The following is a 72,089-nucleotide window of genomic DNA, read 5'->3' as shown; positions in this document are numbered from 1 at the left end:
GAAATGGCATGTGAGAATAACAAGTTGAAGCCCTTTCCCAGCTTTACCAGGAAAGAGGAATTGCAGTAAGTCAAGCCCTGTTACCTGTACTGAAGACAGGCATTTATCCATTGAAGACAGCATGGAAGACATTGACATTCCATGCCAGGTGGAAGACAGACTTACTGAAGATGGTATTAATCACTGAGCATCAGACTGAGCACTTGTTTATGAATCTGCAAAGTTCGCCTCATAGGGAGGCTCACTTTTCTTGGTAGAATAGATGCATTGTATCAAAGGAATCAATTTAGTTTACTAGGTACCACTCTTCAGTGGCTACAGCTCTATTTTATAATAATTCTAAATGTCTTTCCTCATGCTATAGAAACATCAACTACCAGTACATGTTATGTTTCTCAATCTCACTTAAAGCTCTATAGATAGAGGTAGATCTATATATATATAGTTAGATCTATAGAACTCTGTACAAATAAAATTACATAACTGTGTTTTAAGGGAAAAAAACCAAAACCAAACCACTCTGAATTGAATTTCAGTGGCAACTTGACATTAAGATCCCATGTATATATTCACAAGATCATAGTATGCATTTTTAATGGAAATTTATTATTGTATCTCCAACTATTTTGATATTTCTGCTTAGGGCTGGACTGCAACAGAAGACAAATATAGCTGCTGAAGAATGGAGTAACTGATGGATAAGAAAAGAGATACATGGTGGAAGGCCTAAAAGCAATATCTAGCACAGAGTCCAGCCTTGACCTTAATGATTTTTGACCATCCTCACCTGAATCAGCATTTGCTCAACAATCTCCAATGGTGTAATACGTTTTAATTCTGGCTGAATCATTCAAAAATCCCTTGAATTTTGAAGAGTTAAGAAAAGTTGAGAGAGTTGAGAAAGTTTAATCAGTGCAAAGATTTATTGCACTAATGATGTAGGTGATCAACTGATATCCTAATTGTCTAAAGTATTCATGTACCCAAGCACCACGTAAAAGTTTTTTCATTCCCACAATTGTTCCTTTTTTTCTAATGCTGTCATAGAGTAATGATTCATTTGGAAGAGATCCAAGACAAACATTATTTAAATCACTTGATCCGTTTACTAAGTTTTTGAAAAATTAACAAGAGCATTGTTTAATACATCATTTTTTTAGTAGCATGGGTTGAGTTAGGGAACTTTTGTAAAAGCCTGACTCCATAAGAACTGAGAAATAAATTTTACAGTAGAAAGAGCAAAAACTATAAGGATGTGGTCTGTGTGAAAAATATTTTTTCCATGGAGTTGGTTTAAAAAAACATCTAATCACATAAGCTTTCTTTTCCCTTAAAATAAAAACAAAATTAAAAATGACGGTGTAAATATTTAAAACTGGAATATGTCTTCAAGTGATTCTAAGACCAAACATTTCAATTTCATTTCAGGTAAATTTAGCAAAGCAAAGAAATAGAAATTAAGAAATATAATTGGTAAACCCTCCCAAAACCAGACATGAGAAGAAACATTCCCTCACTTTACTCAAGAGCACTCACCTACAGCAGATACAGCTCAAATTTATTTCTCTCCTCTGCCTCAGGGAATATAACTTTCCATGCAGGGTGCCTCAGCTGCTAAAGAACTCACTGAGCTGAGCAGGCTACTCTCTACCTTTTACTCTCAGGCTGGTCAATTTATTCTAAAATATTTACAATTTATTTTGATCAGTGACTGGAAACTAAGTGTTCTCACTTGCTATCTCTTTACTTAAATCTCTCGAGTAACATCCCAGACAGCTCTTCTGATTATTTTTCTCTCTAACTGAATTAATCTTCAATTATTGCATGGAAGGTGGAACAGTACAAGAATAAGAAGTGAATTGGCTATGGCTCGATCACTAGTATGTAATAATTTAGTTCAAATGTGCCTCAGCTCTAAACACAGAAGGACCTTGGCTCAAGGGCAGTCAGTTTTTATGAGAACCTTACAGTACTGGCTTAGGAGATATGTAAAGGAGTAGACAGTCCCTCAGTCTCTCCTGTTGGAGGCCCTATAATATGAAAAAGGTAGGTTCATATTCCTTTTGGCAGAACAAACATACGAAGCAGAATTTCTCACAGGTGTTCAAATGATTCAACAATCAGAGAGAGTGGGGAAGCCCTACACACTCCAGGTTGGTCATAGAAATGTAATCTTGAAAAAAAGGAAACTACCTAGATAGTGACCATGCAAATTGATTGAGAAGGCTAGAACTAGGCAACTCGCATTTTTCAAGGAATAGTCTGTTTGCAATACAGACTTGAAATAAAATATCTTCTTTCAGTCTATATTTTCCTCAATAGTAACATACCAGTCAATTTCTAAATTTTTGCTCTCCAGGTCAATAATTTATTTGTCTAAACATCTGAGAAATGATCATTTCACACTCAAATGGGTATTTTGAAAATAAAATGTCATGTTAAAAACATCTTAACCATATGGCCACTCACAACCTAAGGATGTGGAACCAAAGGGAAACTTCCATAACTCAAGAGATTTTTGAGGGGAATCATATCCATTTCAGGGTAAGAAAACTAATAAAAATAAATACATTTTAAAATTACTTTGTGATCAGTATTTATTAAGTCTCCTATAGTATGAACAGAATCAACACTTGTCTTCAATATAAATGTACACAGATTCTTGCAGACATAATTTATTCAATTCAAAATATGCTTCTAGAGATAGAAGGCAAATAAATCAAGGGGGGAAAAATGGCATATACCACCAAAATGATAAAGGTAGAAAATAAACTCTCAGCAGTACATAATTGAAGAGGTTTCACTCAGAAAAACAAACGAACAAGCAAAAAAAAACCAACAAAAAAACCAGATATCTTTAGTGTTTCTATATACCATCTCTAATGCTGCGTAACAGTATACTTTTTTACAAAACTAATCCATGAAAACTGCTATTAGTGTCCATTAATCTGGATCTGGACAGCAAGACCTTATTCCCCACAGATTTGCCCCAGAATAAAAGTAGTTGCATTAACTGTCTGCAATAGCAGCCTGAAACCTACTCTAGGCCCCATTGTTTATTTCTATCTATGCTTGCAGTGAATCAATATTTAATTTTCAATTCCTCCCACAAAGAAAAAAAAAAAGAACTGGAAAATGCTTTATCAGAAAATGTCATTCCCATAAAAAACAAATAAATAAAAACTTAAAAATCAGGTATACTTCATATAACAGGACACTGGAAAACTACAATGTTTCCACGTTGTCAAAGGTAGACTAAAGTTGCAAGATAATTTCCCACTGGATTTTTGATTTGATTTTTGTTTTCCCAGAGGGTTTACAACTTTCTTGTTATTTAAAACATACAAAGAATACGTATTTTATAAATCTGTCCATAGACAGAAGGATCAACATGGTGCAGATGGAAGATGGATTTTCTCTCTGGCATGCAATCTTTTATGATTTATTTGAAATAAGCTGGAAAAATAAAATTTCCATATCTATATTAACACATTTCCATATCTTAGCTTTTGTGTTCCCTGAGCACCTATACCTAAAAACAAAAATATTGGATTCAGTGAAAGGCCAAACAGTCTAAACCACAGTTATTCTACTTAAAAAGCCACCTCTTATTTACAATATGATTATATCTTATAAAATAATGTCAGTTTTAGGAAATGACAGATGTATCAGTCAGGACTTGTCACATTAAAAGTGAGGTAACCAGAACATCTCTCATTGTGGTACATTCATCCACACATGCCTCTAATAATTGAGTGATTCTTCCTTTGACTCTTGGTGGCACTATATTAATTCTATCAAATAGTGCCTCCATGTGCAAAGCCACTTGTTCTGATTTTTTGAGTATTTGGGACAGGAAGACAGACTGTAAACAGCTGAATCTGAGTTGAAATGTCATTTTGTCATCCACACCTTAAAAGACCCTGTTCGAAGAAATTACATTACAGGAAAGCAAGCTCTCTAAGCCAGCAACACAAACAGAAAACTGTTGTTTCCACATGTACTTTATATACCACATCCTCCGTGATGTGATGGAATACTCTAAACACAGGGATTGGGTTTTGTTTGTAGGGAAGTTTGTTGGAGAGTGTGGAGCCCAGCTCATCAGATCTATTACACCAATAAAATTGCTCGCTCTTAGTTGGGGATTGCAGGCTGAAATTACTCAGGTTCTTTGGGGGGGAAAAAAAGAAAATTCAAAAAAACTTAAAGGACAGTGTCTCTATTCCCTAGACTTTCAGCAAACTACCCTGAGAAACTATCTGTTGTCAAAAGCAGAGCTGGAACACAATAAGCTTCTCTCTTTCTTTATTTGTTACTTTATCTTGCACTGCTGGAACAGTAACTTTCTCTCCCTTCCAAGGCAATCACAAGGGCAGATTAATTATTCTAGCTCCAGGCTTCAGATTTTTAACATTTAATAGTGCCGCATAATTAATGCAGGTGGTATTTACACATCATTAGATTTTATAAAGGTTTTCCCTTCCTCCTGAAGCTACCATCCAGCTTATTTGTATGAATTATACCCCTTGCTCCCCCTGCTTCACTTCTGGGTTTCCTTATTCTGTTTAGCCTTGTAAAACCATTCTCTGCAGAACACTTAGCATCATTTATTAACTCATGCTTTTTATTTCTCCCCCACTCAGAGTTTAGCTTTCAGATCTTATATGGGGCTTGGGGGCCTCCTCATAATTTTCTTTCTTGTATTTTCACACTCCAGTCCTCCCCCATCTCACCCCCCAACCCATATTTTCCAGGGAAATTTTGAGTCACAGGATCTGCTGAGACCTCAAGCAATCCCCTGGTCCATGTACTACCCTCTTGTGGAGAAATATCCAAACAGCTCAGATAAATGCTTTTGTCAAACATTGAACTGTCAGAGTCAAAGTGGGTAATGAATGGCAAGCATCCAGGACAGAGTAAAGGGTATTTCAGTGAAGACATTTTGAGCTGAAAAAAGCTCATATGAGTGTTTTCTGTACTTGACAGGGTGGTCTGTAGAAACAAACTGATTATTCTCAACCTTTTGCTAGGTTCCAGGTATCTTCGATGTTTGTTAGGAACCAGTGGTAGAAAAAACTAATCTAAATATGCCAAAATTCTTCACAGGGACTGGATGCACTGGTGAAGAACACTTTCTGTTCAAAAGAAAAATAAAATTGTCTATCTCCCAGAAGATGCCTAGAAGGAACTTCTCCTTTCCCGCATTGTTTGGCCTTCTGGATGGACAGGATGTTTTGTCAGTCCAACATAGCAATTCTTGAGTGTGACCCCTCTTGAGACCTCATTCTTTTTCTGTTTCCTAACAAAGATAAGCTGAAGATCTCTATCATCAAGGCCCTTTGCAGATATATTCATTTTACCTATGAAGCCTTCACTCATTGCTGAAATGTCAGGTCTCACTTCCAGTCAGACTGAGGAGTCAGCATCACTAACATTTGGCTTTAAAAAAAAACCCAAACCAACAAAACCCCTAAAAACTTTGATCTTTTTATCCAAAGTCATACCTCAGATTTACTTCTCATAACATCAGCAAAGCTGTTTATTATCCTTTTTTGTCACAGTGACTGCAAGCTTGACAATACTGAAATTGCTATCCTTAACTTTGAGAACAAAACTCGTATCCTGATTTATTTTTTTCACTCTTTTTTTTAGTGCCTAGTTCATCTCTTGCCCTGACCTTATACACACTTAGAAAACTGTTGAAGGTAGGGACTGTACCTTTTTGTTCAAGAATGTCCAGAAATAATAAAAGTCATAATCCATGACTACTTCTGGCTTAGCAAGCTTTCAGAGTCTAGATAAAAATCTAGCTCTAGATGAACCTATTTATATCTATCTAGGTATCTTTTTATATGCATCTATTACATATCTAATGAGTCCATCTTAACATTAATATCAATACTTAAATTTATTAGGAAAGACAAGCAAGGTAGCAGGGCTTTCAAATTCCTCAGAAAACCAGTAATTCTGATCAGGGTTATTATTGAAGAAGAAGGCAGATGACTCAGCTTCTTAATATCTCAACTAAAGCAATGAAAATGCAAGTTAAAAAGAAAAATGATGGCCTCATCTTGATTTATTTGGTAACGCTGAGTCTATATTCATGCCACAAATGCCAGAGGGTAGAAACTTCTGCAGCAGAAGCTTGACTAATTTATTTTACTTAGCACAGCATTGACTAACTGAAAACTTTTAAACCTACTCTTCACAGAGTTTCCAGTACTTTTACAGTGCTGCTTGCAAGAGTTTCAAAATGCTCAAATGGATCTGCAGAACTGGAGTCTTTGAGGTGTAGGCAGTCAAATAAAACCACTTCTGGGAAATACAGATAGGCTGGAAGCATAGCCTTCAGGTGGAAAGCTAGCCTACCAAAGGAAACCTAATTAGTCCTGACTCAGCCTAGCCAAAGAGGGACATAAAGCTCTTTAAGAAAATGACATTATATCTTCTTGAGCATTGACTCACAAGATCAGAAATAAAAATTATTTACCTTATCCAAAAGAAAAGATATATTAGTTGATAAATTGCTGTACAACTCTTAACCTATGAGGGAGAAAGCAATCATGCCCTAGGATACACCGTGAAGTCACAGTCCGTCTCAGGTAATACCCTGAACGGGTAATTGATCACAGAATCACAGAATGGGTCATGTTGAAAGGGAATGCAGTGGATCATCTGGTCCCACTTCCCCGCTCCAGCAGGGTCATCCTACAGCACACAGCACAGGATTGTGTGCAGACAGTTCTGGAATATCTCCAGGGAGGGATCCTGGAAGTGCAGCCTAATTGCAAGCAATGATTGGGTGTGACAGATGCTGGACCCATACAGAGTGTTCTTTTTCACATATAAGCACAGGTATTGTACACTGCATATTTCATTTAAAATATCATGAGGGCAGGAAGCTGAGAAGAAGACTGTGTATTTATACATAGGTCCTGGCCTCTGAGCCACACTGTGCAGTCTGTTGGTCTGGAGAGACCCAGCTTGCAAAGATGTGGAGGGGCTGTTTGTTGCTTTTTTTGTTTTTTTTTTTCTCCAGGATGTGGTTGTAAACCATTTCCCTGCTTGAAAGAGTTATTATGTACCAGACTATATTATTTTGTGCCCTAATAAAATCTAGCATAGAAGATTGAAAGCCTTTAGGTTCTTTTGATAATTTCACTAACAAGAAAAGTCTATGGAGACTTTTCTGCATCTTAGCTCTGGTTAATTTAAGACCTTCCACACAGACATTTTCTAAATCCTTTTCTTTCTTTCAAATGTATCTCATGTACAAAATATTAATTTTTTATATATGGCTTGCTTGTATCTTCAATGTGAAGGAGAAATCACTACTAAAGTTACTGAAAAGTTCAGCCTAAAATAAAAAATCAATCACATGTGATTAGTTTAAAATATTAATGTGTAAAAACTAAAGTTTTCTTTAGAGCTAAAAATATCTTTGATTCTTAAATGAAGGAGAAGGAAAAAAACAATGGAAATTAAATATTGATTTAACAAAAATAGGCAGTTAATCCTTTATGTACAATTTCCTATTCATAGATCCACCATGATTGTAGAAGCAAAGTAATTAACACAAAGCATGATTTCACAGACAAATTTCTCGTCTTGAATCTTGTAAGGAGGACTTAGGACAGCACCAAACCCAGCTCTCCATCCAGAGCCTGGTCTCACAGCCATGCTCTGCTGGCAAGGGCAGAGGAACATTCTGCACCTCTGTCCCTCCTGGGTGCAGCTGAGCATCAGCATGAATCCATCTTCCCTGCAGTCTGTCCTACTGAGTCAGGCACTGGCATTGCTGAAGTATTGGCACATTTTGTGATAGGCTTTGGTGCAGGGCTGGAGACAGCCAGCTGAAGCTGGTGGCTTCTTTAATCACCCCATCAGAATTCAGTGGAAGTCATTTGCCTGAGTCCTGAAACACTGAAATGAGATGATTTGGCCAACATCCCATTAGAGATCATTTCAGGAGCAAGGAAGAAAATTATGGTCTCCTCACTTGCAGACTTACATACTGCAGTGTAAGATATTCTCTATAAAGTGAATGCTTCTTTCTTTAGACTCAGCTGAGAAAATCCACACACCCCAGCTTCTATAAATTAAACAGACTGAAGCAGTAGATTTACCTAGTTCCCCATTCAGGGCTGCAGGGCAATTGTCAAAAAAAATCAGCCCTCAAGCTTGAAAATCTTGAAAAGAACTAAATGCAAGGTAGCTGAAGAGGGGAGAAGAGGTTGTGTTGTGGCTACTGATTGAAACTGTCAATGGGTTTTGCTTCTCCTTTTTTTTTTTTTTTTCTTTCTTCATTAAAAGAAAGAAAAAACAATAAAAAGAGGGGAAGTTAAGAAAGGTTTTATGGACATTTAAAGGTAAATCTCTGCTATAGTTGCAGAGTCACCATGCTCTCAGGCAGACTAAATAGCATACTGGAAAGAAACTTAGTGGAGGGCCAGGAGTTCTTTGTGATAAATTCTATCACCTAATTGAAAACAGATTTGGGATGGTTTCCTTATCTCTGAAGGAATTCAGCCCAACCTGTTTATTATTACATTTTCTCTGCCTGAGAGGGCTGATCATCAAGATGATGATCAGTACTATAAGTATTTTTATATATATATATATATTAGTACTGTAAGGGATATTATTTAAACGTATTCCCTCTTTGAAGCAGAGAGTGGCATGTCAAGTGGCAGGAGTTCAGGTTTCTAGGTAAAGTACACCTATAACCACTTAAAATGTGTACATCTTCTGTATTGTTTTAATATTATGTACATTAAAAACTATCCAGCTTATTTTTATATGAAACCCCAGGATTGTATTGATTTTATTTTTATGGAAACTGATTAGGTATGTAACACAACTGCACTGCTCTTCACTGTGTCTGAATTAGTTTGGAGGAAAGTCTCCCTTTCTCAAGGATACCACAAATTGATGCAGCTTTCTGTTTTTCTATTTTCCAATTTGGATGTTCTGTCAGATAATATGTGTGCTGATGTGTGGAGCTTTTAGGAGCTCTTTTTAAGATAATCAAAAGAGGTTTCAGGACAGGATCCTAAAGCAGAGAAGCAACTGTATTACTTTGGCACACAGGCCTGTTATTTTGACTCAGTTAACCTATCAATTTATTTGTCTTTCAGATTTAATAAATAATTTTATAATCTATCCTACCAAATCATTTAAACAGTTCTTTCAGTTTTAGTAGAATTTTTAGTTTTACACTGTTCATTTGATCATTCCAGCAGGGTACAAAACTGTGCCTTCAGGCACAGCCTGTTGTGAGAAGCTGTGTGAAGATGCACTGCCTCATGGGGCTCGAAAAGATGCTTCCTTCATCACTGAGTTATCTCTCAAAGCCGCCTGGTTCCACTATAGGAAAATAATTGATACTCACTTTTAGATTGCTGCAGTATATTCTCATTTCACTGCTAAGCCAATTCACTTGGAATTGAGGTAGAGATAGAGGTTTTTTTCTGACCCTTAACTGGCATCTTTCCCACAGGATGGCAATCAAATGTGCTTTCACAAGAACATGGGTTTCTGCTCTGTTTGGCCCTGATATGATCTCTGCCAGGTCTTTACTTGCAGAAGTATCACTGAATCCTCAGGGGAGACTGAAAAATAAACTGGCTTTCCAGATTTTAAACAGAGAGTTAATTTACTTTGGGCTTTACTTGGACAAATCAGAGTAGCTGCTCTTTCAGTTTTCAGATTTAAAAAAACCTCATAAAAGGCTATGAAGTGATTCCTGAAAAAGTCTCCCTCAGACAAGATCAAATTATTTTCAGCTCAATGAATTACCCAATATTAGGCCCTGCATCTTGCTATCACTTGAAAGGAGTAGTAGAAAGCCTACCTCTGATCATGGTCAAGATCAACCAGCAGCAACCTTTCCTGAGCCTTCTAGGTGTCTGTCCAGCTGTCCAGCACTTTATGCCAAAAATGCCTTTTGCCTTCCCTCTTCTTAGTTTCCTGTTCCACCTTCTTCCACTGTCTGTCTGTGATCCCTATATCAAATAAAGATTTTTTTTTTTAATATGAAAATAATTCATTCTAATGTAATAACAACAGCTCTCTTTAGCATCTGCACATCTATGTTTTGGCAGTGAATAGAGATGTTTGACAAGGCCATTCAGTTAATATTCCCCATGTTTGATAAACTCACTGAGGAGAACTTACTGCAAAATCAAAACAGTAGTCTTTAAACGATTCAACATTGTTATTCACTGAGGTAGAATGTATCCTATGGCACTACAAAGGTCACCTTGAAATTTAGAGAAGTAGTTGCATGGCTAGCTGAAATTGGTAATTAGAAAATTAATTCCGTAGTCAAGATACCAGACTGAATTAGCATGTTATTGAAGATCCATTTAAGATTACATTTACTTCTCCGAGAAATGATTTGTCATTTCCATTGCTAACAATCACATAGAGTTTATTCCTAACACAGCAAAATTCTTTCTGCTCCTCACCAGCAGTGTTAGCTGTGACAATCCTGCTTCCACTGAGGCTTTGCCTCAAAGATACCTCAAATTCAGAGCTGTCTTAAATAAGTTCTTGAATCAGGTACCAAATCTTACCCATTGATCTTGCTCAGTAGTATAATTGCAGCTTTATGGATTTTGATGGAGTTACGTGAGTGCAATGTATCAACCTTATTAGAGGTTTTTGAAGTCCAGTCCAGTTGGACTACATGTATTTCCCTCAGGTCCAACTGAAATAAATACTTCTAAGGGGGTGCAATATTAAAACCCTATCTGTTTCTAGTCTAATTACCTAACAGAATCCTAATGTAAAAGCTAGGGATGATAAAATTTCATTTAATTAGCAGATAGATAACCTGGCCTGCTGAAGGAATTATTTGCTTTATACTGAGATTTCTAGGGAAAGAGAGACTTTCTGAAATACATGCAAAAAACAGAAGCTACAATAACTGAAAATAAACTGAGAGAATTTTCATCAGCTTCAGTGGAAGGGAGCAGGATATCATTATAAACATATAGATGTTTTCTGCAGACTTTTTAGTCTAGTGTGACAGAAGATGATATTTAAATTCTAGTCTGCTGTTTTCCCTTTTACTATCATTATTATCACACATCCTATATTGTAGTTCTATATTTCTAAATGTATTTTTCACGAATTCTTTTGTTTGTATTTATTCAAAATGCATATTATCCAAGCATATACTCACACTAACCAACATTTGCACATACCACATGGTGGGACTGAGATTTCTGTTTACTTAGTTCCTTTTCTGGCCTGCGCGTATTGCATAAAGGAAAACTTTTCAAAAGCAGCTACTTGGCTTAGGAATTAAATTCCATTTTCAAAATATATTAATGCACTTAAGAACACTTAGGCTCAGTGACTTCAAAGTCCATTTGGAAAGATGATTTGAAAATCACAGATAAAACCAATTATTTCAGCACTAACTGAGATTCAGGCAGGCAGAAAAAAAAGTATGAGTAGATGATTGAGAACATTACAGCAGATAAAAGAAAAAAACTGAAAATTAGGTATAAAAACCATCTCATACAATTTGAGAAACTAAATGCAAGGTAGCTGAGAGAGGAGAAGAGGTTGTGTTGTGGCTACTGATTGAAACTGTCAATGGGTTTTGCTTCTCCTTTTTTTTTTTTTTCCTGAATCGTAATATTCTCTTCACACTGTCAAAATTAACTTGCATATTCTGGGTCAGACATTTGCTCCTTGGCTGCAGACCTGGCTAGTAGCCCTCTTTAGAAATGTAATATGTACATTTCCCTCACTTGCTAGGCCTATGCAGAGAAGCGGCTATTCTTGAAGACCCATTTCAAAGGAGAGGCTGGACTAGAAGATCTCCAGAGGTTCCTTCAAACCAAAGTTAACACGGTATAGTATAGTATTCTGAACACTCCATTTCCCATAATGTACCTTAATTTCACCAAGATCTTTGGGTGAAAAGGAAAAAGCCCTGTGTGCCTGCAACTGCTGTGTGTATCTGCACCTGCAGTGAAGTTGTGATCATTTGAAAATTCCTTGACTCCATTTAACTCAGTTAAAAGAATAGTAAGAGATAATGCACACTATGCTGGAGGTGTTTAAACCAGGGAACTTACATCCTCTTTTCAGGAAAAAAAAAACCAAACCAAATAAAACCCAAGAAAAATTAAAGACCTTGAAGGAAACCGCTAGACAGAATGATGAATAATATCTGTCTTGTACATCACATGAGGGGAAAGGAAAGCAGCACCTCTGCCACTCAGAACTGGAAGGAAGGAAAAGGAAATGGCACATTCTCTCTCCAGAAACACGCTGTACTTCTGAAATGTGCAGTACTGTCTATAACCTTTGTTATATCGGTTTTGGTTGGCATAGCATGGGACTTGCAAGGAAAGGTCATTAAAGCCAAAAAGGCAGTGTGAGTGAATTGATGAAAGAAAAATTACAACAATTTCCAGGTAAAAAGTACAGGAAATCAATTGTTCATGCACGTCAGCATGAAATTAAAATAACTGCATGCAGAATTGGAGCCATCTCTGTCATATTTCTATGAAAGTGTTACCAGATATTACTCCAGGAATTGGCATAATTTCCTAAACTAGTCTGGAAAAATAACTTTGAGTAACATCCATTTGTTCGACTCAGCTTGTAGCTGGCACATCTGAAAGCTCTTAGGTCTTAAATTTAAAAAGAACTGTATACAAACAACAAAGCAGCCTGGAATTTGTGGATATTTTCCCCCTGGTTAACATAAAAAATCATTTCTACTTGAAGGCCCACTATTCTGCAGGTACTACACAGCCTGTTTGTCTTGCATTTAGCCCAGAGTTGTAACCCATAACCAAGCCATGTAACATTGAGATCACATGCAGGGATTAACCTGTTTGAATGAAGATACTTAATGCCTCCTAACACATTCACAGAAAATCAGGTGAGTTCCATGTTGCTGGTGCTGGCTTTCCTATAGGTAATTGGTGATGACTATTCACTGGTGGCACATCAATTTACTTCTTATCCCCCTTTCTCAAACTATCATCTCCCTTTTTTTTTTATCAGAATACTGTTGAGTAAAATTGATTTTATCCTATTAATAGCTTCATTTTTCTTTAATATCTGTAGAGGCGGGCAGCTATAAAGGCTGATTGTTTCCCAGTTAGCACAGCCTGTAAATTAGTGGGAACATAAGAGCCCTTCCTATCTTTGTAGGTTTGGCAGAAACAGGAAATTTTCATTTAAAAAGATAATGTACTTCAACTAACAAGACTGAACTATTTTAAGGGTTATTAACTGTGTTGCATCCCTGTCAGTCCTATTACAAGTAATGAAAATTCTTTCTGTTCCAAAATCCAGAAGGAGAATAATACAACCATAAGCCTGTGTGGCTGCTGGGGTGTGTACGTGTGTGTAGATATTTGTACTGTTTATGTATGTAGATGTTTGTGTGTAACCTGGAGGTTAGTCTGTGTTTTTGGGGATGCCTGTGTGCTTCCCATTCCACTGACAAAAAGGAGGGAACACAGTAGGAGCCCATGCCCTGACAGTGACACCTGCAGGGACTTACTCAGGTGGGGTGGCAGTGCTTGTGATCCGTGGGCACAGGGCCAACTGGGGATAACTGGGGACTTGAGGGGATGAGGGGGGGAGGAGGCAGGGGAGGTAATGTTCTTGGGGATTAGTTACTGGGGCTGGGAAAGAAATTGTTTATTAATTCTCTGTACGTGTCTGGTATCATTTGTTTGTTGGATTGCCAATATTGACCCTGAATATATAGCACAGTGATTGTCCTGGATATATAACACACTGATTGTCAGTTAATTAGGTGTCATTAATAAGTCAATAAACAACTTTGAATGAGTTGAATTAAGCCAGATGAACTGAGATGTTTTTCTCCCTGCAGCAATAGCTATTGTAAGAGCTGCTTTGCTCAGACAGCAACTAGAGGCGAAACTCAGGAGCAGTGTGTCAAAATCAGAATGCCTCTGGCTCTGCTCTGGCAGGCTGCAGGAGCCAGATCATTTTCTACCCCCAGGATAGGAGCAGCCTAGACTCTGCAGTAACATGGCTTCTCAAAAACTTCCAAATTTTACTTTTCCCCTATGGATGTTAACTATGAAGCAGAGAGCACAGTGCCTGTGGAATAGCAGGCCACAGAACCTTCTCAGTCTCAGTCTCGCCTGAGAAAGTGGCCTGGGAAATCATAAGGAAGAATTAAAACAATCCTCACAGATAGAAGACAGCCTTGCAGGTGCTGTTTGTCTGTTCCTTGCTTTCTTGCAAGAGAAGGTCGAGGGGTGGTGTACCCCACTGACCAATGATGGTGATGTGTTAGTTTACTAACCAATAAGAGTTTTTCTTTTCTGTACTTTCATGTATCGGTCTATAAAAAAGATCTGAAGTAATAAACTGAGAGAAATTCTCCTGTTCAACACACAAGAAAGTCTTTGTCATTCTTCTCGCCGTTCCCAATAGAGCAACATTCCCCCACATCTGCTTCTGACTCCTCTTGCATGAGAAGCTGAGAGGTGTGCATATTTCCTATTTCCCTTTGCTGAATTCATTTGCATCACTCCAAGCCTGTATGTAGTGGATATGCTCTTCATTTAGTGTGTATGCTATTCCCCATCCAGAAGTGTCTTTGATGAGTAATATGGGTAGGGAAAGATTTCAGTAGACAGTGTGAATTTTATTAACTCACCAAATCTGAGTTTTGAGACTCTTTTGGTGTGTAGGTCATAGGAAATAGTCTAAGCTATACCCCAAGAGCAGCTGCTGTTCAGCCAAGGTTTGGGTTTCAGCTCATTCAGAGGCCCTAAAAGACTCTCTAGTATATAAAGATTTTTGATCCTAGGAGAGAATTTTCAGCTTTTAAGGACATCAGACATCAATTTTTACTTTAATCACAGGTCAACCAAGAAGGAAATTAGACCTATAATCTTTTATCCAGCTTGAGTGGAACCTTCCTTGAGTGGAACTTTTCTAAACTCGGCTCTTATTTAACCATACTTTGAACTCTTGACTTTGTGAGAAATAGTGTAAAATCTTAACTGTCTGATACTTTGATTACAAGAAGAAAAATCCATGTTGACTAGCCTTTGTCCCCAAGGCATAGAGCAAATCCTCAGCATCCTATAGAATAATTCTTGCATTGCACATATAGTCAAAAAACTAAAAAACAGACTTTTTAAGCTCCAAGTGGAAAGTTAAAATATTAGAAGAAAGAATAAGTCCTTCCTTAGGTCTCCCTGCTCTTAAACTGAACAATGGTTAGGAAAATTACCTTTAAAAAAGGTGCTGTAGTTTACTCCTGCATTCAGCAATGCAGTGCTCTTCTGTTCCTCAGAGGCAGTTCAGGGTATTTCAGCCTGAACAGATCTGTCTCCCCAAGAATTTGAGGCGTTCTTGCCATTATCTTAATTGACTCCTTCCCTAAAAATATGTCAATAAATTGAATATTAATGTAAAAGGTATTCACAGTTCCAAATAAAATTAACCTATACCACTAAATTACAGAAGAGTTGATCTTATTGATAAAGACTTGGTTTTGAAGAATGTTGTTTCAATTTTTTATGCTACTAGAAATTACTGTTCATGAATATTAGACTGATCACTGAGCAGTAAAGTTCTATCACTAAATATTGACAAAATTGTAACAGTAGCATATTATTCTTTTTTCTTTTTCTTTAAAATAGAATGAGTCACTTCTTTGGGGACTGGAAAGGAAATTATACTAATATATTAATAATTATACCAATTCTAAATTGCTAGGAATACTCTTGAATGGAGAATAATAGCAAAGACTAGTTTGCCAGACTTATAAAGAACACCAGCTGATTGCTAGGGATGTTGTGTAAGTATAGAGTATTTGCCAATTTTGCAATTGCAGGATGAACAATAAAAGTGAATATTTAAAGTCAAATTTTCAACTTCCAGACAATACATTTGGACTAACAATATTTTAATAGTTTGCCTTGTTGATGCTCCTGCTTGGTCCATAATCATTTCCAATTCCTCTATTTCCTTCTGTGAAATCACCCTGAAAAATATCTCCACTGAAAGACACAAATCAGGCTCAACAACTTCTACTGAAGAATTAACACATGTTAAAACTTCAGGCTGCCTCAAGCCAAGCAGTCTGATTTGCATAACCTTCTTTATAAAATAAAAAAAAAAAAAGGCTATTAACCTCCACCCACATCAAGAGTAATGAACAGTTTTAGCATAAATTTTAATTATAGAAAATCCCATTTCTTTTGAATCTTTGTGTTGCAATAATTTTAGCAATGATGTTTTAAAACGTTTCTTTCTTCCCATATAGGTTTCCTGCCAATATTTCTTATAAATGGAGACATTTTATATACTGGAAATGAGGGATATAAACTATATAGTTTTAGAACTGTTCTCAACAATGTGTCAGGGGAAAAATGCAAGCATGACAGGAAATGCAAACTTCAAAAAGTAAGAATGTTCAGAGGTATTTAAATATGATTCAGTATATAAGGACAAAAATATTTCATTTTAGAATAAATTGACCTTTCATATTTAGATTGTCCTTATTTCAAAATTGCCATTAAAATACACTACCAATTGGTTATTGCTTTGAATATATTCATCACTGCTTAAAGTCAGGACTTCTAGACACAACCAGTATTAATTATGTAGGAAAGAAGTGCTGTAGAAGATTCAAGGGGCTGTGACTTTTTCCTCCACACAGAGGGAGCTGTGGGGTCATTTGCAATCTTGGTATACAGAATATTTTTGCATCTGTGTGTGCTTACAGAACAGGACATGTCACATAGGGACATCAAAAGCTGCCAAACACAGCGAAAACAAAGACATTGCAGTGAGCACTCGGGTCTGGAATTTGGCCTTTTCCTCCTTGAATGCAGCTTTTAAAGATGTGTGCAGTCATGTTTGATAGAATTGTGGCCAGCAATGACCTTGTGCCTTAAAATTCACCCATTCTCAAAAATTCATGGTGTGACCAAGGAGGTGTGAACTTAAATAGGGTGATACATAAAGTAAAAAGTATCTCTCATGGCACAGGTAAACAAATTGTGTTGCTTTAATCAGATTAGAGACAAAACGACACAGGAGTCTGTTCCCAAAAGTAGCAAAGCATTGCGTTGGAAGGCCTGTTATTTACCTGTACTGAGGTGAAGCTCAGTAACACCTCAGTAAGCTAGAGGAAGAAAGATTGAGTGCTCTCCTTGGAAAATGACAGCTCCTGGGAAGTTTAAACCAAGTAATATAGCAGTCAAGGGGACAATTCTAACAGTCTCCTGTTTTTCTCAAATCTTACTGAAAAAACAAGGTAAAATTTTTAGCCATAATTTTCAGCTGGATGGAGAGGAGGAAAAGTTACTCTATGGGTATAGGAACAGGTAAAATTGTTGGTATAACAAATACTAAACATCTTCCCCTGTCTTTCAGCATATATTATATCCTGTGCAGGTACATATTCTGCTCTCAGTGGGGTTGTTACTGGCTGAATCACAAGGTAAAAATCAGTAATTTTTTATGCTTTTGGTATCTCATTTTTATGATTCTTCTGCTGTATCCAAACATTTCAGTCATTCTTGTTTTTTTGTGGATAAAGATTTCAATAGTGATAGTAACTCACAGTGAGATGGATTTTTTCTCCCTTCACTGAAAAATCAAAAGAACCACAGTGTGATCCCAGCATTGTCTTCTTCATTGCTCTGGGAGACAGCCAAATGTTACCTACAGATACTATTCATGAGATTCATATATCATGTTCAAAAGGAGAAAAAAAATATCTATGTTCCCAGTAATACATTGTAAAATACCAGGATAAACAACAGCTTAAAAGACCTATTAAATAATTTGTACCACTAGGAGAGAGCAAAGCCCAGTTAACCATCCTTTGTCACAGCAAGCTTTTCTGTCTTTTCTGTTTGGTGGAAGGTCAGTATGGGGAACAAACTAAGAAAAATTCTGTACGGGTGCTCCAAAAGCAGTTTTATAATCTTATCTCTATCAGAAATGTTATTTTCCTTTTAGATGCAAATTTCTCACAGATGAAGGCTATAGTATACATCCAAATAAGAGCAGAATACTTCTGTGTATTGCAGGCACTAGAATCTAAAACAAAAGACTTTTTCTCCATTCCCCCACTGACCAGAAAAATCCTATTTTATTTTGTCTCGATTTCCTGCAGCTGCTAGTTGTGTTACTTGTGCCCACCCTCATGGCTAGGAGTGAGGCATTACATTAGCTGAGTCAATGAGTGAAAGGATTGCTGCATTCTCTCTTTTTAGGAAGACATCCTACTCCTCAGACGTAAGAGGCAATAGGCATACAGCAAGTTATTGCCACAGCTGCTGATGTTCTTTGCCTCCTGCAGCCTGAAGGACTCAGGGGCTGGCATAAAGCAAATGCACACCCCTAAACACAACCTGTTTAGGACACCAAGCCCATGCCCTGGGTCTCTCCTGTTTTTAAACACACAAAAGTAGCAGCATTTAGGACAACAAGCAATGCATGGAGAGGCTCCATTTGAAGCTAAGATTCTCAGACTTAGTTGTCCATGTATGCATCAGGTGCTTACATTTCCAGTGCTGTCAGTGGAGTTGGTGAGGACTTGAGGTGGCCTGTCTCTGGGTGCCTGCCTTAGGGTAAACTTCACTCCTGTAGGCTTCCTAGCTTTTGGGAGCAGATCTGACTTCATGGGAGCTCTGGCACGTTGGGCTCTAGAGGAAAAAAAAAGGAACACAGGAATCTCTAGGTTACAGCATTTGCCTGGGAAAAAGGAGCTCACAGCCCTTTGGCTTTTCTGGTTTTGTAGCAAGCACTGCTCAGTGTGAGAAACAGGGTTCCCTGCACTTAGAACAGATGCTCTCAGATGAAAGAAGACAGGCTCCTTTTTTGTCTTCTTTCATGCCAGTCTTCTCCTCTGTTGTGTCTCATCACTTTCTAGGTGGTTATTAGCTGATATGATTAGGACTCGCCTTACAAAGTTCTTTTATTCTGCATTTCTTCCTGGAACAGATTTATAAGCAATCAGATGTCTCCTATATGGTAAAAATAAAATGTTTTTCACTTTAAGTGAAAGATACAGACAATCACAAACAGCTCATGGTTCCCAAATCAATTAATTTCAGTACTGGAACAGCCTCTGAGAAACCTCTGTCTGCTGCAGACAGAACTGTAACTTCATAGTGGTAACTCCACTGTGAAAATAGAGTTTGCCAGAGTGAAATTGTTGAATTCAGTCTTTGTTTAAGACCACAAGGATCCTATTTCATGCATTAAATGCCAAGGAGCTCAATTATTTATTACTCTATAGTTGAAAAATTTCCCAGATTACTTATCTATTCTCCAGTACTTGAACAAATGAGGAAAGCGGGGGAAATTTATTAGAATGAGTAAATAACCAGTGAATGGAGAGCTCTTTCTCAAACATTTGTGGTCAATATCCTAGATGACTCTGAGTTCTTGGCTGGTTCCTGTAGTATTTAATATCCTTGTTTCAGCTAGAAATACTGCAAGGGTACATCTCTGTTTGCTATTGTGCAGCTCACTGCTGTACTCTTGTTAATTTAGACTGGGAAAACAAAGGGAAGAGAAAACCAGACAGGCTTGGTAAAAAGAAATTTGAAGTTACTATCATTAATTTAAACATTTACTAGCTTTAGATGAGTGAATAAAAATTCAGTCCATCCTATTGCTCAATCTGATCTACCCTTGCAAAATGGAATGATTTTGCAGTCATTATCTACTTTTACATCAAGGTAATTGTACTTTATTTTTTCTTTGCCAAGAGTGTTGATAAAAAATAAAATCTTCTCTGCAGAAGCAGTGGCACTAATGTCTGTTAAGGAAATGATCTTTAAAAACACTTCTCTTTCATTCAAATTACAGAAAGGAGATATTAACAAAGCTAACACAAAATGATGTAAAACACAGATCCTGTTGTGGGAATGTCAGCTTATTTTGATGCAGGATTCAAAAAAACTTCTTTTAATCCATAATGTGTGTCTACAAAACCCTGGCTGTGAGAGCAGTGCTGACTCATTGCACAGAGCTTACAGCCAACCTGGGCAGACACATCAGCTTTCTGAGGGGCAAAAGTATGATGCTTAATAGAATCTGGGGTTGTTTCCAACCACCACCAATTCTTGTTATCAGAAGGCTTTTTCTTTGCCTTTCATCCACAATGCTTTTGCTATCTGGAGACCCACAACTACTTGTCTCTGGGTTTTCTGCATCTAACTGCTCCTCTCCTCTGTTCTAACTGATTATAAAGTAATGGTCTTTCAGACTTCTGCCAGAGACCCAAATGGAAACTCCTATTGAGCCTAAGTTTGCAAAATCCTAAAGGACCAAAGAACTTCCTTCTTTTACAGACAGACACTGCATATTAGGTGATGTAAATAGATTAAATCTCTTAAGCCTCTCTTTCACAATTCTTTCAGGTGTTACAAAATTTTGCTTCAACTGTAAGTACCTGTATATAGAAGTCTGATGAGACTTTTTATATCAAAGCAAAATAAATGAAAGCTATGATTCAATAAATGACCACAGTGTATTCTGGAAAATCAATAGTGAAATTTGACTGATAGATTCACCACCATAAACTGACTAGCCTCTTTCAGTGACCATTCATGGCAGAATTACCAAAGGTAATAGTAATTAGCAATGTCTTCCTGTGTAATAAAGATTAGACAAAAAGTTACTGATTTGGAGGAATTCAAATAAATACTTTTTCCTCTGTTCACTGAGAATTACACTAGGGTCATGGTAATCACAAACAGCTAACACAAAAAGATACAAAACACCTGTCACCTGCCTTTGAAGAACCAAGTCCCTGGAAGACTTGGTTCCCAAAAATGTGTGAGGACATTTGTGCCTGATTGAATGAATGTAACGTTGCCTGTTATTCAAAGTTTATTTCCCTTTCCCATAGACAGAACATAATAACTAGACAGCCAACAAGAATTTGTGGAGTTATTACCAATAGCATGAAGTCTTCCTGACCTACAAATGATGAAGAAATTCTGTTTTCACTCACATAGTAACAGTATGAAGTATTATCAATACCTGCAAAGCTGGTCCAGCCTGTAGACATTCCCCTTTCTGATATTTCTTTGGTCTCCCTCTCATCCTAGTATTTCATTTCCCTGCCAGCTTCCCTGCCAGCCCTAAGATTTCTTTATTTTAACTAAATTTACCTTCTTCCTAAATTATACCATCATCTTTTATTTCATGGGTTGATCCAAACTCTCTTTTCTGTCTTGATTCTAGAAAGACAAAATGCTTTACATCAAGTTTCATTGTCTTGTTATAGTGCTTTGCTGAGAGGAGAACCTCAGGAACTCAAGGATAGTTAATAAGGATAAGATGGAGCTCATCCAACTGAGCTGCTCTTTAGCCACCACCCAGCAACCGATCTTTTGTGGTTCCACCATGTGCTGGTTCACCAAAAAATGGGGAGACAATTTAACAAAGACACTGAATATTTTTCTGAGTTTTAGCACTGTCTAGCCAGTTTAAATTGGCTCATTATGAGTTGTACAAGAGCCAAGAAAAGGGAGCTAGTGGGAGTCTGCTGCCAGGGACAGGCTGGGGATGGGAGCACTTTGCCATCAGATGGCTCAGCCAATTTCACACTCGGAATAAGATGCCAAATCCCTTCTTCCTTAGAATAACAAGACCTCATATATTAATAAAGAATGTATAAACAAGAAGTTTACAGAGGAATCAATATGTAAACTATTTCACTGGACTACTGCATTAAGCTATTTTACAACGCTCAGTTTTTATTTGAAATCATAGGGTTCATTTACATGTTATATATGATGTCTTTAAGATAACTTCCATTGTAATTTCTATATAAATTGCTAGACTTTATGAGAAAAATCAGTGCCTCACAGAGTTATGCAGGAATTTCCTGGCTTGGCTTCATAATGCTCATTTATTAATCAAAAGCATGAAAAATTCCATCCACTTTCATAAATCATAAACACACAATCATAAATTATGTCTTGTCCTCACTGCAAAATATCAAATTCTCAAAATGGAATAAGCATGTCAAGCACAAAATTAAGTTTTGATTTATACATTTCCCATGGTACATCAGTCTTTATTAATGAAAACTAATATGGCAAAATCTTCCTTACTTTTCTTATATATGTAGCCTTATTACACACTTACTCTGATATTCCTGAAAAGATTTGTCATGATTTCCAAAGACCCTGAATCAGTCTCAAAATTATTACTTCTTATTTTCTTCAGAGACAATCTGCTTCAAGATCTTTTGAACTGGGCAAGTAATTAGAACTATTAGAATAAGAATAACAGACATATACTTTAAATGGCTTCATCATGTGATATTTACCCCTAAACTGAAACAACCCTTAGGTTGAGACCACCTAAGAGGTGAGGCCAGAGACCACCACAGAGTATTTGGCAATCTTTAATGTTTGACAGTAAAAAATATTCATATTACTTTGCAAGTTGTTTTATTATGAAAAATGCTGTGTGAGAGAAAGGAGCATTTCCTGTGATATTTCCATTGTTTCTGCTCCTGGGGTGGTCAGGAACTGAAAGAGGCATCTTTACATTCACTAGCTTTCCAAACAGCAACTTGAGACTTTAGGTTTATTCTCACTACAGTTATTGATATTAAAATTACTCTTGATTTCCACATGAGTCAAAGATGAATTTACATTACTGATTTTAGAAAGTTTGTCCCTGGCTACTGCTTTTGTGACTTAAGAGGCAAACCAATGCAATCAATTTTATTGGCTTTTTGTCTTCTTGCTTCATACAGTCTATAATTTTTTCTTTCTTCTTGCCTACAGAAGTATTGAAAGCTGTTTGAAGACAGAAAATGTTTCCAGACAAGTCTGAGGCAGAGAAGCAAACAATAGACATCAAAAAATATATAATGTCAGTATGATCATTTCACACTGTCACTCCAGACTTCACTGCACTTCCAGACACTTTTGCAACTGTGCTGGCTGACATTATTTCAACACAGTTACAAAACATTTATTAGACCTCCAGCTGTTCTGTGGCAGTGTAAGTGGGAAGACAATGATAAAATTATATCCAACTTGTTATATATTAAATATTAATTCTTTTTTTTTTTTTTTTTGCAAATATTATTTTAAGATCTAATCTTACCAAGGGAGAAGTATGCTGTTCCCAAGGGAGCTACTCTGTGCAGAGTGCAGCTAGTGAAACCCTTTTGTCTAAGTTGTACTGTGGATGTGCTTTTGCATTTTCTGCATACTAGTGACAATGAGTACGACAAGATTTGGTGGTAATTTGTCCTAAAACACAAATCAGACACTTCTAGCTTTTGCTGAATGGTTATGCTCTGAAAGAGGTGCTGGCAGCTACACAGGTTGTAGGCCCAAATCTAAAGGTCACAGACGTCAGCTGGATACTTAAGATTTTCATCCTGAATTTCAAATCAATGCCTAACTACCATTTGTGCCTTTGAAAATATGCCCTTGTGTGTTTTGTTGAATCAGAGCCTACATGCGGACTAGCTCACATCACATGGTACAGGGTGAAGTCTATAGCTAAAGGCTTCACAAGATTAAGCAAACAACTCTTTCCTGATGCACAACTCCTTTTCTTTGCTGTCTGTAACTTCAGTGAAGACAAAATCTTGCTTGGTTCCAAGAGATTGTAACAGAGATTGAAAATTAAATAAGGAAAACTTTGCAGGACAGCACAGGGATACCTATGATCACATTGTTGACAGGAAATCTCATGGAACAGAAATAGCTTAGCAGAATTAAATGAGTCCTGTGTTTTCCTAGTCTTGCTGGGGAAAGAAAGAAAGAGAGATTGTATTAGCCAGATGTCAGTGACAGGTATTGATCGATTACAAAACTGATGAGACGTAGAACTTCACTGCAATGAGAAGAGTTGAGGTTGTGACATTTCTGCAGCCTGTTACTTCTACCTGTCTTAACAGGTGCTGCAAGCTGGCAGGTCAAGAAGCACTGGGGACTTTACAAGTTCAGCTGTTAAACAGATGCAAATAATTTATTCACAGATAAATGTTGATAAGAATATTTGAATTAAGGAAATATATTTGGTGGAGAAAGGACACAACTGTAGCAATGAACAAAAATGTTCCCAGAGTTTGAAGGCAGCCTTTTAGATATACTTTCACAGTGCTGAGTCCCTCTTCACTGATGCTTAATTAGCACTTTCTTATCCATGGTTGCTAATGTTTGCCTGATTACACAATGACAATGTAATCTCATTCTCTTTCACCACATTCTACTTTGAGAACTGTTTGGCAGTCTAAACCCCTTTCGGATATCCAGTCCACCAAATAGTCACAAATTGCTTGTCTCTGTTTCATATTAATTATCATACACAATACTTGAAATTATCTTTCACACCCTTGAAATTTTCATAGCTAAAAAATCCATATTCTACTTATCATTTGGTTTAATCTGTAGGGTAAGTTCATATAAGCAGGACAAACTATCTTTCTGCTCTGAATTCCAGATCAAAAGTTGAAGATGAGTTGTTTCTTTTCCATTTTTTCCCCAGAAAGAAAAAATATTCATATTCAGTGAATTTTATCATAGGCTTTGTCATATCATGACAAATAATTATGAGCTTCAAGTTTTGTTACTCAGCTTCAGTTTTCAGTGGAAATTCAGTGGAATTTCTCTAATTTAGGTTTAGCATGTGATTTATTTCTCACAGTTGGTACATAAATCTTATTCATTCAAATTTACCTGATCTTATTAAGGTATCATCCTGGTTTCAGCTGGATTCAAGTTAATTTTTTCTCAGTAGCTGTTATAGTACTGTATTTTGGATTCAGAATGAGAATAGTATTGATAATGTGCTGAAGTTTTGGATTTTGCTAAGTTGTTTTTATTCTAAGCCAAGGACCTTTTTCCTGGTCTTGTGCTCTGCAAGTGAGGAGGTGCACAAAAGAAAACCAGGAGGGAGGATGGCCAGAACAGGTGTCCCAAACTGGCCAAAAGGATATTCCACACTACAGAATGTCATGCAGAGTATATAAACTGGGGGAAGTTACTTGAAAAGGTGGCTGAGCTGGACTGAGGAAGGAGAGTGTGGCATTGGTCAGTGGATGGTAAGGAAATGTATTATGCATCACTTGTTGAGGCTTTTTTCCATTATATTACTATTACTATTATTAATTATTATTTTTATTATTATCATCATCATCATCATCATCAACTGTTTTTACTCTATTTTACTTTCTTTTCTGTGTTTAAACTATTCTTATATCAACCTACAAATTTTACTTTGATTTTCCTCCCCATTCCACCAGGGTGGCAGGGAGAGAGGGGTGTTAAGGGAGCAGCTGCCTGGAGCTTAATTTCAGTTGGACATAAATCATGACATATCAAAAGAGTTTTTGAGTGGGACTGCATAGCAAATGTTCAAAGCAGTAAAACACTAGCAGTTACTTCTCCTCTTGGTACATTACTGGCAACCATAATAATACAAAATATTATCTGTGAACATTCTCAGTAGAAGTGTAAAACACCATCTATTATAATTTTTATTTTTATTATATAAGCAAAAAGTGGCGTTTAGTATAAATTATGTTTACATTATGAAGTAAATATATTCTTTTAAAAATAATTATATTAATTCTGAATGAGACATACATCAAATGGGAAAAGGGTTGGAAGCATCCTGTGCTTATTAATAGTAGTTGTTTCAAGGCAGACAGCTCAAGATTAGATTTTTCTAGTATTCTTTTTCATGGTATTCTACAACCTTACTTGCACACATATACTAAAGCCAAACACAGAGGAATATGTTTATTCATATGTTGCCTTTTCGTGAATGTATCTATATCCTTTATGCCCTGCTTTTTGACTCTTAGATGTCCCAAGAATCACTGGATATGTCTTTGTACAGATTTACTCCACCTCAGTTTGAGCAACTCAGCCATTGCATAGGCCAGGCCAGAACAGAACAAATTTTTTTAATTTTCCTCGCACACTTTGTTTGGGAATGGCTATTAGCTTTAACTCCTTGAGAAACAAAGCAGTCAAAAGATGAATGTCAAACTTTCTGGGATCTCAATTTCCTTTTGAAATTGAGATCCTGCATCTTATAGTTTCACAGTGCAGAATTATGTTTTTCCTCTAGCCAGTTGTCTCGGTTCTAGAAGACAGGTGTCTGCTAGGGAGAGCAGGAGCCTCCCTTGGGATGAAAGAATGTAGAGCTTCTCCCTCCGAATTATTATAATTCTGAAATCAAGGGGCTCTCAGGTAAAGATCTGGGGATAGGAATAACAGTTCTTTACTAGTAGAACCAGGCAAACAAACAACAATAACTACAGCATTAACAACAAAACAGAACCCGTGACAGCTTTCTGGGCTGAGAAGGATGGAGGAGAGGCTTTGTTTTCACAAACCCCTCGGGCAGTCAGTCCCGGTGCTCCTGCGGGGCTCCGAGGAACAGTCGGCTGGAACAGCAGGGATGAGCTGAGATCCTGGGCTGGTGGCTGAGGTGTATCAGCAGGGATGAGCTGAGACCCTGGGCTGGTGGCTGAGGTGTATCAGCAGGGATGAGCTGAGATCCTGGGTCGGTGGATGAGGTGTATCAGCAGGGATGAGCAGAGATCCTGGGCTGGTGGATGAGGTGTATCAGCAGGGATGAGCTGAGATCCTGGGCCGGTGGCTGAGGTGTATCAGCAGGGATGAGCTGAGATCCTGGGCCGGTGGATGAGGTGTATCAGCAGGGATGAGCTGAGATCCTGGGTCGGTGGATGAGGTGTATCAGCAGGGATGAGCTGAGATCCTGGGCCGGTGGCTGAGGTGTATCAGCAGGGATGAGCTGAGATCCTGGGTCGGTGGATGAGGTGTATCAGCAGCTCCGCGGCGGTGCCTGGCACTGCCACACGTCCCGGCAGGACAGGGGGTGAGAGGCCACCAACAAAGAGGGAAGAAGGAGAAGAAGCAGCAGCTCCGTCTGGGTGATGGCGAAATTCCCTTCTCTCCACAGCAACAGCTCTGTACCCAACGTGTCCTTCTCCAAAGCTGAACAAAGCCCACCAAACTGTCCCCACCCTCCTTTTTTCCTGCCCCCTTCCTCCCCTGGGCCCGGCCACTCTTTGTCCTTTGTCGAGCACCCACAAAGTACCCACAGTTAGGTTGTCTCCGCAACTAATGGGTAAAAATTCCATGGGCAAGTCAGAACTAAAAAAAGGACACCTAACCCCTAACACCAGTATATCTGTTAAAAAGTAGAGATAATAGGACTCTTCACTGTGTTTCTGTAACCTGGCATATTCCCAAGCAATCTTCCAGGCAGACAACCTGTGGAAACATCTGCCACCCCACACATCACACCCGTGCCAGACCTCCCTACACACACAGCAGAACCAGCTGCCACCAGAGTCCAGGCACACCAAACCCTCAATCCAGTGAGTGAAAATCAAGGTAAACATGCCTGTTTTGCAAATCTTGCAGGGATTTAAACACAAGGATAACACCAGTATCAAGGTCTTCTCCACTATTAACTCTGGGCACACCAAGGACACACCAAAGAAAGTCAAATTGCAAATATGCAAAATTTCTAGGTAAAATTAAGCAACCTCTGGATAATGCACTATTGTATTAAAGTGTACATTTTCTACATTTTGGATTTAAGCAGACGACATTTGCCTTCCTTTTGTATAGCAAAGTTTATCATAAATTAACTTCTATTATTTTTTTAAACGTTCATATAGAAAATCTTCTATTGAAAATTAAGCCAGTACCTAGAGAAGCAAAAATTTCTCTCTCTGTACAGCTTGTAAAGGACAGAAAAGCCAATATCCCAACTTCCATTTTATTTGCAGTCAGGGGCAATAGCCTTGCCATATAAACATCCTGTGAAGAGGAAAATCTATGCTTTTATCTGAATCTCAGATATCTTATTTCTAGTGTATTTCTAAGCACTCTCTATATTTATTTGTTTGGCACCTGTCTTAGCCCAAGGCTCTTGTCACTGCTCCACCTAGGGTTATGCCTAGGGTTAGAAACTAGAAAACTAGTTCTAGTTCAGAAAACTACAAAGCCCAGAGCTCCAGGGACTGTGCAGCCACAGTAGACCTGCCAAAGTGAATAGAAAACCACTACTAAATATTTCTTTTTGTAACTTTTGGGTTGGCACCTCTCTCAGCCCAAGGCTCTTTTCACTGCTCCACCTAGGGTTACGCCTAGGGTTAGGGCTCGGAAAAGTACAAAGCCCAGAGCTCCAGGGACTGTGCACCTACAATAGACCTGCCAAACTGAATAGAAAACCACCACTAAATAGCTCTCTCTATGTCTTTTTATTTGGCACCTGTCTTACCCCCAGGGTCTTTTTACTGTTCCACCTAGGGTTAGGGTAACACCTAGGGTTAGGGTTCAGAAAACTACAAAGCCCAGAAGTCCAGGTACTTTGCATCTGCAATAGGCCTGCCAAACTGATTTGAAAACCACCACTTAAATGATAAGCTGCTATGGAGTATTCAGACAGGGTTCTGTGCTATCATTTCCTATTTTTTATCACTAGGGCTGTTGAAAAAAGTGCTTCCAACTTTATAATTTTTTTATTATTACACAGTATCCTCACCTGGTCTGCAGAGACATTGGCTCTTTCAGGAAAACACCTGCATAATTTATTCTTAATTCCATACAAACAGAGAATATAAGCCATAAAGAATGAGTAACCAACAGCTGAACAGCATTTTGCACAATTATGCCCATACTTTGTCTTCAAAGTGTTTGTAATTATCTCTTTTCAAACTCAAGAAAGATGTGGAAAAGGTTATGGGAAATTTACACTGTAGTTCCTCATTGTATAAGAATCAAGGATATAAAAATGAAGATCAGGGAATTGCCCAAAAATTATTTTCTCATCAAAATTTCAAATATTAAAACTTACAGTTAAAGTGATGAAAATTATACACATAAGAAGGTAGTGGCTTGTAACAAGGAAAATTACACTCTTTCACAACCACAGCTATAAGCGCATCTTGCAGCAAAATTGTTATTTTATAGATACGATATTATTCAACAATAGTAAGGAAAATAATCTAAATGTCTGTCAGCATATAACTGCATTGAAAACCACAGTATAAAAAGCCAAGAATCTTTTTGGATCTCTTTGTCAGTGATTTGAACCTGGGTGCCAGGAGGGGATTCAGCTTCAGATAGAGAGGCTGTCATCACAGTATCTTCGTGGGGGTATTTCCACACAAGGTAAACATTCAAGTCCCACCTGCTAAGAGATTTCTAGTCAAAGGATTCAGAGTGATCCAACTAAGGTTTCAGCAGACACTAGCATTTGATCAGCTGTATCTGACAGAGAACTACATTTCATTGCCTAAACTTAATCTCATAGTGGTTTTGATGCATTACAACATTCCTCTAGTTTCTGCTTATCCCTTCAAAGGACACGGGGTTTTTCTCATCTCATGCAGAGGGCTCAGCTACTACAGAGAGCTTCAAATGCCATGAGGTACCCATATTTAGAGACCTGCATTTGTTTACCCTACTTTTATGAATTGAAATAGGATTTTTTTTATTCAGCTTAATGTTTGTGCTTCAGTTTTGTGCAGGCAAGTCTTTCTCCAGAGGGACCTTGGCAGTTAGGTTTTCCCTTAGGTCCCAAATATTTAGTCATAAGTATCTTCACTGCAATAAAAGAACAAATTAAAAAGTCACAGAAATATGACCACTAGATTTTATAGTTATAAAGCTTTATTTGAATGCAGTGAGCATTCAAATAAGAGTAATTTATTTTATACTACTTCTTGCTATTGCAAGTTCATGACTGCAAAACAGATATAAAACCAGTGGAGATATTCATTAAAGAATTAATTAAAGAACCAAAAATAATGAATCATACATCAGAACTACACTATGACTCCTCTGAAGGCTATAGGCATTATATTAATTGTATACATTCACTTCCTTTAATTTGTTTTATTATTTTTTTTTATTCAGAGAAAAATTGTAAAATATATCAAATCAGTGCTGACATCTGACCATTAAGGGGTCTCCATCAGTAATAAAGGATAAATTCTCATCTCAGATAATTCCCTGAATATATAGCAGAAATAATGAGTTGAACTTGATTTTAGATTTCAGTATTAGTAACAGGTGTACTCAGTTCAGAACTTGACAGCCCCTAACCTGAGGATGCAGCCAAGGCCTCTCTAGGACTCTGACTCACTTTGATAGTACAGGTCCTGCTTGCAGTACAAGCCAAAAAAATTCAGATGGAATTTTTGATGGAGGAATAATTGTGCTGTAACTTATTTACCTTGTGATAGCTCTGATTCCGTGGACTGATGACACTGATAATTAAGATACTTTGTGATTTTCCTTGAACTCCCTTATGTGAGCTGCCCTTCCTTGGTGTGTCACACAGTGGGACCAGCACAGTGGCCAGCCACCTAGTGTGACTTAGACCTTCTTAGGAGTCAGTCTACTGGTCTCCATCCTTCCTGACCTGTTTTCAAGGAAGGATTAAAAGTCAGGGCAAAAGAACTGTGGGACAGCTGTTAGCTGGCAGTTGCACAGTGTGATATATTTCGAACATCCTAAATTTATCTGAAAGGTAAAGAGAGACACAATTATTCCTGCATGTTTTTTCTGGTTGAATAATTACTTATAATAGTATTTTTATTGCTGAGTTGCTAGATTCAATTAGATACCTATTATATTTTTTACCCTACTCACATATCAGTTTGGCTTTAAAAACTTAAGGGTTTTTCTCAGATCTTCTGTGCTTCCTAATGAATAGAAGTATTGCAATATAATCACATCTCTTATCAGTTGCAATATTAACCCTGGCCACTTTAAAAAATGTTTTCATGTTTCTGATATCATGATGCCATGTTCTACCAAGGCAAACAAATGAAATTTCAATTATGATATCTCTGACAAAGCTATAACAAACATGTCATATTATGGAAATTATTCTTCTTTAAAAATAGTCAGGAACAAACTCCATCCCTTTTTCAAGAGCCTGTCAGACTCTTTAATAAGAAATATTCATACAATGATTCTCTTCCTTATTACATTTCCGTATTATCACTGAATATTCTATCATAATTTTGTAACATTATTACAACTTTGTAATGTAATGTGATTGATTGTATGGCAAAGTGACATTAAGAAAGTTATTTGTTTGTTTCTGGGTTGTTTTAAGGAAATTAAAGTGTTGAAAAAATTAAAATGAGCTAGCAGAAGAAAAAAAGCTTTTAGAAAGGCTCCAAGAGCACTTGAATTTAATTGCTCTACCAGTTGTGTACTCGGTAAACAATACTGAGTTGGGATTTTCTGTTTTGATACTTAGACATTTCTAAAACACAATAGTAGCATATATGCATATACTTTAAAAACTAAATAATAGTGGTTTTTAAAATATTTTTTTCTACTCTGGAACCACAGTGCCGGAGATGTCCTCTTGATGCCCTTTCAAATCCTGATTTTTTGCTTCATTTCAACAAGGGAAATCTTCTTGCCCTTTTTCATATTGTCATTTCTCCATTAGACAGTGCCAGTTACACAGTAACATTTTTTCATGACAATATACTTTTCAGATGCAAATAGGCAGGTTACAGATTGGGTGCAGAAAGGATGCCTTTTGTGAAATGCACAAACTTCTCACTGTCTTTTATTTACATCAAAGCTATTAGTCCTTCAATTAGCCCAAGACTGACAATTCCTGAGCATTATACTTTCTATTCTTTTGCATTTCTATTTTTCACTTTTATTTTGCTTCAATTATTTTGACATATGAACAGTTGGAGTTTGTTTAAATTCAGTGCATATGCTTCACTTCTTGGTTTTCTCAAACTATGCTAACTGGTTTGCAAGGAAAAAGAGTAAAACAAGTTGATGTTATCTTAATTTTCCGTGCCTGAGTATTTGCCAGAGATTCCACACCACATTTTTTTCATATTTCTCTCTGTACAGGAATTGTGAAAAGCACACGTAGCATTTTTTCCCCATCCAAAAAAAGTTTAATATCTATGGGGCAACTCTACCCAGCTGTAGAGATAAAAAATAGAAGAATAGCATACCTTGTTTTCAGTTTCTTTACTTCAGTGTAACAGATAAAAATAAAATAAAGGGAATGGTTTATGGCCTCATAGTTGTAGCACTGCTTCTCTATGCTGCATATTGACTATATTTAAAGTGTAGTTGGTGGTAGGAATGGAAAACATCTGTTTGAAAAGAAAAAAGTGACTAGATTATTCAATTCATGTCCTTTTGTCTTGTTTCTTTTCACATGTTCTTGTCCTGTGTTGATCACTTGTTGTCCTGTTATACGTTAAGCCTGGAGATCACATTAGTGCCTCTTGCTCTTCAAACTCTAGAGGAAATTAGATGATCTTTTCTCTGGAGGAAAAAGGTACAGTATGTACATTGGTATTTTAGAAAGATGGAAGTCAAAACATGTGGTGTGCACATATAGAGGACCATGATCATGTTTGACATTTGTTAGTTCTCAGGTGAGGTCATTAGTTTGTGAACAGGTTATGTGATGATCTGTGGACAGGAACATTGCATTCTCCAGGATTTATGTTGTGTATTTTGCTTCATACAAACAAAGATGGAATTAGGGAATATTGCCTTCCTTATTTTGTCATGTATCTTTCACCTTAGGAGACAGCAAGTAGTGCTTTCAGGTCTATCTTGTTGACATGCACATTAAAAAAATTCTCCTGGTCTTGTATGGCAATATTCTGAAGTCTTCAAAAGAATTTCCATGACCCTTAAATTTAGTGGATGAAGCCTAAATGACTAGAATTGTTGTTTTGCGTCTACTTGTGCACAAGAGAAAGAGAGCCAGTAGATAGGGAAAGTTTAATGATAGTGATGTAAATATAAATAAAGTTTTATCATAGGAATGAGAAGAATACTTCAGGGTAAGGAAAGAAGAAACAGAGAAAGAGGAAGAAGAAAATGTGAGGTAAGGTAGTGTAGGTGATTCAAGAGAAAAGGTCAAGGGATGGAGGAATAATATGCGATAAAAGATGATGCAGGGAAGGTCTGGAAAGATAAAGAATGTTAAGAAAAATCTGCAAGCAGTGGAGAAGGTGTCTGTGTTGTTGAACATACAGTCAAATTTGCAGTGAAAACTTAATATCAATACAACATAATCAAAAGCAGTGGTTCAAAACAAAGTTCATAGGAACATCCTCAGTAACTAGACTTGGCCAGCAAAGTATAAACCATCATTTTATAACCAGAGGACTTGGGATAGGAATAGTTAGACTCAAGACTATATCGAAAAATATATTATATAAAAAGCAAACAAAAAAAGAGCATCTTAACATTCTTTTATTTTGTCAGGATCTGAAACATGAAATCAATTAGCTTGCTTATAATTAAATTTAATTTAATTTAAACTTGTTTATTATGGCAAAACTTTATACAACAAACATCCAGACAAGGATGTTATCTTGGTCAGACAAAATCCCAGCTTCTCTCTCTTTAGAACTAAATCCACTAAATTCAAGGAGAAATGAAAAGAAAATGAGAAGAGCAAAAACAATTGAAAGTGAAGATTGAAAGCCGCATAGGAAAGAGAATATATCATTAGACAAGAACTCACATATTATATACACATAGTATTTTATATGAGAATGGGTTTGTGACCCTTCTGGCCAGTCACACAGTGCAATACTTTATGGAGGAGAAGTGGAGAATAGCAAACAGGGCACATCCATCTCTCAAGCTGGTAGATAGAAAGGCTGTAATGTCTGTGTGAATTCAGGAGTCCTCTAGGCTTAATTGCCACCCATTTTCTTTTTGGCAGATTATGGGTAGTAGAAACCAGTTAAATGTTGCTGTGATATAAATACCAGTTATATATTGCTATTCTGTAAAAAAAAACCAAAATACTGTGATTAACTTTCTAAGCAGCTTCAAATCTCTTAAAAACTTAAAACAGAGTTTCATGCTTTAAATCAGAAAATAAAGACTCTAAGAGTGATTGTCTAGCTTGAGCAAAACTATTCAGCTTTTCCCATTATCTGTTTTCATTTCCCAGGTAGCCTTTTTTAGAAGGGTGAGTATAATTTCCATATGAACTTTCCTTGGTGACCCATGTAATTGCCTTTAGTCTTATGTTACTTAAAAATCTATCTTTTGAGCTGTGTGATGACAGGCAGCTTTGCTTCCCATCATTGCAAGCAACCTTTATTAGAAAGAAATCAGTAGCAGCTATTCTGCTAGTTATTCTGATTTATTCAGCCAAAAAAAAAAAAAAAAAGAGGAAAGAGAAACACCAATTTTAAGCTGCCTCTTTTTCAATAGAACAGTCTTATTATCAGCTCTGAAATGGATGTGTCTTCACTCATAATAAAGTTTGATAAAATACAGACTTATTGATCTGAACAAAGCTTAAGCTGTTTTTCCTGTTCATCATTTATGGTGATATCTGTAGTGAGCATTAAGGTCTTTTTATATTTTTAAGGGAAGGCTCTTCCTACAGATAACCTATCAGCACTCCAGCTATCTGCATGACTTTTCCATATAGTCACATTATTTTAATATATTCAAGACATTTGCATATTGATTTATTTGCTGTGAAAGACAAGATCTTTATTCACTTGCTCTTTACAGGTAGGAAAGCATCCCCAAAGAGGAGCATGCCTTGAGTCCAACAAAGGCATTAATTCAGTGCATGGGAGTCCTTGGAACTGGTATCATGGAACACCATTGCCTATCAATTTTCTAAGGATTCTCTTGACACCAGGAGAGCTGTTATATTTAGATGCTTATCTGCTTTTGACTGCAGTGCAGTACTTCCAAAGATGTCTTTCATTTTGAGGCTTAACACATTAAATATCACCTGATCTGAAGATGTTTGAGAGTGTAGAGCCTCCTGCATAGAATAAATGTCTTGTCTAAAAATAGCATTACATTTCTGCTTAGTTCATTTTGTGTAGTTCTACTTTGTATATAAATTAAGGCACAAAGAGAAACTAAAGGTCTGTCTTCACGCTGACAGAGGGAAGAAATCTCAAAACTTAAAAAGAAGATCCTCTGACATTCCTGCTCAAAATCTTCCCAGTATGTCCAAATACTGCATTGAATAGCAGATGCTATCCTTCAAAGGTTTTTAGATGGAAAACAGAAAATATGAAAGCTGTAGTGTCATGCTGAATCACAGATATAACAGCACAGATTAAAAGTGCAATAAGTCCCTGAATATTCACTTTGATTATGTGAGGTTTAAATAAGGCCTTTAAACCAAGATTCCTCTGTGATTAAATCTTTAGTGTACACCCACTCAATCTCTTAAATTACTCTTTCCTAACATTTTAGGAAATAATGGATCACTAGAATAAAACTATTAGTCTGGTAGATTAAAGGAGAAGAACCAAGTTACCATAACCACCGTGGGCTGTGTTGAATGGTACTTTGGGTTGGCAGTGACAAAGCACTGACAACAGCCTGTTTGCCTATGAATATCCCCCAAATGAGGAAATGTGTCACTTGAATGTCTACACACTGAATTCCTTTTCAAATCACAAAAGCTTTCTCTTACCCATATCTGAAAATATCCTGAACATATGCTTTTTAACACTAAAAGTTTGAGCTAGATCTTCACAAATAAAAAATACTTAATACTATGCTATGAAATCATTATTTGTGAGTTGTCCATAGCTATAAGTCCAGCTCTCCTAAAGCACACTCCGGTAAAGAACCTATTCCCTGCATACCCACATAGAACTGCTTATCTTTATTTTATTTACAGCTAAATTGATAACTTCATGTGGTGCACATTTAACAGTGGAAGAGGAGAAAATTTAGCATAATGCATTGAAGCTGTAGGATGAGCTTCTGACTGGCTTTTCAAAGTTGACTTTGAAAAAATTTGGGCCATCACAGCAATGCAGAAACATAGGGTTAAGATTTTTTTACAGTAGAGCCCTGATGACTTACCATGACTATTAAAGATATGAGGATTTTCTTCCCTTCTAGTCTATTCTATGTTCTTTCCTTTGAGCACTCAAGCTATTGGCAAGGTTTATCATAACTTTTTCACTCCATATTAAGGACAGAGAAGACAGCATTAAAAATATTTAGGAGCTTCATTCTTATGATTTCTGTGGTTTTCCCATATTGAGGGTAGGCAGAATATGAGAGACAAAATGAAAAAGGAAGGGAAAGGGGAATATAGGGAAATCTCTTTACTATTGAATAATTGGAAAGACAATTACTTCCTCCAGATGCTGTATTTAAAGATACTGCTTATAAAGTATGGAACAAAATAGTATTGCAGAAATCTTACATATAGAACAATTTGGGATTCCAGCCTGTAGGGTATTTGCCATCAAAGGCCTTGGTGAGTCATGAATTAATTGAAAAGATAAAACTAGCAACAGAGTTCTAAAAATTATAGTTATATAGCAGACATCCCCAGCCTGGGAGCAAAAAGATAATTTAATGAATTGCCTTCAACCTACCCTACTTTCCCTTTCACTATTACTATTTGTAGTAGTGGACAGGATCAAGGTGGAAATTACATTTCCAAATCACCCTCTTTTTTATTTTCTTTTCAAAATTTATGACATCTGTGTTCTTGGCTCATTCATAATGAGGACCATAAACATATCCATCTCTGGCATGTATATTTTTCATTCATTTGTCATACCAGAATGTACACATCAAGGAATGTTTCTCACAACAGAATTATTTACACTGTGTTTGGGGAAGCAAGCTTTTTTGTTGTTGTTTTTGTTGGCTTTTTTTCCCCTTGAAGTCAGCTCTAATTTCTTCCAGGTGTTTGTTATACTAATGGAGAAAAGAAAAAATTCAATCAAGGAATATAAAAATATTTCAAATTTTACCTGCTTTAACTGCTTTACAACAATTTCAACAACTGCTACATACTTTGTGAAGTCTGTAAATTCCATTTCACTGTTCATAATCGCTAAAGCCACAGGCAACATGTACACAATATATGATGGAATTATGAGGTGAAAAATCTGTCAGAAACACAAAGATAATGTGGCCATTCTGACGCTGCTTTTTATGGTGTCTGTCCCCTTTTCCATCCTCCATCCTTTATCTCAACAGGTAAACTGCATAGATAATGCGTAATAAAAGAGAATGGTACCAATACTGGCTAAAATCTTCAGGAAGGCATTACAAAATAGACGTTGGTTCCCAAGGGAGTAATAATAAGCCAAACATGAATCTGTATTTCAGACATTATTTTGTAATATGATGAAAAATGCATTGGTAAAAAAAAGAACAGAAGACAAATTTTATAGGTTTAGAATAATTTTTTTTAGAAACCATGTAACTGTAACCAATCAATTTTTGACTCTCTAGGATAATGTCAAAACTGCACCATTGATTTGATTGGTGCTACTCATACTAGGCAGGGTACTGTGTTTATAAAGTGTATATAAAATTAAGAATAGTGTATATAAAGGTAAGAATGACATCCAGCAATATTGAGTCTCTTTAGTTTGCATTGAATTGCACCAGTGTCTATGAGCATCTATAATTCTAAAGACTTATTTTATTCTGAATTATTTTAATGTAAAATACTTGAACAATTCCAAGAGTGTTCATGTGCAGTGGTTTCACATTTTCTGCAATATTCTAAATGTAGCCAAGACCTTACATATACAGTATCCATCAATCTATTTAATTAGGAAGCAAAGAATCACATCTCTAGTAAACCATGCTAAGTGTCTAAATGGACAAAAAGCTTTTAAGAATTAGAATAAAGATGAAAGGAATACCCTGACATTAAAGCTTAGGGTACCTCAGGGCAAGTGAAATAGATTAAGGGGACACTTACAGCAATTAAGCTTGAAATAAACTTTTGATATAAATCAGCAGAAGTCTATCAGATCAAACTCTGGGATAAGCCTTTGTGATAACTAGGATGTAATCTCTACAGTGTATTGCAAACCATAATGCCAAGCGCTGCAGAGCTACAATTAGCCTACTGAGATAAACAGAAGTTTTATCAGTCAATAATTTGATGATATAAGGAATAGTACACACATCCACATTTCACAGAACAAGTGTTTATACACTATTTAATACTAGTTAGGCTTCTCTAACTACAAGCAATTTTACTGAAATCTGCAAGAAAAGCAGTTGGCAGAACTGTAAGACATCAATGTGTGCTTGAACAGAATCATTAGGATCTTGCAAAACAAAATTAAAATATGCGTGTATGGTAAACATGCAAACATGAGTTTATAGCCAAAACACTAGAAATTACAACTTCCAAGGTTTTGGAGGACTTTAGATTTCCACTTAAGAGACAGATGATAATTTTCTTCATTCTGTAATGCACATTACCTCACACAGAGGAGCAAACACAAAATAGTAAACAAGATGTCCCTGGATATGTGTCAAAATCCACCTCTCAAAAACCCACATTAAAACCCACTTCTCAAACACATTTAGAACTGGAAGCTAAAGATGGACAGATGTGAACCAAGTGTACTGTGCCCTTAATAATAGCAGCCTTTCTTGATGCAACAGAGAATCAGGTTTGGTTTCCTACCCATTTGTGGATTAAATTGTTTGTGAGATGAAATGATTTTGGTAGAATAAGTAGTGTTTGGTACTAGGCATCATGGGGAGAAAAGGAGGTCAGACAAAATCTGTGCCAAGACTACCAAGTTTCCAGCTCCCACCCTCAAGTAAGAACCTTATTTTTATAGAGTATGGTTAAAAATGATCCCTTCAGAGACACCAAAGACCCATTTGAAGCACACCAGGATATTAATCTGAGTCACATTTTTTCTATAACTCAGGTAAAGATATTTGAAGCCTGTCTTTCCATATCTAAACTTTGAACTGAGTGAAAGTTGACATTTTGTGTAATTCCTGTCATTATATAAAGTGAACTACGACTTCATCTGAAAAAATGCTTAGAAATGTATCTAAAAATAAACAGAGCGGTTTAGAATACCTGATAATGAAGTGTTAATTGTTAGTGAAAAAACAATTGTTTTGTGGATTTTTTTATAAACTCATACTCAAATTTTAGACTGGGAGAACAACAGTTACCAAACAAAAAGGATAGAGCAATTACCAAAAAAACACAGTTACCAAACAGAAATTATAGGGTCTCTTAATTAATATATTCATCTTTCCACATAATTTCAGCCTAATTAAAAAATACAACTAACTAAATTCCATAGTTAATTACAGGACTTGCTTTTACAAACTTCATACTAACTGTTAACATTTTTTCTCAAAAAAAAAAAAGTGCACTGGAAAGATAGTTCCTAATGTTATTTTGCTCTCACAGAACTGGCCAAAAGCCAAATTTGAATGGGAATGCTTTATATGTAAAACTTATCATGCAGTTCTAATTAAAATCTACTGAAGCTTTCAGCTTCATTTTAAAGAGTTCATCTTCTGAATACTTTTCTTTTCTTTTGGTTGCATTATATCTCAGGAGAAACTATCACAATTTCTTAAATAAGATGGATTAATTTTTAAAACATTGGGAAGCAAAACTCAAAATTTTGTTTCTTATGGACAAAATCTATTCATATCTTACAGGATTTTTAGTGGCAGAAGTTCTGTCTTCAGTAAATATTCAATATCAGCATGTGGAGCAATAAAAAATATTTCAAAAAAGACAGTTTTTAATTATTTATTCTCATTTATATATGTTTTTACACATGAATACATCTCACTGGGATTTATACTGAATGTAACTTATTTGATAACATGTGCAAAGCAGTTAAGTCTATTTTTGTCTTTTAGTATATTAATTTAAAATGCTATTTAAGTCTCTGCCACTGCTGAAGTGGTTAACTATGAGCACTTTTTCTAAGAAACGCATTTTCTAAGAAAACTCCTTATTCTAGTAGGTAAACATTGACTGGCAAGATAGCAGATATTTACAGGTATAGACCATTTCTATTGTCTTCAGCCTATATTATATGTATTGAGAATGTACATCTATCTTATGTAGTTTATATTAAGATAATAATTAGACAGTAATATACTGCAATGAAGAATAGAATGAAAAAAATGAATAATACTACAAAGATTATAGCAATGAAGATAGATATAGATTATACAGAATTATATAGATAGACATACTAAGGAAACAGTAATTTTCTTTGTGCCTTATTGAAAGTGTAAGTTAATTGGTCAGACAACATAGTCTTAAGTACCATCAACAGTGCTGATAAAGCCTTTCTCCACCCTCCCTTTGCCTCTGAGCCACTGTCTGGCCCATGGCTGGCTCACTGTTAATGGTATCCAGCTCAGAGCCACAGCCATGTAAGGCAGACAGGAGAACCCTGCAGAAAAGCTAATGGCTAAGGTTAGTCACTGTTAGCAATCTAGTACATGGTTTTTGGGTATTTTAGGATTTACCAGGTAAAAAATCCCCCAAAATAGCTTTCTTTCACCTGTACTTGAGTAGAACATCCTGATACATCCTGACCTCAAGAGATCACAATGGACTAGTGACTTATATTAAAGCTGGAATCTCCCTGGCTGTACCGATGCAAACACCTCTGTGTGGTGCCAGCACCTCCCAACCCTGAAATACTACTGCAGGCTGTAGTGCACCTCAGCACTAGTGATGTCACCAGGGGTAGAAAGCACAGGATACAAAATAGTGACTATATTGGATTTCTACAGAATTACAGAGGAAATGTAAGAGGTAATTCTTAAATTTGTTCCACTGCCTGGGAAAGTAAAGAGGTCTAAGGAATTGAGCTAATGTAGTCATGGCATTGGTAGTGTCAAACGAAATTCTGCCAGCTCACCTAGTCTCAGTGTAACTTCTCCTTGAAGCTGATCTTGTTTAGATATGCATTAGTGATGCAATTAGTTTATAATAGTGGTAAGTAGGAGCAGGTTGTGAAGTTCGCTGATAAGACAAGGAGTGCGCTACCAAAGAGAATTTTAGGACACCATGCAGAAAGAGCTGAGTGATCTTGCAGAATGAAGAAATAGGAAAGGGAATAAACATAAGAACTGGTAAAAAGCACTTCCACTGTAGGTTAAGAATTTGAAATGACTGTTAAGAATTTGAAAAGTCATGACTGTTGATGTATTAATATAGAATAACACTAAAATATGCAAATATGATCTTTGAATGAGTCTTCCCAGGACGTATGAAGTAAACGTATGACCCTTTCTACTCCCACCACTTTACTCTGGTCTTCCATATTTAAAACAGATGCATTCAAACTGAAACAAGTCCAAGAGGGCTATATGAAAAGACTATAAGGGAGAAGAGTTGTTACATTTTTTTTACTTTAGTAAAACAGAGGCTGCAAGGAAGTATGTTAATATTGATAATTAGACCCTAATGTTAAAGACTAAAGTGGTAAAGAAATTCTTTAGAAGATAATGCTGTCTCAGAAAAAAAATAAACATATATATATATATATATATATATATATGTTATATATCTATTTCCAGCCTACATGTAGTCTGGAAATCAGAAGGAAGTGCCTTAAAGAAGAGACTTCTGAAACAGTTTTCATTAACAAGCAGTGGAAACAGAAACCTAATCACTTCTGAAACGTATAAAGAAGATTACCACTTTTGATTGATTGACATACCAAGAGATTGGATTGGACTTAATGACCTGGGAAGAGCCTTCTTACCCCACTGTATTTATAAAATATTTAAACTACAACCTTAAACTTTAGAGTTAAATTTGCAATGATCAGCTTTATTCTTCTAGCACAAATGCACTCTGCAATCAGAGTAAAGGTCAGCTTTCCCAAAGTAAGGATTCCCTTAGCATTAGCAGTATATGAATAAAGAATTTGTCCAGTATCTACAAACTGAATCAATTCTCCTAAATTGTTATCCATTGGGTATTTTGGATAAGATTGTTCCACATGATCAAAAAAAAAAAAAAAAATGAAAAAGCTCAGAGACTTTAGAGTCTATAGTATAGAGTCATTTGACTTCAAGAAAGTCCTAGTCCTGTACTGTGAAGACAAAAGTCAGACCACAGCACTGGAAGATGGTGTTTCATCTTAGCAGAAACAGCAGAAATACAATTTCTGCAATGCTCTTTTAGTTGCAATGGAAGCAGTTTTTGTTTGCTCAAAATCTTTGGATAAAACTGGCTCTGCTTACAATTAAACATGTTTCCTTCTTCCCGCTAATTAACGATTTTTCATCTTTGCCATTGAAAATTAAACTAAAATGTTTATTTCAACTGGGCTGCTACTGATGTGACTCTATTTTTGAGAAAATCATTCGTCCTTATATCTAGAGTCCCAAGGGAATTTTGCCTTTTAATACAAAAAGGGAAGATTATATTTCAAAGTTATTCATCCATTTCACTCCAGCTGAAGTCAGTTGAGGGTGTGGGAGTTTGGAGGCTTTGGCAAATTAAGCCCTTACACAGCAGCCATGTTAATGATGGTGAGTCAGAAGGGAACCTATACCACACTCCCACAACTGCATCAGCTCCCTGCTTCTATCATCAGGATGTAGAACACATTTACTTTTTGTCACTGAATTCAAATGTGACTGAATATAGAGCAGATCTGCTGAATAGGAAGGTGCAATTTTCCATAATGCCTTTTCAAAACTGAATAAAGGTCAAAATCTGTTTGACTTTCATTGCATGAAATTAATTCAAAAGAGATAATTTAGGACAGAATTCAGCCCCAAGCTCCTGCAAGACTACAATTACAGATGGCCTTTTCAGAAACAAAAGAACACGCTATAATGTATCTCACATATGTCTTATAAAACTTTTCCAAACCAAATCCAAATTAAATTAATGTTAGATGCTAAATAGTTATTGCAGAGGATCACAAAAATTATATTTCCATCATAATGGGGCTAAAATAAATTAACTAACTTGAGACAAGATTTAAAGCTTGGGTACCTTTCATGGACTACTCCCAGTTAGAGAGAGTTACATGAATACAGTTAATGAGACATTGCATAAAAGTCATCCTGGAGAGATATGATGGTCAACAAATATCTAACATAAATCTAAGGATTTCCTCATTAGAACTGATTTGTTTCAGCCTGAATGGGCCATTCCAAAGCCTGCTGATTACTTAAACATAGAGGGCTGGTATGCTCCTCATTTACTGAGAATTTTCTCTGCTCCCAGCACACTCACACTAACACTTATATGGTGATGGCTTAAGTCCAGACTGTGAATGATGTATAACAGAAGGAGCAATCAAATTTCCCTAAAACCATTAAAGTCACATTTTCATTGTTTGTGGCACAATACTCCTATGACTAATAATTCTACCTGATAGGAACACATAACAGTAATACTGTGATATTGGTTAAAAATTAATTTATACTTCAATTAGTTGGCACAACTCTAGAACTAACAGATGTTCCATACTGTAATGCAGTATCATGGAACAAGAATATGACACAGCTACATTGATTTTCTCTTCACTACCTTTTGTATTTAGTATCAGGCTACAGGCAGGATATAAGATCAAATGCAATTATGAGTCTAATTTAGAGTTAGCAGCTGGACATGGCAGAAAATATTAGTAAGCTTTCTTGCTCTTAGAAAACCACCATGTGGAAGAAAATCAATTATTATAAAGTTTTGGATGGTTTCCCAGATACACTGCAAAAATTGATAAACACTTAAAATTTTTTTCAATCAGGACAGGTGTCAGAGGAACAAGGAGACTTATTGAAGCACTTATACCCTACTTTACAGTGGTCTATCATCACAGCGGTGGCTGACCCAAAACCATGGCACTGCTCAATGTCTATATAAATTCATCAATTCTAAGGCCCAAAGCAGCCTCTGCAAACACAAAATCTTACTTCCTATTGAAAACAGGACATAGGATGCTCAGGATGCAGTACGACCTGTTCAGTAAAACCAGCTATAGACAACCTTTCCAACTTTTTTCTGTTTGGAAAACATCCATAGCTTTCTTTTGATGTCTCATTTTAACATCTTGCCCTCAGACCATATCAATAATTTTAGCTTCAAACTTCTGCTTCCCATATAAATGCTTGCAAACCTTTGATTCTTTGAATCTTAATTAGTTACTTGAAAAATTTAACTAGATTAAAATAGATTAAGCTGCTAGAGTTATGTAGTGAAGAGTTTATTTCCCGATAGGATAATCCCAAGGATTATAATGTTACTTCTCTAAACTATTGGCATGTCTGTAGCAGCAGATGAGAACGTATTACTGCTCTGAAGTAGTAATATTCAAAGATGGCATAACTTCCTTCCTTCTGTACAAATACTGAGAGCAATAATATCATATTTGAGATTTGGCTCCTTGGAACTGAGTTTTCCTGATTTATTGGAAATAATATTCTTTCATGATAGGTCTGTGACTTTAGGCTTAGCCATACGTAAATTCAGTTGTTTGCAGCTAATTTGTCAGACAGTCTTGATCAACTTGCATGAAAGACTTTCCTTTTTATTATTCACTCCACCCTCGACATTTTCCATCTGCAACTCTATCCGTATCATTGCGTATTTTCTTCCAAGCATTGAAAAAGAATATTAAATATAATAGAGTCAAATACTGATCCCCATGGCACTCGTAGACAAATATCTGAAGAATGATTCTTCATTTACAGTACTATTTTAAGACCTTTCACTTTCCCAGGTTTTAATCACTCAAGTATGTGCCATGTTGATTTTATTTCTTAATCAACATGTCATATGCTACCAAATGAAATGCCTTACAGAAGACTAAGTGTGTTCCATCAGTTTTATTACCTTTAGGAACAAAACAGGATTGCAGCATCATCTGTTTCATTATTCTGCCTGAGATCATTATCAGGCTAACAAATCTATAATTGTACCTTTTTCTTGTTTACATTGGAACAGAATGGGATCTCCTATTTACATCTGGGACTATGAAAATGCTTTCAGTGTTGAAATTTCTTACTGAAAATCAAGCCTATCAGTTCAAGGATATCATCAGACAGCTCTGTTAAAAGTCTTGGATGAAGATTGCCTCGATTTAAAATGTTTGGTTTTATTAGTCCTTGTTTAACATGTACCTTTGTTTTTTGAACTGAAATATTTTTACCTTTATGCCATACTTGATTCAACAGCTGCAATGTTGATATGGGGCTGCATGGTATCGCAACTCTTCCTTATGGCAAGACAGAGAATATTTCCCAGATGTGGTCCAGTGCTATAAATTTCTATGTCCCCTGTCTCTCTGTGAGCACTGTCCACCCCACAGCAGCCAGGGAGACAGAGGAGATAGTTTCTTAGCAAAGAAGAACCTAAAAACGAGGCTCCTTCCCTTAGCTGAGATGGCAGTTGCGGCTTTATGTCTTGGGATCCGAAGAAGTCGGGGTCGGAGTTAAAGGGAAAGAGGAAGAGGTACAGATAAGCCTCTCTTTTTGAAGGCAGGGGAAAGGGTGGGAGGAATTCACACAACCAATAAGGGGAACTGGGGAGAAAAGGATAAGGGAAAGAAACTTACAATTCTACATTTTCGGGGGTGCATTCTTTGGGTCATACAATTTTTCCTAACTGCATTACAACAGTCCCGAAGGGCAAATGCCCCTTCTCATAGTCATCACTGTACTCTGATATGCCATGTCATTCGTTTTTTTTGTAAAGCAGGAGTTGTAGTATTTTATTTAATAAATATTTTCCCTCTGCTACATTATTATTGAAATGGTCCTATTAAGATCTGGCTTTAGACCAATGCTTGAGAATACCCTTGTCATTATCTACCTCAAAATATTCTTCATGTTTTACTGACATTTCTCTGTACCTTTTTATTCTTATCTTCTCCCATTATTGCTCTCTATCTCATAGTATTCTTTCTAATCTATGGTTGGAGCTGACCAAATCTATTTTTTTTTTAAATACAGCTTTGAAAGACAGTGAGGTATGCTTTCATAGGTATGCTTAATATAGAGTAATCTTATATTATAATATGATATATAATTTGATTTATAATTTTTATACTGTATTTAAACTGTTTTTTTTTCACTAAAATAACCATATAATCTCTATCTATGCCTGCATTAGATGTAGGTAGTGACTTAATTGTCAATAATATGTAAAACATTATTTTTTCTTTAAAATGTCAGACAATATACCAGCACAACACTTAAAATATTTTTCACTTTTAAATGTTAATATTTGCAATAGAAAGTTTCAATTTTGCCTTCTAAAAATTATATTCATATGGGAATTTAAAAAAAAAGATCGTCAAAATATGGTCAAAACCTTTCAACTATGTTTAAAAAGAAACTCTGCTTAAACTGAAATTGATATTCAGAATGTTGCGGCTTTGTATTTCACCCAAAAAATTCCTATGCACTCACACAACCAGGATCAAGTATATAATCATTGAGAAAAATTAATCTTGATTCCTGACCTTGCAACTGGCTTGAAGATTTGGATTCTTGTGGCTCATTTTTCTGGACTCTGTAGAAACAGAAAAAACTGCCAAGAGAGAACTTGCTACAGAATTAAAACAATAATTTGCAATCTTAAAACTCTATTATCTATTCATTTATTGATTAAAAATTCATCCTCATTTCTGTTGTAATTGTTTTCAAACTCTCTTCCTTTATTAAATACAATTCGTTGTACAATTCTGTATCAGTTCTGTTTGCCAAAGACCCTGAGGCATCTCAGGGAAGTTTTTTCAAAGAGAACTTTAAAACTTCATGATTACTTAGATATTGTAAAATAAGCTGACTTGTCTGATATTAATATTTATTTTGTGCAGTTTGTAGTCTTTTTGTCTTCTGTTCTCTAAATACCCACTGTGAACCACGCATGAAACTGGATACTGTTTACACTGTAACCAGACTGTCAGCCAGATCTGCACCCATTTTATGTAAGCATAAATTTTCCTCCATTTCCCAGTGTCGTGGTTTAACAGTTTGTTTTTCAGTTAAAGAGAAAATCCATCAGTTAGAGAAATTATTCTCCGTGAGAACTGCTAACAGCTTCCTCCAGACCCAACAGAACCAATCAGCTGCTTCTTTTGAACATGGAGGCCCTGTTAAACCACTTAAGAAAGCTGAACAAGCCTCTGTGAAATCACAGTTAAAAATGAACAAACCCTGGAAAAACTCTCTTGCTTCTGGCCTTTGAACAGGTAAATGGACGCTGGCCAGGTCGGACCCTGCTCTGCCATGCGACCCAGCCAGCCCAGCCTGCAGTGCTGAGGTTCTGCCGCCGCCAAGTTCCAACCACGGCTGGTGGGCCAGGCCAGCTCCGCTTGGCTTCGGGTGGAGCTGAGCTGGGCCCTGCTCTGGCTCTGAGCTGCTGAGCCATCCTGCCAGCACCACGGGAAAACCATGCTGTGAGAACAGAGAACTTGCAGCCCCACACAGAAAAGCAGCCCCGCAGCCGGAGCTGACCGCAGCGGGGCCCAGAAAACAGCCGTGCAGCCAGAGCCGGCCTGCCCGGCAGGACAGGACATCCACATGGACATCCACAGGCCCAGGTACCATATCAACTCAGAGCACAGATGAAACTTGCTGATATCAATCCTCTCACAAGTAAGAGAAAAGGAAAGGGTGAAGACACATAAAAGAAACAACACAGAGACACCAAGGTCAGTGAAGAAGGATTCACATCCCAGATGGGAGGAGAACAAAGAGATGCCTTAGTCTTGGGCTGAAATTCTCTTGTAAGGCTATGGTGAAGATATAATTGATACATCAGACTCTTTTTTTTTTCCCCTGTAACTCATGGAATGCACTGGGGGGATGTAGCATTCTAACCACAGCAATGAGCAGAAGCACCAGTGTTGAAGTAAGCAGATGTTGAAGTTGCTGTGATCCAATGATAAGCTTGAACAGAGAGAGATGAGAAACTTTGCCCCAGGGATAGAAGAAGAGAACTTCTGTTGCCAGAGATAAAAGAAGAGAACTTTTGTTTATACACTAGAACAGCTTCACCCTTAAAACTGAACACCAGTAAGCTGAAATGACCTGTGGTGATAGCGGTGGGAAGACTCCCAAAAAGAGGGACTTCACACTTGCAGATTTCCGAGAGGCTGCTAATCGTGAAATTTAAAAACACACGAGAACTGTTTCTTGTGGAAAAGTCTCCATGGCATGGCAGGAGAGACTCCTCTCCCTAAGTGAACTGAAGAAAGATTATTTTAGAAGTGGTAAACTGACTGAAAATACCAAATTTTGTCCCTTTATGTTGTCAGTGGGAAAGGAAAGAAGAGTAGGAGGGAGGACAAATGTTCTGACAGTTTATTCTGATTCTTATTATTCTTCTTTTAGTTCTGTAAATGAAGTTTTTCTTCATATTTTTTAAAGATTTGAGCCTGCTTTTGCCCTCCTCCTAATCCTTATCTCACAGCAGAAAATGTGTAAATAATTCTAGTGAGTTCACTGACACTGGGCCAGTGCTCAGCCCACCTCATTTATTGATGCATTGGCCAGGAAATTGAATTAGAGAACCAAAACCACTACACTTCATAGGTGTTTCTGCCCTGTTGAACCAAAACTGTTACACCTGGTATGCCAAGATCACAGGGCTTGGTGGTGGTGGGGGACGAGGGGCAGGCAAAAGGCAGAATAGTGGCCTGTTGTTCACTACTTACTCACTCAGGAGAGGCAACTTTATTTTTGCTGTTGCTCAAGCATGCTACACCTCTCCAGCTCTGCATTACTGACCAATGTATTTGATTTATAAAAGGAAACAATGTTTATTTTTCAAGTCACCTAGGAACAGATGAGTGAAAAAAAATATAACACAAGGTTCCCTTCAAGTAGCTAAGGAGGCTATACATGAAATCACAGCCATAGGTCTGTGTTTTGCTCATGAGAACCTAACACTGAATGTCAGTGTAACCCTGACACGCATAAGGAAGGCAGCACTGCCAACAATAATCTTAAAATCCTAAAGGTGATATTCTTCATTTGTGGTATATTTATTGGTAAAAATAAAAGTGGAAATCTTCAACTCAGCTACAACTCAAAATACATTTCTCACCATGCCTGGCCTGCTGGAAAGCAGCTCTGCAGAGAAGGACCTGGGAGTCCTGGGGGACAACAAGCTGTCCATGAGCCAGCAGCGTGCCCTTGTGGCCAAAAAGGCAAACAGTGTCCTGGGGTACATCAAGAAGCGCATTGCCAGCAGGTTGAGGGAGGTGATCCTGCCCCTCTACTCAGCCCTTGTAAGGCCATATCTGGAGTGCTGTGTCCAGTTCTGGCCTCTCCAGTAGAGGAGAGACATGGGGCTCCTGGTGTGGGTCCAATGGAGGGCAGCAAAGATGATTAAAGGCCTGAAGCATCTCTCTTATGAGGACAGTCTGAGGGAGCTGGGCCTCTTCAGCCTCAAGAAGAGATGACTGAGATGGGACCTTATCAATGTCTGTAAGTATCTGAAGGGATGGTGCCAAGGGGATGAAACCAGGCTCTCCCTAGAGACAGGACTAAAGCAATGGTGCAGAAACTGATGCACAGGAAGTTCCACCTGAATAGGAGGAGAAGCTTCTTTACTGTCCAGGTAACTGATTTCCTGGAGAGGTTGTGGAGTCTCCCACACAGGTGTGAGCATGTGGCTCATCCTACCACACCTGATACAGTGATATACCTCCATATAAGTTCACACAGCAGCAGACACCATTGAAATACTGCAGAACTCCCCCAAGGTGTCCCAAGCAGTTGCTGGGACTCAGAACCAGATTGCTGTTTTTCACACACCTCTGAGAAAAAAAGTCATCCCTGCACCTTCCCCCACATTACATGGTAACAAAAAATTCTGTGAGAAGCTGCCCCTCTGAACAGCATTGTTCCCACTCTTCTGAGCTGCATCCATGCCAACATGCTCACCCACCAACCACAGAAGAGTGGGAAGTGATTCACCTCAGTTTTGCAGAACTGTAGAAAACTCTCCTCTGCTTTGCTGCCAGTGTTCAGAGGCCCTCATAAGTCCAGAAAATAAATTATGAGGAGGGATTAATGTAACCAGGTTGTATGCAAACCCTGCTTCTGCCTGTTCATTCTTGCTTAAGGACAATTCCATGTCTGCCTTCAGGGCTGTGATGCACTCCAGCTGAAGTAACATTATATATACCTGTATATATTAATGTATACCTAGCTTTTGTTTTAATTTAATTCTTTGACTGGCTATACTTCTCCTACAGAACATGAGAAAATAATCTGTGCAAATTTGTAAGTAACATTTACTGAGGAATCAGTAATGGTAAATGCAACTCAAGCTGTGCAGTGATTATTACAATCAATTATTACAATCAGTGTGATAAATGTAACAGCACAAGATAACAACAGAGAAACGAACAGTAGCTTCTGCAAAATTTTAATAGATAATAAAGGTTCCCCGAATTTTAGTCAAATGTCTATGATATATTTATGTTTTAGAATAGCATTTTAAAAGATACTAAAGGCATATTTCACGTTCCCTACTTGTAATCAACTACTTATCATAAAAGTAGAGAGAATTACGTTTAAAATTTTGTATACCAATGTGTTGCAAAATTATTTTCTGAATCTTTTAAAAATATGTTTAAATAAATCAAAATATATGTTTAGTATATATACATTAGACCTGCATACATGCACATTTACTGATTTATGTTATGTCATAGATAAAACTTCTTTAACCTAAAGAAGCAAATACAAGAAAATCACAGAAACGCTGAAAGCACAAAATGATTTCCTTATCTGAAATTAGAAAGTGAGTTGATACTGCAAGCTACCTTTGAAACTGTTACTCTTGGCAAGTTATTTTATCTACTTGTTTTCTTGTGACTGGAGATAAAAAATACTAAATCATCATCCGTGGTTTTGTTGCATTCTGCTACCAGTAAGTCTTTACACATGTCTTTATTTGTTGTAACTCATTCAGAGCTCTTAAAAACTTGTATCTTTCAAACAAATAATATTTTTACATGGAGTTTAGTGTATTGGGTTTTTTTCCCCCCAAGGTATTTCTGCTGTGTAAATCTGAACAGAAATACAGTATTGATGTTTAAGTGAAAAAAGCCTTACTCCTCCCTCATCATTATTTTTGCCATTTTGGGAAAAAAATGCAAACCAAAAACCCCAACAGAATAACTCTACTTTTTGAGACAAAAATGACTATCTTAAAACTCAAATTATTCACTGGAAATATACTCAGCGAATAACAGTCCGCCTTTCTTTCCTGAAGTAATTGATTTTGACTGGGTAGGGTTATTTGTATTTGAAAATTTCATAGCAGGCAGAATCTTTTTAAAACATTACTTACAGTTTTATATGAAAGGAAAATTTGCAGCAACAGAAATACATTCAAAGTGATTTTTCTGAGAGTCACCATTTTAAGGAACGAAAATCTGGGTCTAGCATGAGTTATTTTTACATGAATTATTCTGTGACTCCTGCCATCCTTCCTTCCAGTATACATTCCCCTACCATTTTTCATTATAAGCACTGTATTTTCATGTAGTAGTCAATATAACTTGGAAAACTTGAGCTATAACCATACTTATATGTCACACACATACCTAATTACCAAAACCATTGATGACTAATGCTATGCATCTCCCTCATTAAGTGCTGCCCTAGGATGTCTGACAGAAAATTTGAATGGTAGAATAGAGGAAATCACAAATTTCTCTTAATTATTCCCCAGATTCAGATGTCACTTTCTGGCTAATCACATCATTTTGAAACAGAAATCTGAGGTTTTGTTACTGAAAGTGTTTTGAAAGAAGTTTGCTGAAAAATGAGTGAAAGAAATAGTCCTCTCTCCACTTCAGGATGGAAAACAAAAGTAATGAACTTCTAAGGGAATAATGGAAGGAAACAATCGTTTCCTCTTATGTATTCTTTCCTTCTTCTATCCCTCACAACCAGACCAAACATTTCACCCAGTTACCTTATTCATTATCTGGCTCTATCACTCCAGAATTTCACCTTTTCTTTTCACCCTTTTATCTTGCATTTAATCTTCCTTATCTATTAGAAATCTTACCATGCTAGCAATCATTTTTCAGAATGGAAAAAACCTCTTTGTGTTTATCCCATCAGAGATCACATTCAACCTGCTAAAAATCTGAATCTCTTCTGGCTTAGAGAGGGGGGAGGGGGGGAGTGTTGGGTGTTAGAACCAAAGATCTTTCTTTTTATATCTCTGTTTTTCTCCACACCCTTTAAATAATGCTTTCCTCCTACTCAACACTTTAAAGTATCCCTCTACATTTGTTTGGGAACATGGGCATGTGCAATTGTGCAAATGGTGCTTTATTACTACCATAGAGTACTTTTCATTACCCTTTCACCTTTGAGAAAAGGTCTTTTTTCCACCTAAAAACAGTTTATGAGATAGAGGTTATAGACTCATACGTACTACAAGAGGAGTGAAACGTAGAATGGACTTAAGTGTCTTCAGTGTCTTTGGAGAAGTTTCAGTCTTGTCATTAATTACCACCTGAAGGATTTGGTCACCTTCTGGTGAATAAATGTTTCACCAGAAATGTTTCAGCCTGAAAGTCGTGAACACTTCAGTCTGTACATTTAAATATCCAGTGGGAGAGGTTTGTCTCATCATAACCTGCTATTAAGCCTGGAGTTGATTCAGCAGTGGGGTTCCTGAGCACACAGACTATCTCCACCAAGTCCAACCATATTACCCCTTACCCTATACTAATTAGAGTTTTCTTTTGAGAACATTTTATGAGGACAAAGAAATTAAAATGCATGCATGACAGAGGCTCAAGTAGCTGATTTGTTGGACAAAAGTGAGCTGGCACACCCATTCCCTCTGCTGTATATGTTTGTCATGCTGTTCAAATTGGATAACCATAATGTACAAATGCTGCCAAATCAGGTTCCCAACCTGGCAAAACATGGAGGAAGATTCTTCAGGTAATGTAGTTGTGGTCAGTGGGAGACAGCTAAGTCCAGTGCTGTCAAAACTAAGGCAGACTTTATGTTCATCCTCTATAGGCAGCCATTTGTGTGGGGTGTACAATTCTCAGGTCTGGTATTTTGAATATTGATTTGATTGAGTTTGAACATTTAATATTTCTGTGTTTCTACTTCATCTCAACCAGAGACGTCAGGCTGTTCCAGCCTCCTCAGTGTGTTGATGTTGCCAAAATTCTTTCCTGCTTCTTCATAGTTCTATTAACTGTAAAAATTTGTTGTTTAGAATATGAATTTGATTTTTAAAAATCATCCTTATTTCTCTGAGAGTAGGAGTTTACACCACAAACCAGCAGTGAAGATGAAAAAGAAGCAGAGTGTCTGGTTAGAAGCAAGTAGTTTGGAGAGTTGCTGTACTGTGCTTTGCTAAACTCCATTCCTAACACCAGAGGGAGTTGAGCAAAGGTATAAATTCTGAAAAGCCCTTCCTCGTAAAGCCCAGACTTTGCTGGCCAAATGAGCCCCTGAGGCTAATACTGCCATCCATACTGATTCAAAGCAGAATTAAAAATATTGCCATAAGGAGACAATCCACTTCCTCCTGTTTGAGTAGGAGTGAAAAAATAACTTCACAATGTTTGGCCAAACATTTTCCTCCTTTCTATATTCTTACTGAAAATTTTATCAAACTCTTTATTTTTTTGACATAGCATCCATTTTTAAAAACTAAATCTTTCATACATCTACTTCTTGGATGGTATTGGCAGTCTATAACTTATACAGTTCATACTTCATATACACTTATAACTTCATACACTGTTATATTTTGTCCAATCTTAATTACTGTTTTTATAATAAGCCATTAGTGTTTCTTTTTGCATCTTCAACTTTTCAGTTTTGCTATATGGATATCTTCATAGGTTTAATGCCATAATCTTATTTATCAATAGAGATCTTACCTCTTCTGCAGTAAATTATGTTTGGCTTTTTTGGTTTTGTTTGGGTGATTTGGTTTGTCTTTCATTTTTTTTTGTTTTCCCCACAGTTTTAAACATATACTGTAATGTAAAAAACTGTATGATCAGTATTCAAATGTCTTGAACTAAAATTTTCTTAAAATATTTTAAGAAAAAATAAGCTACCATATTGTCTTTAGTTTTGCTTTAATTCTTAAAGAAAAACAAAGGATCTGCTGATCTATCAGGCTTGCATATACACAGTTTGTAATTATTTCAGTGCTTGTCATTGGCATAAATGATGACATAGAGTATCTCTACCAGCAGATGAAAAACCTCAACCCTTTCCAGGCACCTAACTGCAAAAAATGTAGAAACTCCCACTGTATTCAGAACAAGTTCAACACATGTAGTTTGTACCAGTAGTTGGGTACTAGCCTAGAAATTGAACTTTAACATCCAATAGTTCAGCTTGGTTTTTGGTTTTTTTTATTTATTCAAAAGTCTTATTTTTATTTTTCAATGTTTTCTATTGACCTGAGCACTCTGTCATTCCTCATTGTGGTAACCTGCTGGATGCAGGACTTTCCATTTTTGGCTTCACTTGTGATTACTGTGCTACAATAACTTTCCTTAAACATTTACTTTTTTATTGTCCACTCTGACATTTATGTACATCACACCTTATTTGTTGCCCAGGAGTCCAATTAATTTTAAAAATTATATTTTCATCTGCATTTAGCTGTTGCTGATCATTTCTGTGCAATAAGGTCTGTATGAAACACCACCTACTGGATTTTAAGCGAGCTAAGCCTGCAGTTATACTGATGTGTATGTTGTGTTTCTGAATGTGAAAATGGTCATCATCCATTTGCATGTGCAATTATCCATTCTGCATATACCATCTGCAGGTGAAGGTTTCAGAGGCCACAGTGGTCATTTCACATGCAAATTAGATGTTGACTACACTTGCATGCTTTACAAGCAATTACTCACTTAAGACACCTAAAAATCAAGAGCTAAAATTGCTTTTTACAATAAAGGCAATGATCAAATTCATCAGCCTGACAAAGTTCTAATAAGGATGAATGTGTGAAATTTCGTGTCATATTATCATTGTGTTTAGAAGTTATGCAAAGCTGCTGTTGGACAAGTGAATAATGCAAAACTCTGTAACAAATCTATGGATTGATTAGGGCATTTGAAGAAACAGTAGCTGATAAATGGAAGGCTTTGATGCAAAGTTTGGCTTCAGGAAAGAAGTTGAGGTTCCATCATGAAGAATGAAGAATGAGAACATAGGTTCAGTTTTAGGGAAGGGAGAGGTAACCTTGTTGCCAAGTTGTAGAAGAGCAAATCTTACGCTGTTAAATCCGTTGCAGAGGATGTTGATCCTGTGGCTGTTAGTCCACTGACATTTCACTGTTCAAGCTGCCTATATGTTGAGTTTAAGTCTCACACATATACCAATAACATTGAGGCTAAAATCCATGAGTGAGTGAGGTGAAATAAAGGTTTTTATGTTCACTCAGAAGAATTACTTAAATTTCTATTCAGAATAGAATGTCTTCATCAGGACCTGCAAAAGCAGCAATTGCAACAGGAAAGGATTAACAGAGATGCCCTTGTGGTTTGCTGAAGGAACGGGAACTTCTCCTAGATTAACCCAGTGAAGAACTTAACTTCTTTCATTAAGATCCAAGGCTAATTTGGAATTTGGATTTTGTTTGGTTCCATTCATTTGAAACACCATCATCAAACTGTTATCCTATTTGTGTGAGAATTCTTGTCTTACAAATAAGTCTCTTGTAAAACATTTCATATTGAACATTTTTATTTCAGTCAAATTATAATGCACATTTCAACATCCTATTTTCCATAATAATATAATCACTGACTTTCCAGAACTTCATGACTCTTCAAGGACAATATGGGGCATGATTTTCCTGACACCAAATTTATCCTTGTCAGAGTGTTTTAATTTTTTCTGCTTCAAAAGAAATTAAATATTTTTCTGTGGTCACAGATAGCCTCCAAGCTACCCAGTAAGCTTCACTAGCACAGACATAACCTAAGCAGATGGGTCTCCTGAACACTGAATTATGTTCCTAAGTTATTGAATAGTAGTGCTTTTATAGAAGTCTAAGGTCAAGAGAGAGACAAGGTTTATAAGGAGAAGCAGTATTTTCTATCAAAAGAATTAATGCAATGCTGTAAAAAAGTGATACATTTGGGGTTCAGAATGCCTTAAATGCTTCAAATAAACATCTCTGAATTGTTAAAAAAATAGAAAACTATAAAAATAATAACTATTATTAAGAAGAAATTATTTTTTTAAAAAAGAAAACTAAAATAGTTTATCTATTTATAGTCTGTCCTTGTCTTCTCCTCCCTTACACAGTACTCATTTTTGTGATATATTGGAACTGGTGTTCAGTTTGTCAAGAAATATGACTACAAAATAGAGGCACAGAACTGGATCAGTCCATGTCACAGGTCTAGTCATCATTTTGTCAGGTAAACCCTTTCTTAAATGTATTCTGCTTACATGATTATGCTCCTTGTTTCCCCTTTTCCAATCACAAAAGTGTAGTTTAAAAATGTACTGCCCCAAATCTTAGAAACTTGCGCCTAAATTCTGCCTCACACTGATTGATTGATCATTTATCTTGTGGCAGGACAGCTGGAAAAGCTTTTAGCTTTCCCATTTTGTGGTTGACCTTCTTATGTACTTCTCCAGAGCAATCATATCTGGTAGGATTTTGCTCACCTAAATAATCCAGATTTCTGTATTTGTCTTCTTGGAAGAAATAAATTCATTTCCCTGATTGTCTCACAGCATGTGTTGGCTGTACTTTAACATGACCTTTTTCAAACATGGAGACCAGAATGCTCCATGGGTATGCTATTGCTGCCTTTATTGGCATATTAACTATCTGCCCTGAATTGCTGCATCTTTAAACTTTGGTTGTCTTGTTTTTTGGGTTTTTTTTCCTGACCACATCACATCACTGACTCACAGTCATCTTGTGATTACTAACATACTCAATAAATTATACATTTGTCATGTGTTGTTTGTTCATTCTGTTCATTCTCCGAGTCTTTTCCCAGGAGGAGAAGCACGTCCATAGATGTGTCAGTCTTTAATAGCACTTTTTTTTTTCCACCCTTAGCTCTGTGATATGCGTTGCAGCAATTTTTAAATTGCTATCTTAATTTTTCCATTTGAATGAAAAGGTCGGGACATTGGTGATGGTTGATAGTCCCTGAGCAGCTAAATCCAATGTTTCTGACCAACCATACAGATTTTTGTCCTTCACATAGAAAAGCTTTGTCCCTACAGTAAAGTGTTGAAGAAGCATACTTATTAATGGCCTTAACCTGATATTCTGTGATGGCCATTCAGGTAATTTGGCAACAACAGAACTTGCCAGCAAAATCTTGAAAATTAGACAGAGACCTAGTGTCTGCAGGCAATCTTGCCCCTGATGAATTGCAGCTGTACTAATTACCAGAGTGGAAACAGCCTGGCCCTTAATAGGTCACAGCTATGTCCCACACCATGTCCCACAAGGATGTGTGTTATAAAAGAGTGGATTGGCTAGCCATGAAGAAGGAAAAAAAAAAAAAAAAAAAAGTGAGAAGTTTGCAGAGAGAAGGTATGAAAGCTTTACTGTAGGATAATAAAGGACTGATGCTTTCCACCATTATTGGTGTCAGTCATTTGAGCCCACTGTCAATCAGAAGAAAGGTTATGAGAGTTTTTAGGTAATAAGGGAGTGGTGCTTGTATCTGTTGTCCGCTGTCAATTGGTGTCCCATGTGAGAAGTGAGCACAGACAATCTAGCATGAAATACTGTTACAGCCCATGTGACAGGTATGAACTGCCCACAGAAGCCTTTAATAGCACAGAAAATAATCTGCAGTATTTCATACCAACCATGAAGTCTTCATATCTCGTACCCCAATACAGCTATGCTGCCTTGATACTGTCAGGGGGAGAGGAGTGAGTAACAAACTACAGTTAAATAATTCTGGAACATTCTGAGACTGTCTGCAGTCTCTTCAGTGAGAGCTGATATAGTTGGTTATACTTAGTTAGATCACTGATTTTAGCAAGAGTAAGGAATACAGAAAGAGGACCCTGTTATCCGCAGAGAAGAATAGCAGACAGAAGAGCCAAATGCTCCAAGCTCCCGGAAATTTAACTGAGAAGGAAAAAAAAAATATTAGTTTCACATTTTTTTTAAATTGAAACCTCTCTTTTCAAGGAACATAAAAGCAAGTAAGATTTTCAGATTATTAGCGTTTCTGGGAACATGAACTTTGATATTGGTAATGAGGATATCTATGCATAGAATTCTTAATATATTTTTATCCATTGATTTTTAATTTGTTTCTTGGCAGACAGAAGGGATTCACTCAGAACCTCAAAACAAATTAAAATATGCAAAAGAGTAAAAAAATACAATGACATGCAAACCTGAGCTGAGATTATTTTAAAACTAATGAGTGAGGGGGGAAAAAAAGAGTACTTTAAAATGCCTTGATGGGTTTATTTTAACTATTGGGTGAATTATGCAGCCTGTTTTCTTGTTTTGTTAATGAAGCATCAGGACCTAAAATATATTTAGTGTTTCATGAATATGCAACAAATTGCTAAATATTTGCGAAGAGGTTTGGAGGTGTGAACTTTCCTGACAACTTACCAACCTGAACACTTAAAAATACTTTGATTCAAAAAATACTTTGAATCAGCAAGAAATCAAACACAGAGCAGATACAGCTGCTCTCTTTCCCTGAGGAAATTTCTAGTGACTTTTGGGTTTTGGTCAGAGAATGCAGAAGAGTAGCCACTATGGATGAAATCTTGACCTCATTCAAATAATGTCTTGATCAAAAAACAGATGGAGCTCTTCAAAGGCTCCCCGTGTAGTCTGATAGGACCAAATTGGAGTAATTATTATAAGACACTGTTTCTTGTTTTGCAGTTGTCACTCAAAACAGGACCATTAGTGCACTTGGAGAGTTTGAAAACATTTTCTATTGCTGTTAAACACCAATTTATTTATAAAAGATCATAAGTAGAACCAGACTAACTATAAAAACTATAAAATGGAAGCAGTTTTGCCAGACTGAAATTAGAAAGGAAAAAAAAAATGAGCTTGGAGCTCTCCCTTTACTTGGAATTTTGATCATAGAATCAAAGAATGGCTTGAGCTGGACGGGACCTTAAAGATTACCTAGTGGTATAGATGGGTAATGTTGGCTCTCACAGTTAAGGGGTTGTCCTGGGGTGACTTTATGATACTGGTATCCCCAATCGTCTGGTTTATGTTATATATTAAGTTCTGCACCTTTAAGACTGGCTTTGAGAGCAAGAGAGGGGGAAGAAGAAGCGCGCAGTTTGTGTTAAGGAAAAACATCACTCCCACACATCCCGCTCCTGGACTGTGGTGTCTGCAGCACGGACAGACAGCGGGACAGAGCTTCTCTCTGGATTTTAGTTAGTTTTAGCTAGCTGAGGCAGAGGAGTTCCCTAGACCTTTGTTTGTTTTTTTCCCAATTTTCTTGGATCTGTGCAAGCCTGCTCTGGACTGAACACCCAGCTAAACCCCGGGAGCTCACGCCTGTGGCCCACCGGGGCCTGGGCCTCGGCACTTTCCAGCGCCGGAGGGACTGATAAGAACCTGAGCGAGCCGAGCTACACCACATGAAAAGGACTTTTCTTCCTAGACTTGCCATCCCATCGAACAGCAAGAGGTTTTATTATTTAATATTACTCAATTTCTGTTAAATAAACAGCTTTTTCCACTTCTCTCTAAGGAATTTTTTTTCTTTTCCCGGACCAGTTAGTGGGGAGGGGCATTTCCCTGGGGAAATCCCCATTTGGAGTTTTCCTTCCTAATTTGCCCTAAACTAAGACAAATACAGTTTTTTGGCGCCCCACGTTGGTCAGGGAGGACCTTCTTCCAGTCTCGGCAGTACAGACCAGGAGCCCTGGTACTCAACGCAGAAGTTCCCCAGATAGAGAGAAAAAGCTACGAGCTGAGCTGTGGTTTTTCCTACGTGACTGTGGAGAAAACATGAAAAGATGGGATGGAAAATCTACTGCTGCTCTGGCAAAACGGATGCTTGAATTGGAAGACAGCAAGACTCAGGGGGGATACTCTACCAAAAAGAAAGCCGCTCCAGTAGCCTGTAGTCAAACTGACAAGTATGATGATGACATGTCTGACTCCCTTGAAGGAACCTCCAAGACATATACCCAAGAACAAGAAAAGAAGGATAACCAGGCTTAGAGGGGCCCTGCCTCTAGCCAGGTAGAGGCTAGGGAAAACCGTGTCTTTTGGACTGTGTGGATTCGTTGGCCTGGCACATCAGAACCACGAAAATATGAGGCCTTGGTTGACACTGGTGCACAGTGCACCCTAATCCCATCAAGATATGTAGGGGCAGAATCTGTTTCTATTGCTGGTGTGACAGGGGGATCACAGGACTTTACTTTAGTGGAAGCTGATGTGAGCCTGACGGGAAATGAGTGGAAGAAACACCCCATTGTGACTGGCCCAGAGGCCCCATGCATTTTGGGCATAGACTACCTCCGAAGTGGGTATTTTAAGGACCCAAAGGGGCTTAGGTGGGCATTTGGGATTAGCATGCTGTAGAGACAGAGGGCATCAAGCAATTGAACACTTTGCCTGGACTGTCAGAGAACCCATCTGCAGTAGGACTCCTAAAGGTGGAAGAACAGCGAGTACCAATTGCCACCTCAACGGTGCACCGCCGACAATATAGAACAACTCGAGATGCTGTGATTCCCGTCCACAAGATGATCCGAGAGCTGGAGAGCCAAAGGGTAGTCAGCAAAACCCACTCACCCTTCAACAGCCCCATCTGGCCTGTGCGTAAATCTGAAGGAGAATGGAGATTGACTGTGGACTATCGTGCATTAAATGAAGTGACTCCACCGCTGAGCGCTGCCGTGCCGGACATGCTGGAGCTCCAGTACGAGCTGGAGTCCAAGGCAGCGAAGTGGTACGCCACTATTGACATTGCTAATGCATTTTTCTCCATTCCTCTGGCAGCAGAATGCAGGCCTCAGTTTGCCTTCACGTGGAGGGGAGTGCAATACACCTGGAACCGACTGCCCCAGGGGTGGAAGCACAGCCCCACCATCTGCCATGGACTGATCCAGGCTGCCCTGGAAAAGGGTGAGGCTCCAGAACATCTGCAGTACATTGATGACATCATTGTCTGGGGAAAGACGGCTGAAGAGGTCTTTGAGAAAGGAGAGAAAATCATCCAGGTTCTCCTGAAAGCCGGTTTTGCCATCAAGAAGAGCAAAGTTAAGGGACCAGCTCGTGAAATTCAGTTCCTGGGGGTAAAGTGGCAAGATGGACGGCGTCAGATTCCTACTGATGTCATCAAGATCACAGCAATGTCTCCACCAGCCAACAAGAAGGAAACGCAAGCTTTCCTAGGTGCCATAGGTTTTTGGAGGATGCACATTCCTGAGTACAGCCAGATTGTGAGCCCTCTTTACCTGGTCACCCGCAAAAAGAACACTTTCCAGTGGGGCCCTGAACAACAACAAGCCTTTGCTCAGATCAAACAGGAGATCGCCCATGCAGTAGCCCTTGGCCCAGTCAGAACAGGACCAGATGTGAAGAATGTGCTCTACTCTGCAGCCGGGAGCCACGGTCTGTCCTGGAGCCTTTGGCAGAAAGTGCCTGGGGAGACTCAAGGCCGACCACTGGGATTCTGGAGCCGAAGCTACAGAGGGTCCGAAGCCAATTACACTCCCACAGAGAAGGAAATCTTAGCTGCCTATGAAGGAGTTCAAGCCGCCTCAGAAGTGATTGGCACAGAAGCACAACTCCTCCTGGCACCCCGACTGCCAGTGCTGGGGTGGATGTTCAAAGCAAAGGTTCCCTCTACCCACCACGCCACCGACGCTACATGGAGCAAGTGGATCGCCCTCATCACGCAGCGCGCCCGTATAGGAAACCCAAATCGCCCTGGGATTTTGGAGATAATTACAAACTGGCCGGAAGGTGAAAACTTTGGTCTCACTGATGAAGAGGAGCAGGAACAAGTGACACGGGCTGAAGAAGCTCCACCATACAACCAACTGCCAGCAGAAGAAACACGCTATGCTCTGTTCACTGATGGTTCCTGTCGCGTCGTAGGGATGAACCGGAAGTGGAAAGCAGCCGTATGGAGCCCCACACGACAGGTCGCAGAGGCCACTGAAGGAGAAGGTGGATCAAGCCAACTTGCTGAACTCAAAGCTGTTCAACTGGCCCTGGACATTGCTGAAAGAGAGAAGTGGCCAAAACTCTACCTCTACACTGATTCATGGATGGTAGCCAATGCTCTGTGGGGATGGCTGGAAAGGTGGAAAAGGGCCGACTGGCAACGCAGAGGAAAGCCAATCTGGGCTGCTGATGAGTGGAAGGACATCGCCACCAGGGTAGAGAAACTGTCTGTGAGGGTCCGTCATGTAGATGCCCATGTCCCCAAGAGTAGGGCTAATGAAGAGCACCGAAACAATGAGCAGGTGGATGAGGCTGCAAAGATAGAGGTGTCAAAGATAGACTTAGATTGGCAACACAAGGGAGAGTTGTTCCTAGCTCAATGGGCCCATAATGCCTCAGGCCATCAGGGTAGAGATGCCACCTATAAGTGGGCACGAGACCGAGGGGTGGATCTAACCATGGACAGTATTTCCCAGGTTATCCATGACTGTGAGACGTGTGCCACGATCAAGCAGGCCAAGCGGTTGAAGCCGCTATGGTATGGTGGGCGTTGGTCCAAATATAGATATGGGGAAGCCTGGCAGATTGACTACATCACACTGCCCCAAACCCCCCCAAGCCAAGCGCTACGTGCTCACAATGGTAGAAGCCACCACTGGATGGTTGGAGAAACCTACCCTGTGCCTCATGCCACTGCCCTGCCCGGAACACCATCCTGGGACTTGAAAAGCAGGTCCTTTGGAGGCATGGCACCCTGAGAGGATTGAGTCAGACAATGGGACTCATTTCAAGAATAACCTTATAAACAGCTGGGCTAGGGAACATGGCATTGAGTGGGTGTACCATATCCCCTACCATGCACCTGCTGCGGGAAAAGTGGAGAGGTACAATGGACTGTTAAAGACTACCTTGAAAGCGTTGGGTGGGGGATCTTTCAAAAATTGGGAGCAACATCTAGCAAAGGCCACCTGGATAGTTAATACCCGAGGTTCCACCAATCGAGCAGGCCCAGCCCAATCCGAGCCCCTGCATAAAGTAGACGGAGACAAAGTCCCAGCAGTACATCTCAGAGGTTTGTTAGGAAAGACAGTTTGGATCAATTCTACTTCAAGTACAGGACAAACCCATTCGTGGAGTTGTTTTTGCTCAAGGACCGGGTTGCACATGGTGGATAATGCGGAAAGATGGAACAACACAATGTGTACCTCAGGGAGATCTGATGGTTAGGTGAAAATCATGAATAAATGCCCTTGTCTGTATATAATGTATGTGTTGTAGGGTTAAAATATATATATATTAATTTTGATAATAAGTTGACGATATGGGGATAAGGGGTGGAATGTCCTGGGGTGACTTTATGATACTGGTATCCCCAATCGTCTGGTTTATGTTATATATTAAGTTTCTGCACCTTTAAGACTGGCTTTGAGAGCAAGAGAGGGGGAAGAAGAAGCACGCAGTTTGTGTTAAGGAAAAACATCACTCCCACACATCCCGCTCCTGGACTGTGGTGTCTGCAGCACGGACAGACAGCGGGACAGAGCTTCTCTCTGGATTTTAGTTAGTTTTAGCTAGCTGAGGCAGAGGAGTTCCCTAGACCTTTGTTTGTTTTTTTCCCAATTTTCTTGGATCTGTGCAAGCCTGCTCTGGACTGAACACCCAGCCAAACCCCGGGAGCGCACGCCTGTGGCCCACCGGGGCCTGGGCGTCGGCCCTTTCCAGCGCCGGAGGGAGTGATAAGAACCTGGGCGAGCCGAGCTACACCACATGAAAAGGACTTTTCTTCCTAAACTTTGGATCCCATCGAACAGCAAGAGGTTTTATTATTTAATATTACTCAATTTCTGTTAAATAAACAGCTTTTTCCACTTCTCTCTAAGGAATTTTTTTTCTTTTCCCGGACCAGTTAGTGGGGAGGGGCATTTCCCTGGGGAAATCCCCATTTGGAGTTTTCCTTCCTAATTTGCCCTAAACTAAGACAAATACAGTTTTTTGGCGCCCCACGTTGGTCAGGGAGGACCTTCTTCCAGTCTCGGCAGTACAGACCAGGAGCCCTGGTACTCAACGCAGAAGTTCCCCAGATAGAGAGAAAAAGCTACGAGCTGAGCTGTGGTTTTTCCTACGTGACTGTGGAGAAAACATGAAAAGATGGGATGGAAAATCTACTGCTGCTCTGGCAAAACGGATGCTTGAATTGGAAGACAGCAAGACTCAGGGGGGATACTCTACCAAAAAGAAAGCCGCTCCAGTAGCCTGTAGTCAAACTGACAAGTATGATGATGACATGTCTGACTCCCTTGAAGGAACCTCCAAGACATATACCCAAGAAAAGAAGGATAACCAGGCTTAGAGGGGCCCTGCCTCTAGCCAGGTAGAGGCTAGGGAAAACCGTGTCTTTTGGACTGTGTGGATTCGTTGGGCCTGGCCCATCAGAACCACGAAAATATGAGGCCTTGGTTGACACTGGTGCACAGTGCACCCTAATCCCATCAAGATATGTAGGGGCAGAATCTGTTTCTATTGCTGGTGTGACAGGGGGATCACAGGACTTTACTTTAGTGGAAGCTGATGTGAGCCTGACTGGGAATGAGTGGGAAGAAACACCCCATTGTGACTGGCCCAGAGGCCCCATGCATTTTGGGCATAGACTACCTCCGAAGTGGGTATTTTTAAGGACCCAAAGGGGCTTAGGTGGGCATTTGGGATAGCAGCTGTAGAGACAGAGGGCATCAAGCAATTGAACACTTTGCCTGGACTGTCAGAGAACCCATCTGCAGTAGGACTCCTGAAGGTGGAAGAACAGCGAGTACCAATTGCCACCTCGACGGTGCACCGCCGACATATAGAACAACTCGAGATGCTGTGATTCCGTCCACAAGATGATCCGAGAGCTGGAGAGCCAAGGGGTGGTCAGCAAAACCCACTCACCCTTCAACAGCCCCATCTGGCCTGTGCGTAAATCTGAAGGAGAATGGAGATTGACTGTGGACTATCGTGCATTAAATGAAGTGACTCCACCGCTGAGCGCTGCCGTGCCGGACATGCTGGAGCTCCAGTACGAGCTGGAGTCCAAGGCAGCGAAAGTGGTACGCCACTATTGACATTGCTAATGCATTTTTCTCCATTCCTCTGGCAGCAGAATGCAGGCCTCAGTTTGCCTTCACGTGGAGGGGAGTGCAATACACCTGGAACCGACTGCCCCAGGGGTGGAAGCACAGCCCCACCATCTGCCATGGACTGATCCAGGCTGCCCTGGAAAAGGGTGAGGCTCCAGAACATCTGCAGTACATTGATGACATCATTGTCTGGGGAAAGACGGCTGAAGAGGTCTTTGAGAAAGGAGAGAAAATCATCCAGGTTCTCCTGAAAGCCGGTTTTGCCATCAAGAAGAGCAAAGTTAAGGACCAGCTCGTGAAATTCAGTTTCCTGGGGGTAAAGTGGCAAGATGGACGGCGTCAGATTCCCTACTGATGTCATCAAGATCACAGCAATGTCTCCACCAGCCAACAAGAAGGAAACGCAAGCTTTCCTAGGTGCCATAGGTTTTTGGAGGATGCACATCCTGAGTACAGCCAGATTGTGAGCCCTCTTTACCTGGTCACCCGCAAAAAGAACACTTTCCAGTGGGGCCCTGAACAACAACAAGGCCTTTGCTCAGATCAAAACAGGAGATCGCCCATGCAGTAGCCCTTGGCCCAGTCAGAAACAGGACCAGATGTGAAGAATGTGCTCTACTCTGCAGCCGGGAGCCACGGTCTGTCCTGGAGCCTTTGGCAGAAAGTGCCTGGGGAGACTCAAGGCCGACCACTGGGATTCTGGAGCCGAAGCTACAGAGGTCCGAAGCCAATTACACTCCCACAGAGAAGGAAATCTTAGCTGCCTATGAAAGGAGTTCAAGCCGCCTCAGAAGTGATTGGCACAGAAAGCACAACTCCTCCTGGCACCCCGACTGCCAGTGCTGGGGTGGATGTTCAAAGCAAAGGTTCCCTCTACCCACCACGCCACCGACGCTACATGGAGCAAGTGGATCGCCCTCATCACGCAGCGCAGCCCGTATAGGAAAACCCAAATCGCCCTGGGATTTTGGAGATAATTACAAACTGGCCGGAAGGTGAAAACTTTGGTCTCACTGATGAAGAGGAGCAGGAACAAGTGACACGGGCTGAAGAAGCTCCACCATACAACCAACTGCCAGCAGAAGAAACACGCTATGCTCTGTTCACTGATGGTTCCTGTCGCGTCGTAGGGATGAACCGGAAGTGGAAAAGCAGCCGTATGGAGCCCCACACGACAGGTCGGCAGAGGCCACTGAAGGAGAAGGTGGATCAAGCCAACTTGCTGAACTCAAAGCTGTTCAACTGGCCCTGGTACATTGCTGAAAGAGAGAAGTGGCCAAAACTCTACCTCTACACTGATTCATGGATGGTAGCCAATGCTCTGTGGGATGGCTGGAAAGGTGGAAAAGGGCCGACTGGCAAACGCAGAGGAAAGCCAATCTGGGCTGTTGAGGAGTGGAAGGACATCCCCACCAGGGTAGAGAAACTGTCCTGTGAGGGTCCGTCATGTAGATGCCCATTGTCCCCAAGAGTAGGGCTAATGAAGAGCACCGAAACAATGAGCAGGTGGATGAGGCTGCAAAGATAGAGTGTCAAAGATAGACTTAGATTGGCAACACAAGGGAGAGTTGTTCCTAGCTCAATGGGCCCATAATGCCTCAGGCCATCAGGGTAGAGATGCCACCTATAAGTGGGCACGAGACCGAGGGGTGGATCTAACCATGGACAGTATTTCCCAGGTTATCCATGACTGTGAGACGTGTGCCACGATCAAGCAGGCCAAGCGGTTGAAGCCGCTATGGTATGGTGGGCGTTGGTCCAAATATAGATATGGGGAAGCCTGGCAGATTGACTACATCACACTGCCCCAAACCCGCCAAGGCAAGCGCTACGTGCTCACAATGGTAGAAGCCACCACTGGATGGTTGGAAACCTACCCTGTGCCTCATGCCACTGCCCGGAACACCATCCTGGGACTTGAAAAGCAGGTCCTTTGGAGGCATGGCACCCCTGAGAGGATTGAGTCAGACAATGGGACTCATTTCAAGAATAACCTTATAAACAGCTGGGCTAGGGAACATGGCATTGAGTGGGTGTACCATATCCCCTACCATGCACCTGCTGCGGGAAAAGTGGAGAGGTACAATGGACTGTTAAAGACTACCTTGAAAGCGTTGGGTGGGGGATCTTTCAAAAATTGGGAGCAACATCTAGCAAAGGCCACCTGGATAGTTAATACCCGAGGTTCCACCAATCGAGCAGGCCCAGCCCAATCCGAGCCCCTGCATAAAGTAGACGGAAGACAAAGTCCCAGCAGTACATCTCAGAGGTTTGTTAGGAAAGACAGTTGGGTTCAATTCTACTTCAAGTACAGACAAACCCATTCGTGGAGTTGTTTTTGCTCAAGGACCGGTTGCACATGGTGGATAATGCGGAAAGATGGAACAACACAATGTGTACCTCAGGGAGATCTGATGGTTAGGTGAAAATCATGAATAAATGCCCTTGTCTGTATATAATGTATGTTAGGGTTAATAAATATATATATATTAATTTTGATAATAAGTTGATGATATGGGATAAGGGGTGGAATGTCCTGGGGTGACTTTATGATACTGGTATCCCCAATCGTCTGGTTTATGTTATATATTAAGTTCTGCACCTTTAAGACTGGCTTTGAGAGCAAGAGAGGGGGAAGAAGAAGCGCGCAGTTTGTGTTAAGGAAAAACATCACTCCCACACATCCCGCTCCTGGACTGTGGTGTCTGCAGCACGGACAGACAGCGGGACAGAGCTTCTCTCTGGATTTTAGTTAGTTTTAGCTAGCTGAGGCAGAGGAGTTCCCTAGACCTTTGTTTGTTTTTTTCCCAATTTTCTTGGATCTGTGCAAGCCTGCTCTGGACTGAACACCCAGCTAAAACCCCGGGGCTCACGCCTGTGGGCCCACCGGGGCCTGGGCCTCGGCACTTTCCAGCGCCGGAGGGACTGATAAGAACCTGAGCGAGCCGAGCTACACCACATGAAAAGGACTTTTCTTCCTAGACTTGCCATCCCATCGAACAGCAAGAGGTTTTATTATTTAATATTACTCAATTTCTGTTAAATAAACAGCTTTTTCCACTTCTCTCTAAGGAATTTTTTTTCTTTTCCCGGACCAGTTAGTGGGGAGGGGCATTTCCCTGGGGAAATCCCCATTTGGAGTTTTCCTTCCTAATTTGCCCTAAACTAAGACAGGGGTGAATACTATGTGTGTGTTAGAAGAGTTTTATAGATGTATAGTTATATTATTATGCTCTCTCCACAGTTCTCTTTCCCTTCCCCCTTGTATTGTTGTCAATGGTCAAAGCATTTGGGGAGGGCAGGTTTGTTACTAGGAGGCACGTCATGGCAACACCTGACCCTCAATCAAGTGGAAAGAAAATGATCTCCACCAATGGACAGCAGAAAAGGAGCTGACTGACAAGACTTTGGGAGGGGCCAAGAGTATAAAAAGCTGAGCATCCATTGTGTAGATGAGCACATGGTGATTTAGTCTTATGCTCCCAGTGCTGCTCTTCTCCTTCTTCAGTCTTTTGTGATAGTTTGTTAAGGTTTAATAAATCTTTGAAATTTTAAAAGTGAGCATCATTTCTCACATCTAGTTCCAGCTCCACTGCCATGGGTGGGGAACCCTCTACTAGAACAGGTGGCCCAGAGCCTCATCCAGCCTAGTCTTAAACATTTCCAGGGATGGGGCGTCCACAGCTTCACCGGGCAATCTGTGCCCATGCCTCGCCACAGTAAGAGAAAAGAAATTCTTCTTACTATCTAATATAAATTACTGTCCTTCTGTTTAAAGTAATTACAACCTTGTCCTGTCGCTGATTTAATTTGCAAAAAGTCCCTCTCCCGCTTCATTGTAGGGTGAAATTGTACAACTGCATTTCCATTAGTCTGTCTACAACTTGAATACTGCTCCAGCCCTCAAATATTCAGGTTTTCCAAGAAAGTCAACCCAGGAAGATGCTTTTTGCTCCATCTGTGGTTCAGAACACTGCAGCACTGATTCCTCTGTTACTGTTGGCATGCCTTCCATACATACAGTTACCTTGGAGGTCTGGCCTTTCTGGTTTCCTGAAACCTAGGCGTAATCCTAACCCTAAGAGGAGCACTAACAGCAGCCTTGGGCTAAGGGTGGTGCCAAGCAGAAAAGTGTGGAGAGAGCCATGCTGTGGCAGTCCTGTGTTCACCTTGACATAACTTTTGTAGCTGCAGAATCCCAGGAGCTTTGGGCTTTGTGGTTTTCTGAACCTGAGTTGAGGGCTCTGCCTAGGGTTGGGGTTCAGAAAACCACAAAGCCTCAAGCCCTATGGACTCTGCAGCTATAAAAGGGATGCCAAGGTGAACACAGGACAGCCACAATATCACTTCCTCTATACCTTTCTTACACTTACACTATGCTTACACTTTCTTCAGACTAAGGATGCTTTTACTTATTTCCTAGGGTTAGAGTTACATCTAGGGTTAGGGTTCAGAAAACCACAAAGCCCAGAGCTCCAGGGGCTCTGAAGCTACAAAAGGCATGCCAAGACATTGCTGCCTCTATGCTTTTTTGCTTAGCATCTGCCTCAGCCCAAGGATGCTGTTACTGTTCTTTCTAGGGTTAGGGTTATGCCTAGGGTGTTATGGTTCAGAAGATCAGAATGCCCAGAGCTCCAAGCACATTTCAGCTACAGAAGGCATGCCAAGGGGAACATCGGACTGTCAAAACATGGCTCCTTCCGTACCTTTCTCCTTGGCCCCTTCTTCAGGGCAAGGATGGCCTGAAGAGCCTACTGTTTTTCCTAGGGTTAGGGTTCAGAAAACCACAAAGCCCCAATCTCCAATGACTTTGCAGCTAAGAAATGCATGCCAATGTGAACACAGGACTACCATGATATTGCTTCCTCCACACCTTTCTGCCTGGCACCTTCCTTAACCCAAGCATGAGTTACTGCTCTGCCTTGGTTAGGGTTCAGAAAACCATAAATCCTCAGGCTCTATGGACTCTACAACTGCAAATGTCATGCCAAGGGGAACACAGGACTGTTACAGCATGGCTCCCTTCGCAACTTTCTGCTTGGCACCTGCCTCAGCCCAAGCATACTGTTACTGCTCTTCCAAGGTTAGACTTCTGCCTAGGGTCAGGGTTCAGAAAACCACAAAGGTCAGAACTCCAGGGACTCTGCAGCTACAAACGGCATGCCAAGGGGAACATAGGACTGCCACAGTATCACTTCCTCCACACCTTTCTGCTTGGCACCTGTTCAAGAACTGGGATATTACTTTAGCAAAGGCCACATGGCTGGTGGACACTGGAGGTTCCACTAACTGAGCAGTCCCTAACCAATCTGAGCCCTTGGGAACAACAGATGCAGATAAGGTTCCAGTGCATATGAGAGGTATGCTGGCAATAACTGTTTGGGTTAATTCTGCCTCCAGCAAAGACAATCCCATCCATGGGGTTGTCTTTGCTCAGGGACCAGGTTGCACCGGGTGGGTGATGCAAAAGGATAGAGAGACCTGGTGCATACCTCAAGGGACCTTGTTTTAGGGTGAACTACCCATGACACTGCACTTTTATCTGTATCTGCATGTACATATGTGTATAATTAAGGTAGTGAATGTTTGTATATAATTTAAAGGTTTAAAATTTGATGCAATGTGTTGGTATGGGAAAAGTTCGGGGTGGATAAAGTTGGGGGTTAATGCCTCTTTCCTTTTGTTATTTCTCACCTATAGAATTTTCCCCATTAATTGCAGGGAAACCTGACTGCTGGTACTTATTGGGTGCTTGAGAAGTTAAAGAGTTTGCTGGGCCCAGGGGGAAGAGGGGTGGAGGCAGCTGCAGGATGGCTCCTTTCTTCAGCTTCAGAGCAGGACACAGAGCTGTTGTTTCATGGGGAAAGGAATTCACTATAACCCAGATGGAGCTCCAGATGGAGCTTCTTCTGTGGGCCCCTGCATGCCCTGTCCTGCCAGGACGTCCTGCAGTGCCAGCCACTACCGTGGAGCTGCTAATACATCTCATCCACTGGCCTCTGCTCATTCCTGCCATTCCAGCTGTGTGTTCCTCAGAGTCTTGCAGGGGCACCAGGATCAACTGCCTGCAGGGGGTTAGTGAAGTAAAGCCTCTCCTCCATCCTTTCCCGTCTCGGCCGAGAAAGCTGTCATGGTGTCCCAGATCCTGTTTAGTTATTAATGCCATAGTTATTGTGGTTTGTTTGCCTTGTTATATGTACCACTAAAGAACTGTTCTTCCTATCCCCATACCTTTGCCTGAGAGCACCTTAATTTCAAAATTATAATAATTTGGAGGGAGTGGGTTAACATTTTTCATTCCAAGGCAGACTCCTGCCTTCCCTAGCAGACACCTGTCTTCCAAACCAAGACACTGCTTCACCTGGGGTTAGGGTTCAGAAAACCTAAAAGCCCAGAGTTCCAGGGACTCTGCAGGTAAAAAAAGTATGCCAAGGGGAACACAGGACAGCCACAACATTGATTCCTCCACACCTTTCATTTTGGCACTGTCCTCAGCCCAAAGATGCTGTTACAGCTCTGCCTAGGTTTAGGGTTATGCCCAGAGTTAGGGTTCAGAAAACCACAAAGCCTCAAGCTCTATGGACTCTTCAGCTACAAAAGTTATGCCAATATGAGCACAGGACTGCCACAGCATAGCTCTTTCCACACTTTTCTGCTTGGCACCACCCTTAGCCCAAGGCTGCTGTTAGTGCTCCACCTGGAGTTAAGGCTATGCCTAGGGTTAGGGTTCAGAAAACTGCAAAGCCCAGAGCTCCAAGAGCACTGCAGCTGCAAAAGCCATGCCAAGGTGTGGAATGCCTCTGCCCAAATAGGCAGGAATTCAATTTTAGACATTCAGTGTTATGGTGAGGGATGTGGCTTTAAGTCACAGGAGGAATGGACTCCACCCATCGGCCTTGGAGGCTGTGCCCTATAAGCCTGGGAAGTGTTCTCTATCCCCAAATCCCTTATAAAGTATCAGCCCAGAATGTTCTACCCTTC

This window comes from Pseudopodoces humilis, chromosome 3, assembly GCF_049639895.1.
Source record: "Pseudopodoces humilis isolate 2021_Gansu_Grassland_sample_001 chromosome 3, ASM4963989v1, whole genome shotgun sequence".
Taxonomy (NCBI): Eukaryota; Metazoa; Chordata; class Aves; order Passeriformes; family Paridae; genus Pseudopodoces; species Pseudopodoces humilis.
The sequence above is the reverse complement of the archived record's forward strand: the minus strand, read 5'-3'. Positions refer to the sequence as shown.